The 50,618-nt window shown below is 39.7% G+C and overlaps 1 long non-coding RNA gene and 1 pseudogene across 1 annotated transcript; both read left to right on the top strand.

The window, feature by feature from the left end:
• The first annotated feature begins 24,423 nt into the window (after positions 1 to 24,423).
• On the top strand, positions 24,424 to 26,373 carry LOC131236869 (pentatricopeptide repeat-containing protein At5g66520-like; annotated as a pseudogene).
• A 2,062-nt stretch (positions 26,374 to 28,435) lies between these two features.
• Positions 28,436 to 33,177, top strand: LOC131236874 (uncharacterized). The gene is made up of 3 exons (XR_009166939.1): positions 28,436 to 28,654; positions 30,160 to 30,342; positions 30,506 to 33,177. It is a non-coding gene; the product is annotated as an uncharacterized LOC131236874 (long non-coding RNA).
• The last annotated feature ends 17,441 nt before the right edge of the window (positions 33,178 to 50,618 follow it).

Consider the following 50,618-nt stretch of genomic DNA (forward strand, 5'->3'; position numbering starts at 1 on the left):
ACCTGATATGGACCGTTTGATTTTTGTGAAAAGTGATCTGAAAGTTGTGGACGAACATTTCAACGGATCAGATGTGATACCCACACAACTCGCCAGCCATATGAAGCAGGTGGACGGCCACTTCACCGTCTATTGAGGTGCGAGTGAAGTGCTCACACTCCGCATCTGCTATACATTGAGCTGCTCCCTGTAGTAGGGACAGTGGCGGTCTGTTCCACACACAATAGTTGGCAGCAGTGAATCCTGACCTTCCATCTAGCTGGTCCCATGGATGGGCCATGGACGTAATAGAATCTAACAGACATGAGAGGACTTCAAATGGACGGTAAATCGAAAATGTTTAATGGTCTATTTTCAATAAAAAAAATGGATATCTAGGACGGTCTGTTCGATAAACCATCGTCCCTTCAAGGGCGAGACGCGCCATATGAACGGTCCAGATAACCTACCTTACCGTTCCACTTGTCTATATTGGACGATAAATATTTCTTACCAGTCCAGCGCGCTGGATCATAACCGGCCGACGTCATGGGAACCGCTTCTGAGGAAAGCGCACGGTTTCAGGGCTTCGGACAGTCTCATCCGGTCGGAAACGGATTGGCCACTCCCCCTGCCACCAGCCCGAGGCCGGTGGTCAGTGGTATGTGGGCCCTACCATGATATATGTGTTTCCTCCGTTCCGTTCATCCATTTTTAAAGTTCATTTTATTGCTTGATCCAAAAATTTAGAGGTATATAAATCTCATGTGATCCACACCACGTGAAAAAAGTAGTGATTGGATATCCACCTTTAAAATCCTCCTAAGGTGTACTGTTTATTTGATATCCAATCTGCTAATTAGGTCATACAAGCCCAGAAGGGAAAAAAAAACAAAAAATTATCTTGATCCAAAGCTTTTATGGCCCCCAAAATGATTTTAACGGTCAATGCTCATTCAACACTGTTTCTTGTAATGTGGTCCGGTTGAGATTGGTATATACTTCATTTTTGGTCTTATATTGTAAAATGATCTGTAAAAATAGATGGACAGCATGGATGAAACACATACATCATGGTGGGGCCCACAGAGCACTGACCACCAGCCATTGGCTGGTGTTGGGGGCCATCCGGTCAGGCTACGCCGTGCGCGGATTGGATACTAACAAGGTCAGTAGCCAAAGTGACACCATCAAGCTTCTGAACCCACCATGATGCATGTGTTGTACCTATACCATCCAATCATTTACAAAGAAAATTAAATAGATCTAAAATTCAAGTGGACTCACCACAGAAAATCACGCGAGCAGTTACACCCTCTGTTGAAACATTTATAACGCCCACCGTGATATATTTTTGATATCTAACTTATTCATAAGTTAAGTTAATATCGAAATAGATGAATTGAAAACAAAAATATCACTGTGATTGGAAACTACTGTGGCTCCTAGGAAGTTTTGAACGGTGGATGTTACTGTCCCTACTATTTTTTAAAGTGAGATCCATTTGAACTTTAGATCAATTTCAATTCTTTTTTGTAATGCCAAAAAACGATCACTAAAAATGGTTTGGACGATATTGATACAACACACGCATCATGGTGGGTCCACATAGCATGGTGACGTCACTTCAGTAGCGATTTGGGTACCGACCTTGTCAGTATCCAATCCGCGCCTGCGCCGGTTTTAGCTTGCGTCATGTAGGACACGTGTCCTGCCACCTGTCCAGAATATGTCCCGTCACGTGTTAATAATTGTAAATTTCGATGGAGGCGGATTTCCTGCGAAGAAGTCGATTATGGGTGCGGGTACTGCGATGTTGGTGAGAAATCAAATCCGTCCATCGGTTTTTTCGACCTCATTTCAAGAGGTGTTTCTTAAAAAAGAAGACGATCCAAAACTCAAGCGGGCCATAGGAGAAGAAACAGTGGGGAAAGGAATTTCCACCGTTGAAATCTTCCTAAGCTCCACCTCGCTGTTTTTATGTCATGTCACTAAATCTTTAGATTTCCTCTCGCATAGCCCTCTTGAGTTTTGGATCCTCCAATTGTTTGTATGCATCATAAAATGAGCTTAAAGAATGGATAAACATCAAAGTGGCCCCACACAGAAACCTTAGTAAATCGTTGTCCAATTTCGATTGACCAAGAGAGACACGTGTCGCAAAACCACCGGTGTTCTTTGGCTGGGGCCCACAGACTGCTTTTTTCAAAAACTTTGGCGTGGTTCCCGTGGCGAAGCTTTGTCTCTTTGTGCGCCATAAATGCGGCAGTGTCAACCCGCTCGGTAGTGGGCTTACGTTAGCAAGAGATGCCACGTGTCGAGGCAGCCGCCTCAACCGGTAAACCTCACGCGGGGGGTCCGTCGAGTTTGTGTACAAAGCGCGGCTACAGCGGACGCTCTCGCTGACAGTGAGTTCAGCTGCTGCCTACAGTAGCCTGTTTCCTTGACCATCCCATCCGTGCTTCTGTTGGAACAAGTGTATTGCCCTGTGACCGGATTCGGCTGTGATGGTTATGGGTTTAATCATGCCATGTGCTGTTGTCAGTGACACGGAATTCCTCTTAACTTTCAAATATACTTTTTATGGATACAAAAAATGGGTAGTTCCACCTATCCGGACCTCGGCCTCTAGCCAACAACTTTCACGGATGATATGCATGAAACACATAAGGGACTGTATAGTGGTCACTTCCCTGCCTGTCTTCAACGTAGCACAAGTCAAGACTTCGAGGGGGGCATTTGGCGCAGCTCATTAGGTGGGGTAGAATTGCATTTGGTCAGCATAATTTCATCCAACATATGAAGAAGATGGAGAAAAGTTGGGATTAGGTGGGATGGAACTGCATTTAGTCCCGTATAGGGTTCCCGTGGATTTTGAAATCGACTATACATGTGGGCCCCGCATTGATGCATGTATTTTTCTATGTCATTTATCCATATACACCGTTTACATATGACAGTAGTCTAGTTATATATGTGTACAAGTGAACATAATCCATTTTGAATTTGGCATGTTGATTATAATATCATGGTCCACCAAACATGATTTTGCTTAATCAGGTGTTTTGCCTAGCAAAATTTTTATCCCAAACATGTATTTCCAAACATGCAAAGATGTTTCTTTGCCATGCATTCAACTTATTTATAAGGTTTTATAAACATAAATGAGAGGAAAACAAAAATATTAACTTGATCCAAAACTTCTACAGGTCTAAAAAAGTTTTAAATATTGTTGAGCATTTAACTCCCAATGTATGATTAATTAATTAAGCTTTGGATTTGTTTTATTTTTTTGGCTCATGCCCTATAATAATATGAAAAAAGGGATGTACAGTGTGGATAGACCCATACATCATGATGGGGCCCTTAGTGCCCAGGCTATGCCAAGCTTAAAACAGGCGGGGTAGTACCGAATCCACATCCCTTCCGTTGGGCCTTGTCTTTGAACCTCATGCAGACCAATCAAATCCCTCTGCATCAAGTGACTAGGCAATCAACATGAGGCTTAATGGGGTAAAATGTGGTAGCCAGCTGACATTGTATATTCAATGAACATGCTTAACCAGTTCATGCACATGCCTAAACAACTTCTTTATGATACAATTATTCGAGTTTTATGATATCTATAGTCTTCTTTTGGCAATGGCTTCTTTCTATTTTTCAGTAGTTTTTTTAAAGTTGTCTACTTACTTTGACTTTCATTGGCCCGTTGTCCTTAGCACGTCAATTTACCATGCTTGGCCACAATCTTATTTCATGAAAAACAAATTAAGAAACAAACAATTATTTCACAATCGTCTATGATTAAGATTGAAAACCGTGACATTGTCAATGCTGCGTGTGAAATTATTTAGCTCAAAGCTCTCCTTTATGATATCAGGGTTCAACATTTTCAACTGATGGACTTTTATTATGATAATCAAGTTGCTCTTCATATCGTTACAAATCATATTTTTTTATGAACAAACTAAGCATATTGAAATTGATTTTCATATTATTTGAGAAAAAAATATATATATATCTTCTAACATCATTTTCAAAAGTTACATGCCACCTCAACATTAATTTGTGGATGTCTTCATGAATGCACTCGGGGGAGACCATTTTCATCTCTTGATTAGTAAGTTAGGCATTATGGATTTCTCTGCGCCAACTTGAGAGGAAGTATTAAGTAATATTAGACATCTTTATATTCTTTATTGTATAATTTTCTCTTTTGATCTTTCTTTTCACTGTTTGTCTCCAATTGGAGATTTGATTCCTATCCCCTCTTCTATATAAATAAGTTGTGTATTCTTAAATAATCAATAGCACACAATAAAAAGAAAATATTCTTAAAATTCGTTTTTTCTCAAAAAGAAAATCCATGTAGTCTATTTTTCTGCAGACACGGCAAATGCATGTGTGGCCCACATGAAAGAGACCATCTGATGATCATCAGTAAACATATTCAGAATTGTAACATGTGGGTTGTTTGCAATCAGTGCTTGAGGACGGGGCGTATACGGTGTATGCCGCATGCATACCGACCTTGCACATGTGTGGAACATGGGAGCCATTTATTAGGTGAGACACTCTCTGTAGCAGCCTATGGTGTGGATCTCTCATCGAGCAGGTAATGGACCATTTGAGTACTACGTGGACGTCGTACACAGCAGATTTGTTAATTTCATCCATTGTTTAGATGAATTGACGTGCCTGACTTTTGTGCCAGGTCCCTTAATAAAGGTAGGGCCCACATGATATGATGTGTACCATGTCCAACGCACGTGACAGGTTGGCACTTGTGGATATGTGTACATGTGCTGGTAGTACCAGCCAGGCAGACGCATCTGATATTGAATCGGATTTTCATGGCGGCTCACCAGCATGAGCGACCCTAAGTCTGATGTCGCCTTTCATGTTATTTAGTAGGGCCCACTGTACGGCACCAGTGAAAGGCCTTTGTTTTCCCATCTTGGATTTTACGTGGTTCATATGCTGGATGTGACTTTTCATCAGAGGATATTTAATTCGTGCAGATTTCTGGTTTATCTCAGCTAGGTGGCTTCGGTGCTAAGTATTCTGACATAAACATGTCATTAGTATGATTTTTCATTATTTGTTTAACAATGTAATTCATATTTTAGTGGTCAAATGCAAATATAATAAAAAATTTATATAAAGAAATTTATATTTATTATAAATTTACTTCAAAATTTTCTTTTCAAAGATAGAAATGAGTGTAATATATTTTCTATTAATTTCACATCTTAGTAATATATAAGTATCATTACTACACTTTAATTATGCCTAACCAAAAATAAAAAATTTCAGTCAAATTTCAGAAGACAAGTATTGTAATTTGTAAAACATCTATCCAAATGCTTTATCCAATTCATGACTATATTATATGGATTGGTATCCAAAATATGAACTGTTAAAATCAATGGACTATTATTTCATGTCAGCCCCAGTGGAGTTATAGAGTTAACAAGGATTATAAAGTTAAAACGTTCCTACATAATCAAATAAAATCTCTTTTCACATGCCATTCTGTCAAGTTATTTACAATCTCCCAGGAAGTCCAGTTGAAAATATAACCATAGTAATTATCTTTTCTTTTGGTTTCTTGCTATTGTGTTTTCCTTCTCAAAGTCAAGAAGCTGCTTGGGTTGGGTAACCAAAAGAAGGTGGAGAGGTTAGAACTAAATTAAGATAACTGAAACTTTCTTGAATAGAAGATGACACAATAGTCTGAATGCACCACTTTTCTTTTATCTAAAGCCTATTTTAGGATACCATGTTCCTCATTCATTGAGGAAAACTTCGATATTCTGGTAGAGTATGATAGATAATACACCACTTAGAAATTGTCAACATGGCATTTGATAAAATTCAAATTAAACAGATGAAATTGTTGGTCCTGGTTCGAATGTATCAACAAATAAACATTACACTTATTTGATTATATTACTATGCTCGACGAGATTGGTTCACATTTATTGGACAGCTGAAATGAAAAATATACAAGGGTCCTGATTCAGCAAATAAGTGTACATGGATCAGATGTTAGAATCTTTCAACCAGTCTAATTTTAGAGCTGTGACTTAATTACAGTGCTGATTTCCAAATTTTAGGTGGTTTAAATCTGAGTTAGTGCATGCCACATGTATAATTTATGTTTGCATGCATATCAAGCTCGGAAGCTGCCAGAGTATCAAATAACTCTCCTTTTCATTTAAAATGATCATGCTTATGGTTCAAATCTATATAGTTTAGATCATAGTCAAAGTAGTTCATACTTATCCAAGAAAATAGGGTTGTTTTTGTTCTAGATTCTTATTATTAAAATGCGCGTTACTTTTTGACCCATTTAACACTTAACAAGCAACATAAATCTTTGTTATGATGGAAATGATTATTCTACAAAATTTGGTAAGTTAATCCATCATTAGTGGACATTATCAAATAGGTATCCTCTTAAACAAGGTCAATACACTGAATTGAATCGAAGGTCAGGATCAATCGATCAATCTGATTTTATCTCTACTCGTATGATCTTAATTACGAATACGTTACTCAAGTATACAATTTCAGGGAGTGCATGAATATGAACTCATTTTTTTACCGGGGTTTATAAAAAAGAGTTTGATCTGCCTCCATTGTGATTTAAGATCTAACATCTGTGTTTGCCCACTGGGGTCCACATGCTAAGATGGCTCACTGATTTGAAACATATGCTTGTCACTATCATAAATAAGCTATCATGTTTTGTCAATGAACCTAATCTTGGATCTTTTTTTCTAAGAGTTGAATGCGAAATCATTGACAGTTTTCCTTTCATTGTTCGAAAGTCATCTATAGATACAAATGGAAATAGTCATCAACTCATATCACTATATATCACAAATTTCCATAAAATGGACGGCTACAATCATCTGACCACTCAGCAAGTGGGAACCAATGGTTGGTGACACAAGTTGAGTTCATTTTGCTGATGCCGCCGCTCAGGATACAAGGTTTGTCTTGAGCCATTGGAATGTACATGTTGACATGGTTCCAATCATGTGAACAATTCAAATTATCATTACTACCATAAATAAGTAATCATCTCATAATTAGGCTATAATGACCATCCCAACCTTTGATTTCTTGAATTGAATGTGGGCCAATGGAAATCATGAACTCCATATATATATATATATATATATATATATATGTGTGTGTGTGTGTGTGTGTGTGTGTGAGAGAGAGAGAGAGAGAGAGAGAGAGAGAGAGAGATTATTACACATTCCCATTTTCAAAATTTTAAGTACAAAAATCAATGTGCTGTTTGTGAGATGGGGAGGAGAGTGCCACTTTCACATCAAACATATAATTTCTTGAAACTCATGTTTTAATATTAGCTTGAAAAATACTGATTATGAATTATTATTATTATTATTACAGAATTCCCACTCATTAAACGGGACCTGAATGTCATAAACAGGACCTTACGGGTTGTGGCCTACCTTGATAAATATCTTGTATATCCAGGCCATCCATCCATTTTTCAAGCTCATTACAAGACGTTACCCTCAAAATTAAAGCATATCCAAATCTCAGGTAGACCACACCACTGCAGTGGTGAATGACAATTAAAAAGTTTTTATGGGCCACTGAAGTTTTGGATTATTCTGATCCCTTCATCCATGTCTAGTTAACCTTATTAAGGTGTTGGATGGCAAATAAACATTACATTAGAAAGTCATTAATGGTTGGCGTTCAATCACCACTATTTTCTGTGGTATGGTCCAGCTGAGATTTGATTCAGCTTAAATTTTGAGACCACGTCCTAAAGCAGGCTGAAAAACTGGATGGACTGCGTGGATATGGAGACGGATTGGCTACTCCCAGTGACACCAGCCCTGTTGCTGGTGGTCGGTGCTCTGCGGGCCCCACCATAATGTATTTGTTTCGTCCATTCCGTTCATCCATTTTTATGGATCATTTTAGGGATTGATGCAAAAAATGATAGGGATATAAATCTCAGGTGGACCACATAATGATTAGATATCCACCATTAAAATCCTCCTAAGGCCGCTGTACTGTTTATTTGACATCCAATCTGTTGATTGGGTCATAAAGACCCAAATGAAGGGAAAAAATAAATATCAGCTTGATCCAAAGCTTTTATGGGCCCCAAAATGTTTTTAATGGTCAATGTTCATTCAACACGGTTTCCTGTAACGTGGTCCACTTTAGATTTTGATATACCTCATTTTTTATCTCATAACATAAAATGATCTATAAAAATAGATGAACGGCATGGATGAAACACATACATCATGGTGGGGCTCATAGAGCACCGACCACCCGCCATTGGCCGGTAGCAGGGGGAGTAGCCAATCCGTTTCCCATGGATATGCAACACATCATCAAGGTGGGCCCACTGTTACATTGGTAACACGGGCGCGGATTGGCCATTCACAGGTTGAGTGGCGAGACTGCTACTGAAGTGACGTCACCAAGTTCTGTGGGCCCACCATGATGTATGTTTTGTATCCACGCCGTCCATCCATTTGGAGAGATCATTTTAGGGTGAGATTCAAAGAACGAGTCACATCCAAAGATCCAGTGGACCCCATTAGAGAAAACAGTGGGGAGAGTGACGCCACCCTTAGGGGCTGTTTGGCCGGTCGGATTGGAAGGGATTGGATGGTATTGGAAGGGATTGAAAGTCAAATCCCGGGATTGGCCTGGCGTGCCAACCAGAGTCGTGATCTGATCCCAACCCATGGATCTTAAGACAATCCACTGACAACACCATCATTACCATTAAATCCCATCCAATCCACCCTAATCCTTTCAAATTCGCATGGGACGTGTTTGGTTTGAGGGATTGGAAGGGATGAGAAGGTTTAATCCTGGGATTGGCCGGGCGCGCCAAACAGACCGGATATAGCAATCCCATGGATCTCAAGACAATCCACTGACAACACCATCATTACCTAGAAATCCATGCCATCCACCCTAATACCATTCAATCCCTCCTAATCCACCCGGCCAAACGAGCCCTAAAGGCAACAAGGGCCCGTTTGGCCGGTCGGATTGAAAGGGATTGGATGGTATTGGAAGGGATTGAAAGTCAAATCCCAGGATTAGCCTGACGTGCCAAACAGAGTCGGTGATCTGATCTCAATCCCATGGATCTTAAGACAATCCACTGACAACACCATCATTACCTTTAAATCCCATCCAATCCACCCTAATCCTTTCAAATTTGCTCGGGACGTGTTTGGTTTGAGGGATTGGAAGGGATGAGAAGGTTTAATCTCGAGATTGGCCGGGCGCGCCAAACAGACTAGATATAGCAATCCAGGGATATAGCAATCCCATGGATCTCCAGACAATCCACATACAACACCATCATTACCTAGAAATCCATGCCATCCACCCTAATACTATTCAATCCCTCCCAATCCACCCGGCCAAACGGGCCCCAAAAGTTTTAGAGCAGGCTGATATTTGTGTTTTCCCTTCTTTAATTTCTTTGTCAACTTTTGAACAGGTTAGATTTCGAAAAAACATCATGGTGGGCCTTAGGAAGGTTTCAACGGTAGGCATCAATCTTCCCACTGTTTTCTTTGGTGGGGTCCACTAAACCTTTGGATCTGCCTCGTTCTCTGGTTCATGCCTAAAAATAATATCTCCAAATGAATGGACGTTGTGGATACAACACATACATCATAGTGGGGTCCACAGAACTTGGTGACGTCACTTGAGTAGCGACTCTCGCTACTCAACCTGTCAGTATCTAATCCGCGTCCTGGTAACACCTGATCCGCTCCCATGCACGCAACCAAAAGCGAGAACCGCTAATGAAGGTCAAATAATCGCCGAGTTAAACTCCCTCCATCTTCCGCTACGGCGATCGGAAGGTTTCTCTCCTGCATTACCAGCGCTGCCGGTTAACCACGTGCGCGTCAGCAGCGCGTAATCCGGACGTCAAAACGGCGCGTGAAATACGCAAGAAAGTTGCAGATCGATTTGTCCAGTCTGTCAAAAGACCGCCGATTATTTCATCAATACGTTTGCGGCAGATATTGACTAAGATCAGACCGTCCAAATGACTGGCCGACATAACACTGCTTTGATGGTTGCCTGTTATCAATTGGGCCTTTGCAAACCCTTTTTCTACGCTCGACCGACCATGCCATTAGGAAAGCTAGTTTTTGTCTTTGTGCCGCCGAGCTTCTCTCACGTTTGCTCATTTCAAACGTGTGTAGCAGCTGTACAGATCCACCACAAGCACATCTGTGACATTTGGATGCATGTGTGATATCCAACCTTTCTATAAGGTGTGGTACACTGTCTAAATCCTCTGGAGGAAAAATCAACCCGTCTGAGACCTTATGTGGGCCACGGAATATCAAAATAAATGAACAGTTGAAAAAAATTTACACGTGAATTTAATCTGTGTGGTGTGGCCCATCTGATTTTTTTAAGCAGAAGATTTAAGAATTATTTCCAACGCTGTGGAAAGCTCAGATTTCACACAAGTGTTTTGTATTTACACGTCTGCCTGTGTGGTTGGTTGTGTACGGTTCAACGCGTGTGGAATTAGCAAACTTCGGCTTTTTTTCTCGACCAAAGGGAACTTCAGACGCACTATCTTCAAGAACCCATGCCACGTGCCAACTCGGCACTCGTGTGACGAATCGGAGACGTTCATAGGCTAGTACGCATGGTCGGGTTTCCCACACTGAAAATAAGGCTAGCCTGCTCAACGAAGAGATGAAAGATACTCGTTGAATGTGGACCGTTGGTATTGATCACCGGTCACCTGGTTAGTGGGCTGGCCCGACTCTTAAGAAAGGTTCTACGTGTGGACCGCCCCATCAGCAACCTGGATAGCTCGCACGCGTGCCAAATTGGCATGTGGGGTGCGTCTCAGTTTTGAGCACGGAGTGGATTTTTCAAGGTTTGTTAATTCTACACGCGTGCGTAAAGGCCTAAACATCCACGCATGGCAAAAGTACAAATACGAAACACGTGTGTGAGATCTGAGATAATGATTAGATATTTGCCTTGGAAAACCAGATAACATCAGTACTCTTAAGGTGGGCCACAACGTACAATGCAAATAGCAGTTACAAAACTCTTTCTAGCCACTCATTTGTTTTGATATGCTGTGGCCCACTTGAAATCTGAAATGGTCTAATTTCTATTCCCAAAGATCTTAACTGCGTATCTCATCTGATGGAGAGCTCAGATCTTAAATACGTGTCACATCATGACACAAGTGCCCGCGTGTAGATATGTATGCTCCCATGAGGGTGGAATTAGCAATCGAAGATTAAATAATTGCGGTACATTTGGTCAGAGTATCGTAGTGGATTCTCGTACGTCATATTCGGACCGTCCAAATGGTGGGCCCCGCAATGGATAAGTTAGAGATGGAAACAAAGTGGATTTCGTAATCCTAATGGGCCGATCGGAGGCTTACACATGGATGGTCAAAGATAAATGGGTGATAGTCACATTCCTAACATTTTTGGTTTATGGCGTATTCATGGTGGGCCCCTGTGATTCTTAGGATCTCGATCAATGTACAAGTGTATCATCGTACGGTAGATATGCATCTGTCTTTTCTGCCTCTCTCTTTTTCTTTTTCTTTTTTACATGCAGAAAACATGGCGTATAAGGCTAGCATCTGAGCATGGATTACAGTCAAATGCAATGCATTTTCACTCATCCGAATGGTAGGCGGAAACGGATTGGCTACTCCCACTGGCACCAGCCAATGGTTGGTGGTTGGTGTTATGTGGGCCCACCATGATGTATGTGTTTCAACCATGCCGTCCATTTATTTTTACAGATCATTTTATTTTGATGTTCAAAAATAAGGTATATCCAAATCTCAAGTGGACCACATTACAGGGAACAGTTTTGAATGAGGGTTGACCATTAAAAACATTTTGGGGGCTATTGGATCAAGCTGATCTTTGTTTTTTCTCTTCATATGGGACTGTATGACCTAATCAACAGATTGGATGTCAAATAAACAGTATAGTGGGCCTTAGGATGATTTTAATGGTGGATATCCGATCGCTATTGTTTTCATGTGGTGTGGTCCACCTGAGATATATTCCTATCATTTTTGGGATCAAGACATAACATGATATTTAAAAATGGATGAACGGAATGGATGAAACAAATACATCATGTTGGACCCACAGAACAGCGACCATCAGCCACGGAGCTGGTGGCAGGGGGAGTAGCCAATCCGTTTCCGCGGTAGGCTTACACGGACACGGATTACATGCGACCACGAATGGAAGCTAGGTGGGGCATATCGTGATGTCTGCGAGGAATCCACTCCATCCATCAGTTTTTACTGCTCATGTTAAGACACGAGACCATAAATGAGACAGACCCAAAACACAAACGGGCCACAAGAAAAGAAAAGGTGGGGAGAGAAATGACTACCGTTGAAACCTTCCCGGCTCACCATGATGTTTATATGCCATCCAAACCGTTGGTAAGGTCATTCCAACTGGGATGAACTGAAAGCACAAATATTAGCCTAATCCAAAACTTTTGCGGCCCCATGAATGTTTCAACAGCAGCCGTTCAATCCCCACTGTATCCTGCCGTGTGACCCACTTGCGTTATGGGTCTGCCTTATTGTTGGCTCATGTTAGCGAAACGTGCGGACGGAGTGGATTTCTCACAAACATTATGGTGGGCCCCACCTACCTTCCAACCGTAGGAAGTGTGATGATTTTGGGTTATGGCATGTAAATGATTTACTGGACGGCTGAATCCTTTCTCTCCACAAATTGACTTTTTGGGTTGTGAACCCCCGTTCACACTCCATGTCATGCACATGCATGTGAGCTTGGGAGCCGTATTCATCCACCGGCATGTCTCACTACTCCATGTCATGCACATGCATGTGAGCTTGGGAGCCGTATACATCCACCGGCATGTCTCACTATGTGACACGTGTTTGAGATCTGAGGTATCAAGAGGGAAGAACTATCCTCTCCTGTGCAGATCTCCTGCCATAAAAATCAGCCCATTTCACACCTCAGGTGGGCCATAGCATATAAAAGAAAATGAACGGTTAGAAAAAAAAAAAAAAAAGTTTAACCATCAATTTACTTTGTACATTGCGGCCCACCTAAAGATTGAATTTATTTATTTTTTAAGAAGAAGATTTAAGCACTATTTCCATTCTTATGGAAAGATTAGATTTAATACACATGTTTTTATTTGCACATGTGCCTGTGTGTAAATGTGTGCGAATTTACACACGTTTGGAATTTACAAAACACTAGAAATAATGATAAGAACTTCTGCCAAAAAGTCAGGCAATTTAACTTCAGTAGGGCAGCAAAGTACAAATTAAATTGACAATTAAAACTCTTCTTCTAGCCGTTAATTTGTCTTGTTATGCTGTGGCCCACCTCAGGTCTGAAATGGCTTCATTTTTAGGGAAGCGGATTGGCTGGTGTACCACCCATCAGCTATATAGGTGATGTAGATACGTGTCGTGCGAAGACGAGCGCTAACGCTCCTCGAGCTCCAAGCTGTACGAACGGTTCAAAGGAGGTTAAAGTTACATGGGCTCCATGATGATGTATTTATTATATCCACACCGTTCATTCATTTCTTGAGATAATTTTAGAGCATTAAAACAAAAAAAAAAAAAAAAAACCACTTCCAAAGCTCAAATGGACCACACCAAAAATAGCAGCAAGGAAAATGATTTTCACATCAAAAAATTAGTAGGTCCACTATAACGTTTATTTTCCATTCAATCTATTAATAAGGTCACAAATACATGGATGAAGAGGAAAAAACAAATTTCATATTGAAACAAAACTTCGGTGACCCCAAAAGTGTTTCAATGGTATACGTTCAATCCCCCACTGCTTTTTTCAGTGTGGTCCAATTGATCTTTATATTTGTCTTATTTTTTGGCTCAAGCCTTAAGACGAGTTCGCCAAATGGATGGACGGTTTGGATATAACATATACCTCTTGATGGGACCCACAGAACTTTCTGACATCAATACATCAACTGGTGTGCGGTACATCAGCCAATCCGCTTCACATTTTTAGGTGATAAGATACAAACAGTTTAGATCAGCTGATCTCTTGACAGTGAGATTCTTGGGTTATGGTCCATTCAAAGTGGGGCCCATACATGTAGTAGACGTGCGATGGATATGTGTGGTTTCTTTTGATAGAGTGATTTTTGGACTATACCCCATTCAGTGGGGGCCATGCACGTAACATAGGTGTTTAAATATGAAAGTTTTCTATTGATGGTATGATTAATTTTGAAATGTAGCCATTCAAAGTAGGGGCGATGCACGTTATTTAAGTGCATAAATATGAAACATTTTTATGATAGTGTAATGATTTTGAAATGTGGCCAATCACATGTTATGGAGATGGGCCAAATGTCAACCTTTACACTCCATCAGACCATGTTATATAACTTGTCAAAAAAGGATGTAGAAAAGAGAAATGAGCCATCTTGTCAATTTCTTTTCTCCTGTGACGATTCTTTTGACTCTTCATGATTTCTACCTTTTCTTCTATGAATTTAGGCTCTTTTCTTTTCTTGCACTGTTCCAGTGAGAGAGATAGATGTGGGAAGAAACGTAAGCAATTTGGGAATCTTCTATGGAAATTTGGCTGAAGTGAGAGAGATGTGTAAGGAAGAGAAAAGGGCAATTGGGGCGGCTTTTCTTTTTAACTTTGGCATCTCCTTTTTTAATTTTTTATTTGAAGATTATAACTTGATGATGAATGCTGAGGTGCCAACATGGCACATGTGTTTCACATCTAGGCCAGTCCTTATTGGGTCCCACTTTGAATATCTAATGGCCCAAAAAATAGGATGATAGACTCACCATCAGTCATTATTGCTTTTCCAACCATTGATTCTTCTGGTAGAAATGTGGCCCAACTGATAAGTGGGAGCCAGGGCTTGCCGAACTGATGACTGACCCAGATCTTGTACATATGACATTTTGCCATGTTACAAATCATCTCCACAATCTTGGTAAAGAAATGATATTGATACTTTTGCAGAGTGATGGATGAGACATGAGCAGCTAGAAGTTACTTAGAAATTGCTATATATATATATATATATATATATATATATATATATATATATATATATACATATATATATATATATATATATATATATGGTCATGCTCACCTATGCACGATGGAGTGTGTGTACTAACATGGGTGTGTACTAACAAGCTGACCCAAAAAGAAAACAAAACAAAAAAAAAAAAAACCCTCACCTATGCACAAGGAAACTATTTTTATTTTTTATGGCCCACCAAAGTTTTGGATCAAAGTAAAAATTAAGCCCAGGGTGTTTAATGAGATGTTGCTTCATGTGGACTTTTCAAATTTTGAAGTCACATCACGTATGTTGAGTTCTCAAAAAAGTTTTTATATATATATATATATATATATATATATATATATATATATATATATATATATATATATATATATATATATATATATATATATATATAATCATGAACCAAAAATAGCCCTTACTTGGATATCTAAATACTAGATTGATGGGCATTTATTAGACAGTTTAAAAATTAAAAAAATTCAATGGTCTTGTTTCAAAAAACAACTATTCACTAATCAATGGATATGATTGTTCAACCAGTCTGATTTTTAGACTGTTAAACCTGAGACAATGGGCTCTGTAATTTAGTTGATTAAATTTGAGTTAACATACATCACATGTACCATTTCTAAGCATCTCCGTCCAAACCATAACTAGTTTAGTCGATTTCTAAGAGTAAGAGGGAGTTATTTGATATTCTAGTTGCCTATGATGGTTGATAGGAAGGGGAGTTATTTCATGCTTTCACAGAGTATGACGCTTGACACACGCACACATTCAGAAATTCTACACCATCATAGGTTAAATCAAATTATACCCACTAAATAGTGGGACACACTATCTCCAAGTCATGATCCAAAAATCAGATTGGTTGAACAATCGTAACCTTTGATCCGTTGACACATGTTTGTTGAAGTGGGTGGTTCGGTATTTCTCTTTCAACCTTGCTATCGCCAGGTTCCTTACATTTCTATATCTATAAATAGGAATGACAATTCAGACAGCTCAGTTTGAGTTACTTGTACGTGATGTATCTATTTTCTAAGTAATTTTGAAGTGCCTGTGATGTAGAGAGGGTCGCAGACAGTTACATGGCCAAGATAGATCAGAAAAGGTTCGGTCAACAACAAAAGTGATCCGGACCATTGGACCTTAAATTAGGCGTATCTTGCAATTTGAAATGAATTATCGAATGTAAAATATATGATTTTGGAGTAGAACGAGCTACATTAGCCAACCAACCCCTCTATGTCGGGTTGCGCAAGCCGGATTTACAAAATACCACCAGATTGATAGTCTTTTTTATATTTTAATTCCGTTTTTACTATAAATAGTAAGTTTTAGTTTGATTATAATTCTTGATCCGTTGGACTTTAGGAGTTGCGCCCAATGTGAAAAGAGCTTAGAAAAGTTTGGAGAACAACTTGGTGAAATCAAATAGGATACTTATTAATTTTGGCCGAAAACTTTACACACTAGTAGACATCACGGCCATCTATAATAAAAGTAAGTTTACTATTTATAATAAGCCGCGAATTCTACGAATTTTAGTTGTAGTTTGATTCTGATTTCTTTCTGATTGCTTAGTATCTCTATTTAAAGGGTTGTGAACTCATTTTTTTTCATTCATTAATCAATTTCGAATTTATTAAAATTTATTTTTATTTTCTTGTTTTCTTTCCTCGTGGATTCGAAAAATCTCTATGAGGAGTCTAGAGAAGTTCGTGGATTCGGAATAGTTATCCTCTTAAGGAAGACGATGCTCGACCTCACGTCCTTCCCTACGTCAGCCTGCGTATCATCCACCACAATGCTAGAGTATCAAACTTTTCTCTCTAGAGTGTGAAAGGAGGAGAAAAATGCTCACTAGGCATATTTTCATGGTTTCTTTTTAAGTTGTGGGGCCATCTTTGAGCAAGGAAACTAAGGAAAAAGTGCAGCATTAGCATTTCTTGTCTTGTTATGTATTAGAAAAATGATTTCATTTCCATGTAAAAGTAAATAAGGGGACTGCTTTGAAAGGTGTTTTTTTTGTTTTCTTTTTTCTTTTTCCCATGTCCTGCTTTGAAAGGTGTTTTTTTTTTCCCAGGTCCTATCTTTATATGTATGGTTGGCGTGTGTGTGAAATCTTGATGGTTCATACATTGCGGATGGTGACCCAAACTAATTCTCATTGGATCATCTTAACCATCCAATCAAATGGAGTTTCGAGCACTCCAAATTTTCCAGTTGTGTTTTTTTAATCCTTTCAATAGACGGTCAGGATCAATCCACAAATGAGATTTTACAAGAATGGCTAAATCATGGTAGGGCCGACCACTTGAATAATTCTGATATCATTTCCATATGCCAAGTTCAAGGATGAAATAAGTAATCTAAGGCAAAAAGTGGTCAACCATTGAATACTTTCCCACAATGGTTTCCTATGTGGCTCTTTGCTCTTGTACTCTAACCAGCGTTTATACTCTTTTCATACGTGAAAAGCACCAAAACCACTGCTCTTTCACCATAAGCTACGGCTAGCTGGGCTAGCCCATCAAGCTTTTTGGCCTAGCTTAGGCTCTGGTTTGATTATCAGGTCTACTACATGTAATCAGGCCTTAAAATTGCAGGTAACGGTCCACCATGGGCCGTAAGGGTGTCTCTCGCCACATGACTGTCCTATACTTAAAATACCCAACCTTAATTTAAATACACATCTGAAGCTTGGTGTGGCATAAAATGTTTGTACATGAACTTTCACATACAATATTGCTTTTATTTTCTGTAAATTTATCAATTCAATGGACCATCTAAAAGGAAAATAACCTACTCATTCGGTGATCCAAACGTGATTCAGAAATACCATCTGCGCTCATTAATTTTGATATTTTAACCTGCCTGATGAATGGACCATCCTGATTTTTTTTTTTAATTTTTTTTTGCGGGTAACTGAAAATTAGATTAAAAGGAAAAGAAAGAAAAACAATAAAATAGAGGACCCTGCTGAGGTCCTAGTAATCTTTATAATGCAGCCTTACGGCTAGCTTTGGATTGGGCTTGGACCTCTTCACTTCACCCTTTGTCAGGCTTGTGTCTGCCACGTACGGCCAAATCAATTATCAGCTAGGCTTGGTGTGGCTCATTTTAGTCTTGCATACAGACCTTGGTTTTTATTTTTTCTAAATATTTATTTATTTGTGCATATGTAGCCCCTTTTATCAGGGGATGAATTAAGAACCTTAGGATTATCAATGGGCTAGTTTGGGGTTGATTTTGAACTTTCAGGCTAGGCCTATTCAAAATTTTGATTTTGCCTGTCATGGGCCCAGCCCTTTGAAATAAAGATTTGATTAATTCTCAAGTCCAATTAAGATGGTCCAGGCCCAACCAATATTTTGCACTCGGCGTAAAGGCCTATGCAGGTCCAAGGCCTTGTTGAGCCAGACCAGGGACATCCACATGTTGAGAAATTGTTGTAAAACAAACCATTTATAAGATGGCCGTTGATCTAGATGTGGGTTTTTAGAAATTCTTTCGCATTGAACCATATAAACCTTTGATTCATAAGCAAAATGTTAAATGATTAAAGGATTGAAATATTGCAATCTAAGTGATATTAGTTTTTGTCTAACTGATCTCAAGTGAGGCCTCAGTAAACAGATAACCCGATGTTAAAAAGCTGAAGTCCCCCCACATATGCCAAGATATATTGTACCAAACATCTCACCAAAATAGACTCTTGAGTAGTTGATTAGTAGGCATTTAATGAATGGTTGAAATGACTGATAGTTGGTGATCTAATTTATTAAAATGAATAGTCACTAATTAAAGGTCAGTCAATCTAATTATTTCTTTAGAGATGATAATCTTTCTATGTCCTACTCCTTAAATGATTTGATTTGAGTTAATGCATTATATATACACTTAATACTGTGGGGCTTGAGCAAGGACGAGAATGTGGATGCGAATTACAAGTGCCTGCCCATATGAATTTCCTGTGCTCAAAAGCTATGCGGGCCCAACAGCAATTCTTATTAGAAATGCACTCCCTCCAGGAGTTCAAAAATTAGACAGATCCAAAACTAATATGAGCCACACAGCAAGAAATAGTGAGGATTCAATGCTCATTGGAAACTTTATACAGCCCCACAAAAGTTTTGGGTCAGGATGACAATCGTGCCTACAATTTATCCCAACAATAATAACCTTATGAATGATTTAGATGGCATATAAATATTATGGTTGGCTCTAGAAAGGTTTCAAAATCATCTGAGTTTGAATCTTCTTGATTTTTCATTTTTTTCTCCTATAATATTGTGAGCTTGAAAAACTGATAGACGGAGTGAATTTCTCACAAAAATCTTTGTTAGTAGCTTTCGATTACAGGAATTTCTTAAGGGGAAACAGGTGATTCACATCACTACGAAGTTGTTACAAGTCAATACTGATGCCTATGGCATCCACCCTGTTCATTAGTTGTTACACCTACTCCTATTAGGATGGCTTAGAAAATGAGGCAAATTCAAAACTTTTAAGCAACCATGCTAAAATAAAAGTTGGGGATTGGACACCCACATTGAAAACCTTCTTGGTGCTCATAGAATTATTTTTTTTCCCATCTCAATCACTTTATAGATGAGTTGGATGGCATCTAAATATGATGGTCTAATCAAAATGGTTAAAATAGTGAGGGTTTCCAACTCAATATTTTATGTGGGAGCCACCACACTATAGACATCGACGTGTTGAAAAATTATTGCAAAACAAGCGACTTATAAGATGACTCTCGTTTTCTAAAAACTCATTTGTATTGGAACATATAAAACTTAGATTATTCAAAGATTAAATAGACCATTCTACTCAAAAGTAAAGAGTCAAATGATTAAAGGATTGAAATATTGTAATCTAAGAGATTTTAGTTTTTGTTTACCTGATCTTAAATGAGGCCTCATTATACAAATGGTTTGGATCACTTAAAAGATGATCCACCACATGTCGAAAAGCTAGTGTCCAGACATAAGCCAGAAAGTATTTATTGTACCAAACATATCACCAAAATAGACTCTTGAATAGTTGATTAGTAGGCATTTAATGGATGGTTGAAATGAGTATTGATAGTCAGTGGTCTAATTTATTAAATGGGTAGTCATTAGTTGAAGGTCAGTCAATCTTATTTCCATTGAGATGATAAAGTTTCTGTCCACCTACTCTTTAAATGACTTGATTTGAGTTAATGCACCGCACCTTAATGTTGTGGGCCTAGGCAACCATGAGAATGGGGACATGAATTACTTGTGTCTGCCCACCTGAATTTTCTGTTCTCGAAAGCTATGTGCGCCTAACAGAGATTCCTATTAGAAATGCACTCCGTCTGGAAGTTCAAAAATTAGGTAGATTCAAAACTCACGTGAGCAACAGGGTTCGGTTAGGATTCAATACTCATCACTGAAACTTTATAGGCCCAACAGAAGTTTTGATCATGACGACACTTGTGCCTACAGTTTATCTAGCTGGTAATAACGTTAGGAGTGGTTTGGATGGCATATAAACATTGTAGTTGGTTCCAAAAAGGTTTTAACAGGGAACATTTCTTTTTTCACTATTTCCTGTTGCGTGGCTCGCCTAAGTTTTGGGTCTGCTAAATTTTTTACATTTATCTTATTATGAGCTTAAAAAATTGATGGACGGAGTGAATTTCTAAGAAAATATTTGTCGGACCCACAATTTTCAACCACAAAAACTTCCTACAGGAGGTAATTCATGTCAGCACAATGGTATTACAGGTCAATGTTGGTGCCCATGACATCCACTTTGTCCATCTATTGTTATGCCAACTCTTGCTAGAATAGGGGCTAAAAAATTAGACAAATTCAAAACTTAAGTAAACCATATTCAAATAAAAGTCAGGGATTAAACGCCGACATTAAAACCTTCTTGGTGCTCATAGAAATTTTTTTATCAACCTTATTTTTGTGTTTTGTTTTCATCTGAATTAGTTTATGGATGAGTTAGATGACATCTAGGCATGATGGTGAAATCAACATGGGTATAATAGTGAGGGTTTCCGACTTAATATTTTATGTGGTGTGTAGTTTACATGAATTTTAATTAACCATAGTTTTTTTTAGTCAAGTATTAACATGAGCCGAAAAAAATGATGAACGGAGTAGATGATATCACCTAGACATGGGGTGGGCCCTACGCTAGCTCTCCTGAGGGGTGTTGTTAGGATTGTATCATAGAAATTAACCAATATTTTTAGCACTGGCATGATGCATCTACTCTTTCTTAGATCAAATCTTATGGAACACGTTTATGTGGGTTTGAAAGGCATCACATCTAATGCTTTTAAAGACTCGAGATTGGAAATACCAGTTTGATAGCTGAGGAAGAGCTGTGTTTCATGGATCTCATTACTCTTATTATGACCATGCAGCTAGAGCATACTTGTGTTATCATTGGATGACCATCTCATATAAGAGGACTAACTTAGTGTTAGAATGGATAGTCTCCACCCATCGGTGTCAGTTTGATTTGTTAACTACCATATATGAGTATGTGAGTGAATCTTGAATGCTCTATCAAATTAGGCCTTTGATCACTTACATTGACATGGATCACTTTTAAACATCAAGAATGGAAAACCTAGCATGTCCAAACTTGAATAGGCATGTAGTTGTACTAGATCTGTCAAATACTCATAACTTGAGAATGTGTGGATGGAAAGGCCTGAGTTGATCATGATGTGGCTCTCCTTGCAAGGCTTCTAGAAAGCCACTGAAAGTGGATGCAGCTGGATTCCTTCATCAAGGCCCTTGAAGTATGCATGATCTGATATCAGAGCCACTTGATCTCCTTGGAACATGAATATGTAGTTGATGTTAAGGTTTGGACGGTCCATCAAGTCTTTAAAAGGCTGGCTGACATATATGAGGTTTTTAGTTGGTTAATCAAAGTTTTTCAATTATTAACTTTTATGTTTTAACCATTAATTTGCTTTAAATAATGCTTAATGGACATCCAATAGTTGATATCTAATGGAAGCAGATAAGGTGTTACTAACACCTAAGTAACACATTAGTGGTGTTACCCTTACCGTGTGGGGCTAAACTTGATGAATTTGTTGTATATCGGTGTCGTCCATCCGTTTTTCAACTCATTTTAGGACATCATCCAAAATTTTAAGTAGATTCAAATCATCAATGGACCACACCACTAGTAAAGGTGGTGAATGACCATTAAAAGCTTTTGATAAGCCATGAAGGTTTTGATTCAATTTAATCTTTGTGCTTTCCCTTCATCCATGTCTGGTTGACCTTATCAACGGGTTGGATGGAAAATAAACATTAGGAATTTCCTTAGAAATTTTTAATGGTGAATGTTCATTAACCACTGTTTCGTATGGTGTAGTCCACCTAAAACTTGGATCTACTTAAATTTTTGGGCAATCTCCTTAAAGGCGCTGGAAATAGGGATGGATGGCATGGATATTCAACACATTATCAAGGTAAGCCCTATAGTAAGGGTAACACTTACTAAGGTGTTACTAGCTCAGATATTTGATGTGATTTATACTAAAGTAGTGTAGGAATTGTCCAAAAATTATGATCACTAATATTTAAGGGATTTGTATGATTGGCGTGCATGGTTAGTAGGTATACAAATATCCTTTGTATGGTGATGTTTTGTAGAGTGATGGAACAGCATATGCAGTATATCCATCTACAACCATAACTCTAACTTTTAAAACCCGATCCAAAAGAAGAGAAAAAGAGCTTGGATGTCCACACCTCAAACATAACGTGAGAAGGAGAGAGAGGAAGTGGGCCACACCCAAACCTTCTCTACTGATTACATCCACATGCACAGGCTGTGTGGTGGTTTGTTTTGAGGACAACTCGAAAGTTATATCCACCCCTTACTAAGATTCTGGTGATGGCTATCTACCATCTTCATCTTGGATAGATTTGTGAGAGGGCACGAATGATAATTCTACTTCATGCAGAAGTAGTTTAAATATAAATTTCAATTTTAAGAAATGGGAAAGGATCTCCATGAAAATTCTTTTAATATAAACAATTGTATTTATCAAAAATTCTTTTAATCCGCTGCATTTTCAAATCCAAGCTAACAGGTGTTGTAGGAAATTTGGGTCACAAGTAACAATTTAAGCACATTGAATTGGGACGCAGATTGTTTATGTAGTCAGAAGTTAAATGGTGCCCATCTCAATGTTTGTGGGAAATCCACCCTGTCCATTCATTTTGCCAATAAAAATGAGGTAGATTCAAAATTTAAGTGGGCCATGCGGTGAAAATGCCTATTGTTGAAACCTTCTTAAGGCCTGCTATAATGTTTATATGCCAACCAAACCTAGCATAAGATCATTTCCCACTGGGATGAGTTGGAAACACAAAAATTTTAGTTTGATCCAAAACCTATTTCTCCTTAGGAATGTTTCAACCGTTGGCGTCTAATCTTCACTATTTTTTTAATCTTGTGACCAACTTGCATTTGGGATCTATCTCATTTTTCGGAACCTCAATTGGGTACTACCCTCACCTGCCTAGCCCCATAAGTTGGGGCTCAGAGGGACCCACTCCGATGTATGGGTTTTATCCACACAGTCCATCCATTTTTTTCATATTATTTTAGGGCATAAGCGAAAAACTGAGGGAGATGCAACACCCAAGTGGACCACACCTCAGAAAGCAGGTGATAATGATGCCACTGTTGAAACCTTCTTTTAGTCAACATGATATTTATTTTTCATCCAACTGGTTCATAATTTCAGATGGACCTGGATGAAGGGAAAACATCAACATCATTTAATCCAAAACTTCTGCAGCTCCTAGGAAGTTTTTAATCTGGGCGTTCAATCCCCATTGTGTGGTCCACTTACGCCTTGGATCTGCTTTAGTTTTTTGGCTTGTACCCCAAAATGATGTGGCAAAATGGATGGACGGTGTGGATAGACCCATACATTACGGCGAGCCCCTCAGAATCCCAGCCTGTGCTGACTTCGGGGCACGCCGAGATAGTCCCCAATCCGCTTCCCATTCCTGGGCTCATGCCTTAGCGTGAGCTGGAAAAACGAATGGACGGGATGGATTTCTCCGACATCACGGGGTCACAGGCAATCAGCGTCCATTGAATTGGGTGGCATTGAGATGTACCCTAACTTGCATGTCTGGCCACAATATCTGATCCATATGATTTAGGGCCCACCTAAGAACGGCTGTGATGCAACACGTGTGCTGTGGGAGTAGGAGTGAGACCCAGTCACATCTCTGCATTACGATAGTTTTATTCCCCCACGCGTTTCCATGTGGCCCCACATCTCATGACCGCTCATCTCCACCACCTCCTCCAAAAATGCACCCACATGGCCCACCTCAAGCAGATCCAGGCCCACCTCACCACCACCGGCCTCTTCCTGTCCGAAGATCTCCGCCTCCTCGGCCGCCTCTTCTCCGCCGCAGCGTCGTCAGATTCCGGTCGCCACCTCCCTTACGCTACCCTCCTCTTCTCCCAAATCCCCCACCCCACCATCTTCTTCTACAACACCCTCATCAGATCCCATGCCCAAACGCCCATTCCCCAGAATTCTATTGCCATCTATGTCCAAACCCTCCGGGCAGGCCTCCTGCCCGACGCCTACACCTTCCCTCTCCTCCTCAAAGCCTGCGCCCGAATCCCCGCGTGCCCGCAGGGCGAGTCCATCCACGGACAGTCGCTTAAGCTCGGATTACACGGTTCTGTGTTTGTGAACAATGCCCTCATGAATTTTTACTCCGTAGTTGGCAAAATTCGTGTTGCACGCCAACTGTTTGACGGAAGTCCTGAGAGAGACGTTGTGTCGTGGAATTCGATGATTAGTGGGTATGCGAGGATGGGTGATATGTGTACGGCGAGGAGCTTGTTCGATGAAATGCCGGAGAGGAATGGGATTTCTTGGAGCGCGATTATTGCTGGTTATGTTCAAGCAGGGATTTCACAGGAGGCACTGAGCGTCTTTGAGGAAATGCTGGCTGGGCTTGTTATGCCGAATGAGGCTACGTTAGTGAGTGTGCTCTGCGCTTGCTCGCATTTGGGTGCGCTCGAGCAAGGCAAATGGGTGCATGGGTATTTGAAGGCTAATGGGATGAGAGTGAATGTTTTTTTGGGCACCGCATTGATTGATATGTATGCAAAGTGTGGGGAAGTTGAGTTGGGTTTGGACGTTTTTAGTGAGATGAAGGAGAGGAATCTGTTAGTGTGGACCACCATGATCAAAGGGTTAGCAATGCATGGTCGAGGCCGTGAGGCTCTCGATTTGTTTAGCCAGATGGAGGCGGAGGGTACAAGACCTGATGATATTGCATTTATAGGGGCTCTATGTGCGTGCACTCATGCTGGTTTGGTTGATGAGGGGCGTCGAATATTCTATTCGATGAATGGGGTTTATGGCATTGAGCCAAAGATTGAGCATTATGGATGTATGGTGGATCTTTTGTCCCGGGGTGGGCGACTTGAGGAGGCGAGAGAGATAATCAGACAGATGCCGATGGAGCCCGATGGCCTTGTCTGGGGGGCCCTTATGGCAGGTTGCCGATTTCATGGGGATGTTGAGATGGCTGAGTACGTGGTGAAGCACTTAATTGAGCTAGAGCCAGATAACGGTGCAGTGTATGTGCTTCTGGCTAACATATATGTCGCATCTGGGAGACGTGAAGATGCATCAAAGGTGTGGAAGCTGATGCAAATGAAGGGGACGATCAAGACCCCCGGATGCAGCTTAATTGAAATCAGAGGGGTGGTCCACCCATTCATGGTTGGTGATACATCGCATCCTCAGACAGGAGAGATACTGGCAAAGTGGGAGGAGATCGAACGGTTGATAAGATTAGAAGGGTATATCCCCAACAGGACAGACGTGTTGCTTGACATCGATGAAGAGGAGAAGGAGGAGGCACTGGCCGTCACAGTGAGAAGCTAGCGATAGCTTTTGGATTGATTAGCACTTGCAATGGGACCGTGATTCGTATAGTGAAGAACCTTCGAGTCTGCAATGACTGCCATTATGTCACGAAGCTCATTTCTAAAGTTTATGATCGAGAGATAATTGTTAGGGATAGAACAAGATTCCACCATTTCAAAAAGGGTATGTGCACGTGTAAGGACTACTGGTGAAGAAGATGGGTCACCATTGTAAACAATCATGTAATTCCCATTTTCTGAACTCAGAAAGGAAAAAGAACTCCAAAGGCCATTCTTTATCTACCCCTGAGTATCACTGTTTCCACCCCTTTAAGGTAAGTAGTTATGTTGCAGTAGAGATTGCAAATACACTCCTATAGGACCCCATTTTAAACAAAGTACTTACTTGTGGTCTGTTTGCAGGCATTATCGAATTGCCTTGCAGTTGTGTTGCTTTCAAGTTGAATGAAATGAAGCTTCAATTGGTAATTTCCTCTTAATTAAATTGACTGCTTGCAATTCAATTCAATTCACTTGCGTACGAAAACAGTCCCAGCTGAGCACATTCTTGTTACTCTTATCAAACACACCTATGAGCAATGTTTTAAAACTTGGGTGAGTCGTGTGTGACTCATACAAGTCGACTCGGACATGGAGCCAATCCAGTTTGACACCGTGAGCTAGAACTGACAATAAGGGTGACTTGGCCAAGTCGTGATTCAATTCAAGACTCAATGAGTGGGTCCCGAGTCAAGTGCCTACTGGGGTATTGAGCTATCCAAAACCATGCCTGTGAAGGCTGGTTCATTGCTATTGGGCTATATCACCCACTGACTATTGAGCTATGGGACCACATAAAGACACATTGCACCCCATCATTCATCTACTTTTAAGCTGGGGCTGAGACCTTTGACTGATGAATGAGTAGGACAGCAGCCAGGTGTCCAGCCATTATGGTTGATTATGTCAACCACCAATCAATTTCTGTAATTGTGGCAGACTTTTCAAATAAGACTAGTTTGTTAGGTTTTTCAGTGACGTTTACAAGGTTTACTGATGAACATGGTTGCAACTGGACTGGACTGGGATGGGTTGAAGCAAGTCCAGGTCAAACCCAAGAGCTAAGGATCTGAGTCCAAGCCCAGGCCCTTGAGCTAAGGAATCAAGTTCAGTCCGGCCTGTGCCCACTAGCGAAATACTAAACCCACTGATTTTAAATTAGTTGTGTCAGGATGGGCCTACTCTTTGGGCTGTTAGGCAGATGCAAGCCTAGGTCTAGCCCAATACATTGTCAAGCTTGGCACTGCCTGCTACCTAAGGGCCTGAGCTCATGTATGGCCCAATCCATGAGCAATAGTTGCAGACCCAAGTGTATGCAATTGGTTTTTCTGGGCTGGTTTGATGGGCCTCTATGCAGCTTAGATTCAGAAGGGATCATGTTATTTAGTAGGCTTGAAATTTGCCCAGTGTGAAAGTTAGTCATGAAGCAGAAGTCTTGGGGTATCTTTTCATCTATTGTGCCTTATTGTGGATCTCCACGTGTCAAATCCCGGTCGTTGATGGGAGGACTTGCGTGCATGATCCACAGTAAAAACCAACAGATATACGGTTCCGACCTCGTACATGTGTGCCATGCGGAGGTTGATTGGATGCTGGATGACTAACTTGGATGCTAGTGTTTAATACCCATTGAGCACCTAATACTTTCTGAAACGGGAAAAAAAGGGTCACATGGATGGTCCTTTCTACACAATGTAAATCTACCCTCATATTCAGGTAACTACATATTTTTGGCAACTGTACTGCTGGAATCTGGCACAAACCACCAGTAAAGTCACATTAGCGTCCAACCACAAACCCCATGGACATTAGACATTAAAATCACCTAATCAAATTCACCAAAAAGTAACAAGATCCAAGCATTCACCCTAAGACATCACCAACGTGCATCTGTGTGCCCAACTTCGGTTCATCATGAGATGACATACCAATTGGATCCATGGTCTTTGAATCTGAAATAAACAAGGTCAATTGTTTTCCATGTTCGAAGGAAAAAGTCAACCAATCAGTAGGCTTGGATCACCCAATCACCATGGTTCTTGTAATTGCGACCCATCCATGAAAGGCCCTACCAGACGAGCAGTCAGATTTGCCAAGTGTACATCTTCATTTATGGCAACGAGCCGCAAGGAACCATGATCGAGAACTGGAAATAGGACTAATGTGAGTTCCATTTTAAGGGACTCACTGTTAACAGGTGCTAAGGCGTTGCATGTGCAATAGGACCAACCAATTTGTTGTGTAGTCTCCACAGGCCAACAGGACCATTAAATGGGCCACCATTGGATCTATAGGTTCCACTGTACAATTGCATGTGTTGAGGTCCCAAAATCAGAGTTCAGCCAGTCTGTGACATCCACCATTTAACATTCTCCTGTACTATGGGGGTTGATGGTTTGGATGCATCAATATCTGTTACTTTTGATGAGATCCAGTCTCTTGCCTCTGGGATAAATATTTTGTTTGTCCACATTCGTAGAGAGGCGATCCAGGTAGCCGATGAATTGACCAAGTAGGGTGTTAGGTGAGTGTCTATTTTTATTGGGAATTCCTTCCCTCTTCCTTGATGTGGCTCCTTTTTTTTTTCCTCTCAATCAAAATCAGTAATTTCTTTTTTAAAAAGCCTCCAACTATTGCTAGATAGAACAGTACCATGATATTGTCTGTCATCATTGTCATCACAATCTTGTCCCATCTATTTCTGGGCAGCTTTAGGTCCTTGTTTCCTAAAAATTCATCAGGATAAATTCCTATCAATGTGCTTTAAAAAAAAAAAAAAAAAAAGGATCTATGGCTCTATCTTCAGTGATCAAAAAAGCCTATGCACATATATCCGTATGCATGCTGTCATCCCAACTAATTGGGATAGGCTACACGAATCCTGCTCTGCCATTTCCACTCTATCAATGACCATAGGTAATCAAATCTTTTCTTACTACCTCCACATACATACCATGGTGTGCCGTAAACGCTGTTACAGGACCGTAAGGGCAAGGGTGGCAACCATTACACATTACAGGGTTGTAAAAGCCGTAACGGCCATTACGAGAAAAATAAATAAATCTGTAAAGGCCGTTACACCCCCCATAAAGGCCATAATGGTCTCGTAACAGTCCATTACGGGACTGATACAGGTTTTTCAGATCTCTCTCTCTCTCTCTCTCTCTCTCTCTCTCTCTCTCTCTCTCTCTATATATATATATATATATATATATATATATATATATATATATATATATATAAAGTGACCCCATATCGTAAAGGTAACGGTGGTGGCCATTACGGCCACTGTTACCATTACAGAGTACCTTGATACATCCTCTTGTGCCTTCCCTTGCCCTTTCAAAGCCTTAAACTTGAACCGACTCCTAACCTTTGCATTTTTTTGGTCTCCGTTGCACATGGCCAAACCATCTAATTCTACTCCTAAATTCCCTTGAATACATCCATTTCTACTTCTATCCTTCCTCGTCTTGCCACTCGTCCATCTCAACATCCTCATTTTGGCTACAGTGATCCTATGAACACATTGTTCCTTGATGGATCGACATTCAGTCCCATAAATCATGGCTGGTCTTATAGCTATACTATATTTGTATGCATGTAATTTATTTATATTGAATCCTTATTTACATATGATTTCCATGCTACACACATACATGTCTATCTGCTCCTGTTTCTATATATGCTAATGGTAACAGACGCAGCACACATAATGACATAAATATCCAAAATAGGTGTTCATTTGGTTTCCTATTTAAAATATGTCTTTTTTTCTCTTTTTTTTTTTTCTGTACTGTCTTGAGTTTTGTTTCTATTTTTGGCTCTTGCCCAATAAATTTCATTTTTCAAAAAATAAAAATAAAAATTGTTTCCTATCTAAAATAGGCTTGAACTGTTAAACAGCAAAATAATGTGATATTTTTTATCCTCCAAAGAGATAATAGCATCGCTTAAGTTATCCTCCACATACATTTCAAATTTAGCTAATGATTTTAAAAGATTTAACAATGTTTCTTTGTGGTTCAGGTTTTGTCATTTGGAGATTTGGGAATTTCTTTCTAGCAAGCCAAACAATCCAGCTTTTCAGCTTTAAGGGGTCATGGGACACTTGCTACTGTCAGACTATCTTCCACCCCATGTGGACTATATTCACAGTATGAGCTTCCTAGCAGAGGGTATCTTCCATTTACAGTGCCAAGGAAAATCGATGTAAGAGTATCTATGCTAAGAACTTCATTTGTCCATTCAGCAAGTCATTCAACGACACATCATTACCAAGTTTTTTGGAGAAGGCTTTCTCAGATTTGTTCTTACAGTTGTCCAGCTTTCCACTGATTAGGAGGAATCTCACAATTATTAATTTGGTTGCCAGAATTTCAAGGTTCATCCGATATTGAAATGGGTGATGATAGATGAAAGCATACAACAGTTTAATGTTTTCATGATGTTTCAAGTCAATCTCGCAAGAATCTGCCCAAAGCCTCTATGTCCACTTGTGAATTCCGTCGTTGTGGTTGAAAAACTTATGAGCAAGGAGAAAGCATTTCACACCATGTTGATGAGCTTGAGGGATATGCTTGAGTTAAGAGTGCTATTTGCTCACATTGGGACTCATGCACTCCCGAAGATGCATCTGGTAGGCTCTCTATTTTATTAGATTCCCTTACGATATTCTTTAAAACAATCGCAGTTGCATTGATTTCACCAGCTTAATTTTACAGAACATCATTACTAAATGTCTAATAATTCTGTGTGATTATAGGAACAAGTTACTGATCTAACAGGCTATATGCCAATGAAAGTAAGTACCTAGAATAGACTTGAATTCAGTTAATGTGAAACAGTTGATGTGGACCAAGTGTCCCAATCTGATGATGAAAACAGGACTGATCATACAAGAAACTTTTGCAGTATTGTGCCTGCCGATGCTTGAACCAGGGGTGCACATGGGTCGGTTCGGTCCAGTTCTGGGGAGAAACCAGAACCGAACCATTCCTAACAGTTCTAGGATATTCGGAACCGGAACCGGACTGTTAGCACCCTAGAACCGAACTGGAACCGGACCGTTAAAACCGGTTCAGTTCCGGATCGGTTCCACGGTTCTGGGCTTTTTATGATCCAGCCCAATTGCATCTTTTATTTTATAATTTAGCCCATGTCCATTCATGTTGTGATCCATTTGATGAATGGTTTAGATATTGTATAAGGTATGCAAAAATACATTTATGGAAACAATCAAATGGTGCATTGTAAACCATAAATCATAAGTCAAATATGGAAACAATCAAAGGGTTCTTGGTTCGGTTCCAAGTTCGGTTCCAGGTTCGGTTCCACAGTTCGGTTCTATGGATCAATTCACGGTTCGGTTTGGTTCTACATACCCCCAAACCGAGAACCGAACCGATGTAATCGGTTCTTTGATTTTTGGAACCGGAACCGGTGCACTCTAGAACCGGACCGTTTAGTCGGTTCCCGTCCGGTTCCACGGTTCTACCAGTTCGATGTGCACCCCTAGCTTGAACGTGTAAATGCTCAGTCCTCAACTAATCACATGATTGCAAACCACTGCTCTCAACTTTTCAATGGTATTTCATAATGTTAAACATTCTTCTTTTTTTTTCTTTTTTTTCCAAAACTGCGAATACCCCTTTCAAGAGGATTTAGTGAATAATACACATGTGGAATTTTGTTTTCAGCTTTATCTGATTGCTGATATGTATCACGACTCATGAGTGCATTTATGAAATTTATTTTTCTTTAATTTACAGCATCATCATTGTAACAATCTAAGCCTTTTCCCAACTAATTGGAGCTGACTATAACGAAGCTTGTCCCACCATGCCACCCTATCTAAGACCATATCATAGGTCATCAACTCTTTTCTTATGATCTCCACCCTCATCCTTTCAGGCCTTTCCCTTGCCCTTTTATAGCCTTCACCTTGAACCAACTCACGGCTGACCCTAGTTGGTTGGGATAAAGCTTAGATGATGAACTTGAACCCAGTCGGTCATAACCATTGTAGTTCTTGGTCTCCGATACGCATGGCCAAATCAGCTAAGTTTACTTTTCCCCCATCTTATTACCTGTTGGGGCTACTCCTAAGTTCTCTTGAATGTGTCCATTTCAAATTATATCCTTGTCTTATCATTCATCCATCTCAGCATCCTCCTTCATTACATTCATTCTATGAACATGCTGTCCCACAATGTGTGTGCGTGCTGCTCATATGAATAACTTTTTCAATCTATTGACACTAACTTGGTAAAAACAAATCACATATTATCTCTGTAAGAAAAGTGGTACTCGTGTTATATGCAATGCAGTTTGGGTGTTGTTATTTCTAGGTATCATGGGGGTAAGCTATGGGCTGAAATCCATCACCTATTGTCACTAGCTTTGTTAATTTTGTAATTTTATATTGCAAAATTATCATATGGTTGATTATTACTTTGTAATGGACACATTGTATATCATTATTTAATTACTTGTGAAAACTTTATTACTTTCTCAACCATGGTTCTGCATATGGTCTCTATGAAGTCATATGTAGGTTTGGTGAAATCCTTTGTATGGCATTGAACGTCTTTGATTTTTTTTTGAAAGGAAACACTAACAGTGCAGGGATTGAACCATGGATCACTCACACACACTAAACTCTACTAGATCATCTAGCGAGCAAGAGACAGTACTCTGTTTTTTTCCAGTTCCCAAGGGAAGCTCTCAGCTGATAGAAACTCCCCATGATGGTGATCATGATGTAGGCATAGCATAGCTAGCAAGAACTAGGGCAGTTTGGAGTATGGTTGGATCTGTTGTTAATGTAGGAGAGTCTTTGGCCACTCACATTTTGGAACTTTGTTTTAGTTGAGAACAAGAAAGTGATGTCCAATCACAAGCTGTCGTTCTCTCCTTAGAACAGAGAATAGCAGCATTTAAGTAAAATCTTCGCAGGCTTATATTTCCAGTTAGATTTACTATATATGTGCACTTTGTCAGTCACAAATTTTCTTCTAAAATGCATATTTCTACGAGTTCTGCGAAGCCTGACATATCTCTACATTTCTCTGTACATGCCAACCTGACACATGCGTTGGACATAAGAGCAGGCATCAGGTGTGGCCACAGTGTTGCTGACCTAATCCAAAAATTAGGCAGCCCACATTTTTATGTTGTGTGTGAACCATTGGCAACTTAATTAAACCACCAATTGGTTTCATATGCTCGAAATCTGGCACCGTGAAGCAGTAAGCTTAAGAAGAGAGGATGGATTCAAGATGCATAATCCATCCTTTAATCATTACAGACATCTCAACTCCTTGAATTCCATTTCCTCTCATAACTGCTTATTTCTACTGTGTTCAATTTGCAGACTTGTCAGTGCAAACATTTTCTTACATCTCTTCCCAGTTCTTCTTCTTTAGGGTGCATTTGGTTGTGCCAAATATCATGAAATTTCATGACTAATCAGTCTAATTTGGTGCAAAATATCATGAAATTATTGGTTCAACAAAATGTACGCTTAATCAGACCAGTCATCTACTGGTTTGACAATAAGAAGTTGGGAGGTTGTCAATTTCTGGGGTACCCCAGAAAGCGACTTGTCCATCCTGCTGAGTGCATGCAGCAATTGCTAGAGCAAGTTTGGCAGCATAAAATCAATATTGATGGCAGTGTTTGTACTGTGATGGTGATCTCTTGCTTAAATCATTTGGATGTGCATAAGTTAGAATCAGTATACACACACACACAAATGTAATCTGCAAGGTTACAATGATGTACATATTGATATTTCCATCATTAGATCCTCGACCTCAGTTTTCATTTGCGCAAGTGGATTCCATTGTCCAGCGATCCAGACCATTGATCTTGGGCCGTCCTAATGTTTCTATTTGTGGCTTGCAAATAGATAGTTAAGAAGAGAAGTGCAGCAACAGTCCAGGTTCAACTAAAACAGCCCAATATTGGTATCTAGGATCTTCCAATCTGGGAGATTTACAGGGTATGGTCTTCCCTGTGCTGAGGCCCAACAGACCAATGATCTGTATCACTGAAGATGGGCCACTCTCACAGAAACTGAATCCTGACTATCCTGTGCATCTTTTGGTTGAGGATCCTATAATTCCTCCCAAAAAAAAAAAAAAAAAAATCTTTTGAGGGATTGTCTTTTCCTTTGGGTCTAAAGCATAGTTATGCTTGGTTAAACCATACACCCAAACTGCAAATCAGTTCAAGACTTCCAAGTGAACGAAACCACAGTTTGACATGTCGTAATTCGTTACTCTTGATTGAAATAAATTGATCCAATTTGATCCAGATTCCAAAGTTCGTTGTCGTTTTGTGGCAACTCACAAACTATGTTGAATCAGTTTGATTTCTTTTTCAAATAAGATTTGAGCAAATTCTTGAACATAGCAGAACTTCCCATAATTAGAAATAGAAACACTCAATTAGGAAGAGATGTTGGCCATTTGAATTTATTGGTTAATTCTTCAGACTGCAAGAATTTGATCGAATTGTGTTGTATTAGAACATTGTACTAGTCCATTATACTAGGTGAACCCAAACTACGAATTGGATGAATTGAAAAAGAAGCAAATGAGCCTCTACTTGAACAGACAAAAGAATTTTGACAAATATCAAACTAAAAATTATAAACTCGAACTCAAATTGGTCAAGCCATTCTCTTTATTTACATATTGCTGATAAGGTATCAACTTGCCAATACCATCAACAGCTTGCTTCTGCTGCCTCGGTCTCTATTTATCATTCACTAACCCTCACAGATTTCCTGTTATTGGGTTCATTTTAGGTTGTTTGGTAAGGTGGGTTAGGCAAGCTCTTGCTAGGTTAACAGGGTAAACAAATTTGTTTATGGATACAAAGCAATATTTTTTCTTCGCATCTAAAAATAAAAACTGCTGACTGGCACTGGACCATACTTCCATCATTTTGGTCTCTAAAATCATTTTGTAGGGTCCTAGGCTTCTACCCATTTGAGATGGATAGGAGGAATCAGGCCTTGTAGAGCATATTAGGGCAGTGACTTTCATTTCAGGAAGGTCGATGGCTTTCAAGTACAATATTAACTTGAAGACTAGGAATGCTATGATACTGAAATTCACCATTGATCTAGAATTGATTCTATACAAATTCATGAATTCCCTAACCTTAAGTTCATCAAAGTCCAATCATTTGCTTCAAAGCTCTTAATCCTTAAGAAAGAATCCTTAAACATGCCAAACTTTGCTAGTTAATCAGAGCTCGCATAACCCGAATTCATAAAATGGGTCAAGTGTTTGGGACTATTGTCCTGAACACCAGACATCTAATGTCATTGAACTACTTTTTGTAAATTAATGTATTAGTTCAATGAATCAAATTGTCTGTGAACTTGTTGGAAATGAATCAAACTCACCAAACTGAAAGCATTAGACAAACCTGCTACAAACAGAACCCAAACTGATCTGACATGCAAACCTGGCAACAGTGGGTGTTCTCATGGGATCTGTGAGAGTTCTGATTCTACCCTGCTCTCGTTGCCTCTTTAAGTTGCCGTAATCATTAACAATGTTGTATGTCAATTCTATGATTCTTAAAGGTCACAAGTTACCTCTGATTCATTATCTTCAGATTCAACTCTAACTTGCCCACCTATTAGATTAATCAAATGGAAGAGAATTATACATAAATGCATGCACATGTATAGAAAAATATTGCATGGATGCATAAACATGTATACCAATATATTTATGTTCTCTTTTTTCTTTTTTCTTTTTTGAAAGATGAAAAACTTTATTGAGCAAAACAGAGGCCAAAAAGGCAAAACTACAAGGAAGAAAAGGAAAATAAAAAAGAGAACCGAAGAGAAGAAAAGGGAAGAAAAAGAAAACAGTACACACACACACACACACACACACACACACAGAGAGAGAGAGACCCTCCCCCAGACAAAACAGAAACTCTTAAGGCACCCAATATATTTATATTCCAAGTTCTTGATATCCAGGGAAGTCATATTTTCTTCCTGGAATCAATGATAAGAAGAACAGATGCCCTCATAACTGTACATGCCTTGGTTACAGTGTCATATCATGTTGATATTGGATGCTATATGGATACTTGTAGATCCAATTTGAACAGTGTCGTATGATGTTAGGTTCATTGTTTTCTAAGTTCCTAGCAACTTTTTATGGTATTGAAGTAGGGAACTGATACTCATTAATTTGCATACACCATTTCCTATTTTCAGATTTTAAATACTAAACTCTGGTACTACTTAAATTCCCAAAACCAAGAATGGGTGTATGCAAATTAATCAGGTGGATGTAATGGCGGTTCCCTTGGGACATGTTTGCATAGGTGGAATCCACTGGAAAAGAAAGAATTTACCTTTTTTATCTGATATTGTATGCTGTTTGGATTGCAAAGAAAAAAGTGGATTCATTCACTAGTGTTAATGAATCTGGGATTCCACTTTCTATTTAGATAGGACCTATAAAAATGAAATCTATTTTCCAATCATACCAATAAAAATAATCATTAGATTTTCATGTCCATGCCTTGATTCCTTGTATCAAAACACACCTTGAATGTATACCAATATCCATATCCATGTATTAGATTCAGGAAAGGCAGAACCGCTTTCCTTTTCTACTATTTGTCTCCATCTCTGTACGCAGATGAGGTGTGATTTCCAGGCTGAACTATGGGCACCATGCATCCACCCTATAACGTCTGGTAGATTTAGAATTTAGCACTTACAGTTGATAAACCAGACAGTTGTTCTCTTGGAGCAATCCTTTGGACTTCAAAAAATGCAGATGAATTCAAAGTTTGGAACCTTTGTCGTGATTTTCTTGCAGGGATTGAAGTGCAAACTCAATCCAGATTAGGATTTTGATGCAGACAGTATAAACATTGCTATTCAAAGCTGAGTTGGAGCAGTCCCTTTTCTACACAGATCAAATGACTCATGGCCCCATAACAGGCCACAAAAAGTGTTCTTATCTATTTTGTTCCCTCCAAACAATTTTGACAGTGGGTGTGTTTGCTTGCACCAAATATCATGAAATTTCATGATTAATGAAGTCTAATTTGGTAGAAAGATTCATGAAAATTGGTGCAAAAGCAAACTCACCCACATATATAGAGGAGGAACATTCGTGCATACACAAAGCAGCCAGTCTGTCCCACAGCAGTAAATTTTGGTTTGTCTTGGCTCTGTTAGCCTTTCCTGTTGTCTGTGTTTGATGGTCTGTTTATTGCAGGAAAGTTTAGGCCCTTTGGTATTATTTGTTTTGATTTTTGTTCTGATCAGTACGATTTACTTATGGTTTGTTTGGTTTCACCAAATTTCAAGAATGTCATGAAAATTTTCACCAAATTAGACTGATTAATCATGCAATATTTTGAAATTTAGTGATATTTGGTGCAACCACCAAATGCGGACAACCAAAGAATGAAAATAAAGCGGTAAAAATCCTTTTCCTTTTTGTCTTTACATTTCCTTTCTTTGAATGTCATGATTTGTTTGGGTACGCGGACATTGCTTTAAAGCTTCTTTCTTTACACTACATATCTGAGTGGATTTTGAGATGAGCTCGTCGTGATTTTTGAACTTCATCTTCTTTCTAAAATACTCTTTGGTTGTCTTCCGTCTATCCAAAAAAAAAAATTTGTTATTGGGATTTTGCATGATGGGTTAGCGGGTCCACAGAAGTGTTAAGCATCAGTAGAATTAGCCATGTTGTCGGGCTTCTGCATAGGTCCCATAGTTAAAAGAATCGCCAACATGGATTGACTCGTATAGCCCTGAGTTGAGTCAGGACTCACCTCAGTCAGAACTGAATACTGAATACTACTGCATCGGATGTCTCCGAATCCGAGTGGACTTGCGAGGTGGTTCTATTTTTCACTGACCTCCCTTTAGTTTTATTAAAAACTGGTTTGGCAAGGTGAGTGACTTGCTCAAGTAGACCGAGTTAGCAAATCAACTTGACGAGTCACCCAAGTTTCAAGTCAAGTCAGCAAGTTTATAAGAATGCCGGGGTAGGGGGACTAGGTGGAGATGTCAGCTTGCTTGAGTTGGTTTAGATGGTAACAAGTGGTTTTGTTTCAGTTTTACTGCAGTTTTTTTTTTTCTTTTTTCTTTTTCTTTTTTCATAAGTTGTATACTTCATATTTTAAGATCTCATTTAGGGCATGTTTGGTTGCACCAATTTCATGAAGTGTCATGGAATTTCACGCCAAATTAGACTGATTAATCATGAAATATCATGATATTTGGTGCAACCAAATGCACCCTCAAGTATGGAGTCAAGCAACTGAGTTGAACCGGGTTAGCTAGGCATCTGGGTTGGCTTTTCGGGATTTTGAACCATGTGCAGTTGCTCCAAGGTGTCTTAACTTGGCCCGTTGAAAATATAGTTGCTTCAAAAAGAACTTGCGACGGAGGCTGGAGGTGATCTGGTGGCCCACCTGAATCCTGTATTGGTGAAGTCCTTGGAAGCCCTGATGGGATATTCACGAGAGATGCTGACACAGCAAGAACATTTCTGAACTGAGATACCACTGCTACACCCATGTGACTTTGCACCCATCAATCCACCCTGCCATGGTCTTAAGACTTACAGTACATGAAATAGCCCCACCAAATCAGCACTTCTGAATTCTCATATCTATTTTATCCAACATTATATATATATATATATACAGTTTGAAAAGCATGCATCACGATGGACAGTCAGCATCGACTGAAAATGTGTGGACTACGTTTGTTGATCGATAGTTTTCAGACATGTGCAAGGTCTGAGATTAGCCTGCGACGAAGGGAACGACAAAAAAGTCCATCAAAAAGCAGGTGGTGGGCCTTAGACATGCAGGGCATGATGTTGGCTGTTTTGTTTTCTTTATGGGTGGGACCCATTATTTTGGACCACCTTCATCGTTCCTCTTCAACAAAAATGGCCAGTTTTCTTCCCAGATGTTCTGATAAAATCATATCTGATTTTCTCAACTACCAAAACAAGAAGCTGAACCAAAACTGCTGGAAGACACTATTAGTAGTATGGCAGGAACGTGGACCCCACCCTTACATGGGCCTATGATACGAAAATAGCCCCTTAGTAGACAATCTCAGCAGCCCAAATGGTTTCAGTGGCTCCTGTGCATACACCTTCCCATATATCAACATTTTTGCCGGACTAATCGTAGCCGTTGATCATTGATCTTTTTTAAGTTTTAAATGGGCTGTCAATCGTCGATGTTTTTCTCTGACTGTCGGTCTCTTTGGGTTCCAACGAACGGATGTAAAGATTCTCCTATTAAGTGTCCCATCCACAACGAGAGGCCCGTGACGGTCTGATTTAGGATAGAGAATGCCATGTGCATGGATGCATGCGTGTGATCCACCATACTCTGTTCGAGTATTATTTATAATTCCAGTGGTGGATGCTATACCATGATCGGGCAGTGATTGGTGGATCCTTCGCTACCATACATCCACAAATACGCCTGGATCACATGCAACGGAAACAAACCATCCAGATTGTGGGCCCCACTCTGCATGGAGCAACATTGGCCTTTGGCCATAAATAACACAACGGAAGAGATTCAACGATTGATATGAAGCCGTTAGGGTTGCCCATTATGTGATTTTAGTTATGCTTATGCCCCACCTGCTATGGGGTCCACTTTTTTCTGGCAAATGGAAGCGTTCACAATTTGGACGGTTGATATTCATGGACGTGTTTGTGCATTTTGTTGCATAAAAAGTTCCGTGACAATCACATCTTGTGATCGGGACTGTTGACTTGATGGGCCGTCATGTGGATGGGCCATGTACCGAAAATTGCAGTGATTGGACAACTACAACCATCAGTTTTTGTGATTTTTGTTGGGTTTTTCATTGCAATTTGGATGTTTATAACCATCCAATCACCTTGAAATTTGGGATATGGCTTATCAACTTGGCGGCCCACTACAACAGCAGTACCGATCACGGGACCTGTTTGCCAAGTGTACCGTAGAGGGAAATGCACGAAATTTCTATGCTGCCACCTGTTTAAATGTTCCGATCTTGAGGAAGCAAGAACTAGTCCTGTATCGAATGCGCAAGTATTATGTTTGTATAGATGGGACTCATGGTTCGGCCATCCAGACCATGAATCTGATGTGAGTCGACGTGGATGAACAATGCGCAAAATATCTCCTCGTTAAAACGATCGTAACCTTTGGATTCGTCGTAACTACAAATAGATGGTACTTCAAATCTGGGAGATATCTGGGTCTTGTTAATACACGGTGAGGCCCACCTGGACGATGGTCTGGACCATTAAAGGATCAGCCCCAATTCCAAAAATCGTTTTTTATTTTTTTTCATCCGGTAGGTGCAGATTCAACCAAAGGATATTTTTCTTACGTCCCATTTCAAAGGACTCATAGCTCAAAATTTCCAACGCATCACTTGTGCGAGAAATCCAAGCCGCTGAAGCCCAGACCCAAAATCAGGCCCGTGGGCTCGTCTGGCTACACGTTTGCAGAATGTGGGCTATTGGCCAAGATTCCACGTGGGACCTCGCTGTTGACTTTCTGGTCTGTTGTTAGGCGAAGCATCTAAATGGTGGGGCCCACTCGATGAGTGACTTGGACCAATGCACGTGGCCTGCCATGTGAACGGGCGTCTATCTTCATACATGTGTGCCGCGCTAGCGCGTGCTCTGGTAGTCTCGTCGGGCCGGTACGAAGTACGAACCAGTACTGTAGTAAGCCTTTGCAGCGCACACAGGAAAGAAGAAATCTTTGATACTCTGGCAGAGGGTGATGGATGATACGCAGACCCTTCAAATATAAGTAATTAAATCTAAACTGTTCAAATTATATGGGTCGTATAGATGTATCATGAACGACGGGTCATGGATATTTGATTGTCGGACAGGTTTTGGACGGTTAAAAAAGAAAATATCCAATGGTCCTATTGCAACAAACAAGTGATCAATCTGAAAAATATCCACGGGTAGTATCAAGCTGCCAGAGTACATTGCAAAGGAGTGTGATTCTGTGAGGAGCCCGAACACGTGTCAGTGCTTCTTGCAGACAACACGTGTCATAAATCCAACCTTTTGATTAGGTGGGGCACACGAGAACACGCCACGTATAGAACAAGTGTAAGTTAGCTGATCACGCATGATAAACTTTCTGTGACAAACCTGATGAATGGCCCGGATCTCTATGGCACGTATCTGCCCCTCGCAGGTGGGACCCTTCATTGAATCAGGACCCTTAAAAAAATCACTTATCATCGAGAAACCGGCAACCGTACGATTCTCTGAGACTCCGAGGTCCTTTCAACTGATCGTTAAAGGGCATGATTGCTGCTTTTGCCAACTTACTTCTAAAAAGGTAATTATTTGATACTCTGGCTACGTATGATATTTGATATGCATGCACCTAGAAATGGTAAAGTGAAATATATTTAACCAATCTAAACCTACTAAACTGTGGATTCCACTGTATTTAGTTAAAATAAAAGACTCAGATTCATTGATCATTCCTAACCTCTAATTTAGGACACTTGTTTTTAGAAATAAAAGCATTGTGTATATTTCATTTTTAACCGTCCAATTAGTGTCCATCAATCTCATATTCAGATATCCAAATAAGCTTAATATTTCGCTCATGATAAATATAAACTAATACGGATAATCTTGAAGGTTTACTTTGGACAATTTTCTGCCACATACACATGTTTTAGTAATTTCTACGTGCCTGAGTATCATCCACTATACTCTCCCAGAGTATCAAAGTTTTATCATTATAAAAGCCCAAATACCAAAGAAGCCCACTTTCCCTTTGCAAAGCCTAAAAAAGAAGGCTAAGAAAAGGCTAACCACTCTCCTTTCTTTTTTAAATCGAAAGGAAAAAAGAACATTTCAGCCCCTAAACAACATTTCGATTACCTAAGAACCCTCGTGTCCGTTTTGGAAGTCCACGGGACTATTGTTTGTAGTGGTCCATCTACTTGTTTCGTATCGGTGGGACCCATCTGTTGTCAGTGAGGGACCTCAGTGTATGAACCCTGATATCTCTATTCGTCATCACACCTGCCAAATTCCTATGTGGCCCACCAGATCAGCCTCCTAAATCAGCGGCTAAGATCTCATAATTTGGTTAGTGAACTTGCAAGTGCCCACTTGGGCATTTGCTCACTCAGAGCACATCATCCCCATCATCTCCATGTGGGGCCTACAACCCTAACATTGAGGGCCTTAGAGGCCACTCAAAAGAGTAGTCCACTGGACCACCATGGATAACTCACAGAAAAAAAACAAATAAAATAAAATAAAATACATGAAATGGAGAGCTTTCTGTAAAGAGCCTTTTAGGTTGAATTATTGTGCATGATCTGTGTATGTTTGCTTACACATCTGGAGAATCTTGTGATTTGTCATTACTTTCACACTGTCCTAAGCTCTGCCCTTTTTCGTTTTTTTCTTCCTACTCGAATTCTCTACTACACTCCAAGCTCTGTGGGGTCCACCATGTTTTATATGTAAATCCATCCGTCCATCAGATCAGAACCATTATTTGCACAGTACATACAAATGATCAGCATGATAAAAAAGAAATATGATCCACAAAAACGGGAAAAGTGTAAAACTACTACTAAAATATCCAAGTTCACACGGTGTGGCCCACTTAATAATTGGATCAGGATGATTTTTGTAATTCACTTTATTAACGGCTGTGATGAAAGATACACACCATGGTAGCTCCACACACAAACCTATAGTTATGTCCCTGCAGTATGGTCCACCTGAGTTACATAGTGGGCCCCACAAGCTTGGGTGTAAACCATGTCGTGTGGAAGATTCCGGTCCATTTCTTACACCAAGATGCCGATTAATGTGCGTCTGTCTTTTTATTTTTATTTTTTCTTCTTATTATATTTCTCTGTTTTATTATTATTATTTTTTTTTCTTATTATATTTCTCTGTTTTATTTATTTTATTTTTTTTCTTATTATATTTCTCTGTTTTATTTTTATTGGACGTCCCTACCAACTGGCTTTCATCTCTTGTCGCTCTCGGTATGGAATATGGAGGTTGGATTTTCTTCTTCTTTTTTTAACGGAGATAACTGGTGGGGTTGGGTGGATAATGTTTTTAACGGCTAGAATCACATGTTAGTTCTGCACGCACATTTAAAAAATATAAAATAAAGAGTGCGCTCTTATGGTAGCCGTACTACCAAAACTTGCTAGTGCATCGGGCTTCTGTGGTCCCCATCTCAACTTTTCACCGGATCCACCCGTCCATCGTGTTCTTCCCACATGTTCACCGTATAAACCAAACATGAAGCTGATCCAAAAGTTAGATGGTCCACAACGCAGGGAACAATGTAAATTCATGCCTGAAAAGTCTAAATTCATATGATGTGGCCCTCCTGGGCTTGTATTCCCTGAGTTTTGATTTCGCCCTTCATCTCAATGGAGCACGTGTGATGAATGGATTAGATGATATATACACAGCATAATGACCCCGAAAACAGTTGGAGAGGTTTTATCGGTTAGGCGTCCTTTCTCAACTGTTTGCTTTTGTGTGGCCCAGATGAGTTTTTGTTATTAATGATTTTTAACCCAATTTTCTAACATCCAAGGCGCGTCTAATGGACAGGATTGATCGGATGAAAAGTTGATGTGGGCCCCACAAAATCACAGTGCACCATATGAGCGCATCCCTTTCAAAACTGGGGAACACATTTCAATGGTACACATGGTATGTTTCCCGGCAATCCTAGCTGTCACAATGGATGTCCGTGGATGGAGCATAGGATTTTCCACTTCCAATTTAGACCACTCACTATTACCATTTATTGGATAGCTAGGATTTCTTGATCAGAATGCTGTAGAGGGACCCACAATTTGGATGGTTTGGATAGCTGTACACCGCTGCTACATGTGACTGGGATGAGTCACCATCATTTTAAAAAATTTGCATAACTGACACGCAAGTCTATCCCTGTTTTTAAAGGGCGAGACCACGACGTGGCATCTGCCGCACTCACTCAATTTGTGTCAAATCATCCACCGTTGAACTGGCATAATGTAAGCTGATCTGGACCATCCATGCTGTTGGGCACATTGCGGATGGATGCAAATTGCGAAAAACGAATGAATCGGGAAATCTTAACATTCCACTTGGTCCGAACCAATAGATGGATAAAAGGAATATACAGATGAATTCAGACGGTTAGGATTAAATGGATGGTATAATTCCTAGCTACGAACCATATAAAATAAGAACATCATTTGACGGTCCGGATTGCTCTAGATTTTAGTGTGTGAACAAAGCCACAAGACACGTTGTGGTGTTTCCGTTTCACAATAATTTACTGAGCAAAACTTTTCATACTCTGGCTGAGTGTGATGGATGATACGCAGGCACTTAGAAATCGCAAAATCCGAATACAAGTAATTGAAAGTAAACTGTCTAAATTGCGGGTCCCACATGTACCATGACCAAAAAATTTAGCTTATTTTATTATCTAACTATAGGATTTGTGGACAATTATTAACAATTAAAATAAAAACCAACGGTCCTGTCTCAATGACAAGGGTCACCAGTCAGAAGAGGTTAGGATAATTAATTTCTCAATTTGTTTAATTTGACTTATTTATGCCACGTGTATAATATACCTCAGCCTGCGTATCAAGCCTCCTATGCAGCCGGACTATCAAGTAACTGCCCAGTAAGGAAGAGCGTAGTGTTTCCCTATGAAGGGTCAAATCTGTCTCTCTGGAGAGTGACACATGATACACATGCATTTGTAAATTACTTATATTTTGCATCTGTAGCATTGGTATACAGCTACATGAAATTGAACTGTCCAGATTACCGCTCGTAGATTAGATGTATCATGAACCAAAATCAGGCTTATTTGATCATGTTGGTAGACATTTATTGGACGGTTAAAAATAAAAATAAATCCAATGGTCCTAACACAACGAACAAGTTTCCAATAAGTTTAGGATAGTTCAAGTAATTTAATTTTGGCACTGTAGCTTCATGACAGCTAGTTTCATAATTTAGTCGTTTTTTTAATTCTTTTTTCTTTCGTAGTTAATGTATGCCACGTGTACATTTTGTGAGTGTGTGCGTATCAAGCTTCGTACGCTGCCTGAGTATCATATAACTCCCCTCATATTTTATCTGTTTCCTTTCAAAAAGTTACTTCCATTGCTGTCACGCACGATGACTAAGGACAAGTCACACGCTTTGGTCACGCAGAGATTTCTGCTCACATGTGCCCAAAAGATCAAAAGCTCCATCCAACGGCTGATACTCCTCCCCTTTTCTGATGGTATACGAAAACGTCCTTTTCTTCTTTTTTTTTCTTTTAATTTAAATTTGAATTTTGTTACAAAATACTATATATATATATATATATATATATATATATATATATATATATATATATATATATATATACACGGAAACGCTCACCTGCGAACCGGTTCGCACGTACTATGTACGAACTTTTTTGAGAACCCATCATACGTGATGGAGATCCAAAATCTGAACCGTTTATGTGAAGCAGAACCTTGTGAAACCCCTTGGGACCAAGTTTTAATTTGATCTAAAACTTTGATGGGCCATGAAAAACGAAAACAGTTTCCTCCCTTGATTTTCATTTCTCTTTGTTATGGCCCACCAGAATTTTAGATCAGGTTGAAAATTTGTCACAAGGAGTTTCATGGGATTCCGCATCACATGGACCGTTCAGATTAGACACTCATGACACGTGTGCAAAGGTGCGCACGTGCGTAGGTGCGCAGGGGAGCATGACTCTATATATATATATATATACGGAAACGCTCACCTGCGAACCAGTTCGTACGTACTAGGTACGAACTTTTTTGAGAACCCATCATACGTGATGTGGATCCAAAATCTGAACCGTTCATGTGAAGCAGCACCTCGTGAAACCCCCCGGCCCCAAGTTTTACTTTGATCTAAAACTTTGATAGGCCATGAATGATGAAAACAGTTTCCTCCCTTGATTTGCATTTCTCTTTCCTATGGCCCAGAAGAATTTTAGATCGGGGTGAAAATTATTCATATGAGGTTTCACGGGATTCCGCATCACATGGACCGTTCAGATTAGACACCTATGGCACGTGTGCAAAGGTGCGCATGTGCGTTGGTGCGCAGGGGAGCATGACTCATATATTTATATATATATATATATATATATATATATATATAACCCTCTAAACTGATGGAGTGGATTAGGTGTTAACCCGCTAACAACTTAGTGCGTGTTATCCTTATCGTGCGGGGCCCACCTTGATGAATGTTTTGTATATCCACGCCGCCCATCCGTGTTGATAGCTTATTTTACGGTGGGTCACATCATGTAAAAGTAGATCTAAATTCCGGTGGGTCACACCACTGTAAAAGTGGTGAATGACCATTAAAAGCTTTTTTTTAGTCTACAAAAGTTTAAGTTTTGGATCAAGCTGATCTTTGTATTGTCCCTTCATCCAGCTCCGATTGACCTTATTAACGGGTTGGATGGTAAAGAAACATTACAGATCTGATTACTGTGGGCGCTGGGGAGTTTTTAATGGTGGGCGTTCAATCACCACTGTTTCATGTTGTGTGGTCCACCTAAGGTTTCGAACTTCTTAATTTAGGGAGCCACGATCTAAAATGGGTTGGAGAAACGGATGGGCGGTGTGGATATACTACACAGCATCAAGGTGGAGCCCACAGTAAGGATAACACCCACTAAGGTGTTACCCGGGTAATACATAATCCGCTCCCCTAGACTGCTATGCATATCCACGTCTCACTGAGTGGACGATCTGATATTGGTGGTTGAAATTGGACCGTTGACGGTGCTCTTCTTAACTAACCACTTGATGCCACCAACTGGACAATTAAGATTATCAGATGAGTGGCCGTTTTTTATAGAATATGCTCCATCCAGGGTTTGGCACACTGTTTGGACGGTCAGGATTAGTTCAGGTGTGTCCACGTGTACAGTGACGTGGCAGCGTCCTTTGAAAGCGTCCTTCTCCTCTCTCAAAAGTAAAATCAAGAATAAAAGGGCCTGCAGCCGTTTTTGGTCCAAAATCATGTGAGAGAGCGGATCAGGGCTGAAAGTCGGGGGCATTTCTACAACTGCTGCTTGTGGAGCCTACGGAGGTGTTTGAATGGAATCCGACCTGTCCAGTAGGGTTGCCCCACCATAAAAGTGGGCCACCCCAAAAAATCACGCTGATCCAACCATCGTGTGTGCCACCGTGTAAATATTAAGTTTTTGGACGGTGGGCCATTGCTTTCGATGGTGTGGCCTAACAGTCCGGTATAGACACAAGTGTTAGAGCATTTGTAGAGGAACCGCTCTCTCAGCTTAGGCCCGAATTACCTGCACATTTTTCATTCTAGTCATGCATTGGGGGTCCACCTTCTAGTGATCCAGACCATTCATTTGTCGTGTCCACCTTGGACGGGTTAAGGCAACGTGCGCTTCTAATTAAATAGATGGTGGAACGCCCGTGTTCTGCCCAGCGTTTGAATATGTGGGGCCCATTATTCAGTGGTTTAGACCATTGATTTGATGGGGCCCACTCCGGATTGATCATGCCCTAAAAGTCTTCCAAACTAGAAGATCATGGCAAACCGATTGTTGGCTTTTTATTCCATTGAATGCGGAACGTTGGTGTGTTTTCTCTGATTACACCTTTATTCGCACGCTAGCAAAAAGACTCGGAATGACTGATTACAGAGAATTTTGGGGGCATCCACCCGAATGGGGCCCATCAGATCAATGGCCTGGATCTGAGAAGTGGCAGCACTAACTACATTTCATTGTTTTCTTACTTCTTAGTTAATAGCCACAAAACTAGTTTGATTGATTGATCCAGACCTTTGATTCGTGGACCTTACTCTATTTTTCATTTTAGCCATCCATTGGATGTAAGTGTTATTTTGAATCATGACGATCTAAATTAGGGCCCCACGATTAGGACGGACACATACGCCACGTGTACAATTCCTGAGGGGAGCGAATTAGGTGTTACCCAGTAACACATTAGTGGATGTTATCCTGACTGTATGGCCCCACCTTGATTACTGTGTTGGATATCCACGCTGTACATCTGTTTTTTCATCTCATTTTAGGAGCTTATTCCAAAATTTAAGCGGATCCAAATATCTAGTAGACTACATCATTGGAAACTATGTTGATTGACTATTAAAAATTTATTGTGGGCCATAAAAGTTCTGGATAAGCTTATCTTTCTATTTTTCCCTTCATCCAGGTCTGTTTGACCTTATCAACAGGTGGGATGGAAAATAAACATTACTGTAGGGCCTAGGTGGTCTCTAGGTAATTTTCAATGGTGGGTATTCATTCACTACTATTTCCTGTGGTGTGGTCCATCTAAGAATTGTATATGCTTAAATTTTTGGCCCACTTTCTAAAATGATATTGAAGAACGGATGGACGGCATTAATATACCACACATTCATCAAAGTATGCACCATGGTCACGTTAACACCCACTAACGTGTGGCTCACGTAACACCTAATCCCCACCTATTCCTGAGTGCGTGAGTACCATTTTTTCTGACTTATCAACCCTGAGAAAATGAAAGGGGAAAATCCTGTCTGCGACGTTTTAACTTCTGGTGCCTATTTTCTCCTTCGGATTCTAACTCTACCCAGTGCCTACACGTGCCAATTTGGCGTGTGTGTGTGCAAGATAGAGGCCGTACATCTGATGATATATGTAACATGGTAGAAATATGGGTAGCTTCAGTTATCAGGTGGGCCATATGCGTCTGGGGAAAATGGACAGCCAAAATGAATTGACAACAATCAATGTACACATGTGGCGTACTTAAACATTGGATTAGAATGATTGCTGGGCTATATTGTTGACAACCCACTATGGAACGGGCCTAGGTTGAATAATTTGATCATGATCAACGGCTTAAATTTAATTTAGGGTTTGATGAGTATCAAGTGACTCTCAAGTGTATGGGCCATGGATTTCTCAAACATAGCATATTAATGGTGGTTGCACAGGGTCCTACACCATTTGTACTGGAGATTCCGTTAAAGTTTAACCGTTTATTCTTAAAAGTGATTAAATTTTAACCGTCCATTATGGAAGTAATTTGTCTTTAACGGAGATATGACCACTTTTTACCAAATGCCCATAGGCTTTTGAATTGAGCTAGTAGAGACTCAATGGCCTGTTTGGACGGGCAGATTAGGAGGGATGGGATGGTAAAATCCGGGATATTGGAAACGAGCTAAACAGACCTGATGAACTTATCCTGGGATATAACAAACCCGATCTTAAACCAATCCACTGATATCACCATTATTAACTTAAAATTGATCCCATCCCACCTAATTCTGTTCAATCGTGATTGGGGCATGTTTGGTTGGACAGATTGGAAGGGATTGGAAGGTAAAATCCTAATATATGCCATACGTGCCAAACAAACTCAGTAAACTTGCCTCGGGATATAACAATTCCATGGAACTTAAACCAATCCACTGACACCATCATCATTACCTTAAAATCCATCCCATCCCTCCTAATCCCATGGGATCCGTCTGGCCAAACGGGCCCTAAATATTTTTAGAGGTTTTTTTTTTTTTTTTGTTTTTTCCCCTGGATGGTAAATGCTTGATATATCGGTTATTGTTACTCCCTCTATCTCTTTGATTTTAAGTGAGAATTTTTGTTGTAGAAATGATACCAACTTAAATGTATAGATCCCATCATGTTATATCTATGCCATTTACTTATTTTATCTTAACATTTTTGAGCTGAAGCAACTCTAAAGCTCAAGTGGCCCACATTATAAAAAATAATAGTTATAAAATTTTTACTATTGAAAGATGTTTTCTTCCTAAGGCTTATAAATTTATTTATTTGTTATCTAACTTATTCATAAGATTACACTAATATAGATAAGTTAAAAAGCACAAATATTAATGTGATCCAAAACTTATAAGGCCCTAAAGAAATTTTTAAGAATAGTTGTTCAATTTCTACTATTTCCTGTGGTGTGGTCCACCTTAGATTTGCCTTATTTTTTTTACTCAAGGCCTATAATCAACTAGCAACATGGATGGATAGCCATTGTAAGCCATATACATCACAATACGCCTCACTTGAAATACACACACACACACACATACATAAATTTTAGCTTTTAAAATGCTACTTTGAGAATGGTGTTGGAATTATAATAGTAAATCATTATTACAAATTTACATGGATTATCATCATAACTTAGAAAAACAAACCACTTTTAAGTGCATATTTAATTTGTCATAAAAAATGTAATAAAATAAATAATGATTATAAATTACTATACTTTTTTTATATATATCAACCGCATTTAACTACAGTGATAATATGTTTTCTCCTCTTATTTAATTAAATTAGAATTA

This window comes from Magnolia sinica, chromosome 1 (genome assembly GCF_029962835.1).
Source record: "Magnolia sinica isolate HGM2019 chromosome 1, MsV1, whole genome shotgun sequence".
In the NCBI taxonomy this organism is placed as follows: domain Eukaryota; kingdom Viridiplantae; phylum Streptophyta; class Magnoliopsida; order Magnoliales; family Magnoliaceae; genus Magnolia; species Magnolia sinica.